The sequence below is a fragment of the Theropithecus gelada genome, chromosome 3 (genome assembly GCF_003255815.1).
Source record: "Theropithecus gelada isolate Dixy chromosome 3, Tgel_1.0, whole genome shotgun sequence".
NCBI lineage: Eukaryota > Metazoa > Chordata > Mammalia > Primates > Cercopithecidae > Theropithecus > Theropithecus gelada.
This window is the reverse complement of record NC_037670.1, coordinates 9115726-9184805: the sequence shown is the minus strand read 5'-3', so window position 1 is coordinate 9184805 and position 69080 is coordinate 9115726. Positions and strand designations below refer to the sequence as shown.

Below are 69080 nucleotides of genomic sequence, written 5' to 3'. Positions count from 1 at the left end.
TCTCCTGGAGACCCCTCCCCTTCCAGTCCCCCTGCACCCCCTCCCTCCACTGCCTCTCCCTCTTAAGTCCCCTGTCCCTCTGTGTCCTGTCGCTTCCCTGAGCTCTCGCTCCCTGGGATGGGAAGGCCCGAGTGGGGAGGAAGGAGAGGGGGCTAAGAGAGGGGAAGGGGCTCAGGGTGGGGGCAGGGCGTGTCTGGGGGCTAGCCAGCTTGTCTTGGCCTGGCTGGCTCTCCATTCCATTATGAACATGTGGCTGGGGTTTCTGCCATCCTCCCAGGCCCTGGTGGGGCGGCTGGAACTGAGAGGGTGATGGGGAGGGGAGGAGGAAGGGGCTGCAACTCCAATCACATCACCCCAGGGGTTAGGAACACCTCCCGCCTCTCCTCTTCCTCCACTTCTTTCTTGCCCCCACTCACCTCCCCACCTTCCAGAGCCAGTTAGCCCAGGGCTGCGATGATGCCCGCCACCACTAGGGACCCTCCCCTACTCCTGGGACCATAGCTGCTCCTCCAAGGGTGGGTTACCCTCTTGCCTTTTGACCTTCCCAGGGACCTGGCAGTCCTGCCCCAGGGTGGCCACCTCCTCAGCCTCCCCCAGAGCCTTGGCCACACTTGCTGTGCCCTCTGCAAACACCCAAGGGGACACCATGCCCAGTCCAGGAACCAGGTAGCCATCACCTGCCAAGCCAGACCCTGGGAAGGACAGACCCACAGCCTTAGCCATACACAGGGCACTGGGCAGCTTCTGCTTTTCATCATGATAAGCAACTTGTCCAGAGAATTTGCAAACGGACAGGCGCGGTGGCTCCCGCCTATAATCCCAGCACTTTGGGAGGCCAAGGCGGGGGGATCACCTGAGGTCAGAAGTTCGAGACCAGCCTGGCCAACGTGGTGAAGCCCCATCTCTACTAAAAATACAAAAATTAGCCAGGTGCGGTGGTGTGTGCCTGTAATCCTAGCTACTCGGGAGGCTGAGGCAGGAGAATCACTTGCACCCAGGAGGCAGAGGCTGCAGTGAACTGAGAGCTTGCCACTGCACTCCAGCCTGGATGACAGAGCAAGACTCCGTCTCATAAAAAAAAAAAAAGAAGAAGAAGAATTTACAAATCCTACCTCTGGCTCACCATTAAAACAGCCAGTTTGGGGGTGTCTGGGGCAGCCGGTTACAATTCTCTCTCTCCACCCCTCCACCTGCCACTAGCACAGGTGCGATTTTCAAAATTTCCATCAGCCAGTGTGGGACACCCTGGAGGTTGCAGTTCTCACAAGCAAACAGGCGAGGGCGACTCTAGGGAGACTCACCGCGGCCGTGGGCTGGCCCAGGCTTGGGGAGAGCAGTGACACACAGAGTTTGCCAGCACCACGGCCGGCGATGCTGCCTTCTTGCTGGAGGTCCCTGCTCCTTCTGGACAGGGATTTGTGGTTCGGGGTAGGGTGCATTGCTTAGAATAGGAATTAACTAACCATTTGACTGACTTTTTGTTTTTTTGCTTTTTCCCCCATCTATGTCACTTTCACTGACTTCATTATCTCTGTTCTACTTTTGAGCTCATTCAAGGTTTTGTATTATTATTATTGTTGTTGTTGTTGTTGTTGTTATTTTAGAGGGAATCTCACTGTGTCGTCCAGGCTGGAGTGCAGTGGCGCGACCTCAGCTCACTGCAACCTCTGCCTCCCTGGTTCAAGCGATTCCCCTGCCTCAGCCTCCTGAATAGCTGGGATTACAGGTGCCCGGCTAATTTTTATATTTTTAGTAGAGACGGGGTTTCACCATGTTGGCTAGTCTGGTCTTGAACTCCTAACCTCAGGTGATCCACCTGCCTTGACCTCCAAAGTGCTGGAATTACAGACGTGAGCCACTATGCTCAGCCTGGCTTTGTTTTATTATTGTGGTTATTATATTGTTTAGTTCTAAACTTAATTTAAATTTTATTTGTTAATTAATTAGTTAATTAATTAATTATACAGGGTCTTGTTCTGTCACCCAGGCTGGAGTGCAGTAGCACAATCATGGCTCACTACAGCCTCCACCTCCTGGGCTCAAACAATCCTCCCATCTCAGCTTCCCGAGTAGCTGGGACCACAGGCACAAGCCAGCATGCCTGGCTAATTTTTAATTTTTTTGTCAATATGGGGTCTTGCTTTGTCGCCCAGGCTGGTCTTGAACTCCTGGACTGAAGAGATCCTCCTGCCTTCACCTCCGAAAGTGCTAGAATTACAAACATGTAAAATTTCTGTTTGGGGCTGGGTTCACTGGCTCATGCCTGTAATCCCAGTATTTTGGGAGGCTGAGGTGGGAGGATCTCTTGAGACCAGGAGTTTGAGACCAGCCTGGGCAACATAGTGAGACCTCATTTCTACAAAAAAATAAAATATTAACATAGCGTGGTGGCTTATATCTGTAGTCTCAGCTACTCTGGAGGCTGACATGAGAGGATCACTTGAACCTGGGAGGTCGAGGCTGTACTGAACTATGATCATGCCACTGTACCCCAGCCTGGGCGACAGAGGGAGACCCTGTCTCAAAAGAAAATAAAAAATTGTTTGGTTCTCCTTTACATCTTCTCTTCTTTGCAAAGACTTTCTATATTTCAATTGATTTCAAGAGTGTTGGCCTTTCTTGAAACATTTTGACAATAGTTGCTTTAAAGCTTTGATCTGATATTTCCAATTTTTGGTCGTCTCAGCATTGACCACTGTTGATGGTCTTTTCTCCTGTGAGTTGAAATTCTTCTGGCTCTTTGTATGCTGAGTAATTTTGGAGTGTCTCCAAGATATTTTAAATATTACGATATAGGAATCTGGATCTTTGTAAAATTCTATGGAGAATGTTGATATTTTTGTTTTAGCAGGCTGGGGTTTTGTTGTTATTGTTGTTGTTGTTGTTATTGTTTTTGGACATGCTGGACCTAGGAACCCTGAATTTCCACTACCTTGCTCTGTCCCCCTCCCTTATCACAGCCCTGTGCCATCTCAGGCATCTCTGATCGCCTCCTGCATGTCCATGGCCTGGCCAGAAGCCCTTGAAGAACTGGCCTGTGGGTTTCTGAGTTCCTCCCTAGCATAAGTGAGTTTGGGGCTCAGTAATGTCTTGGAAACAAACTTGGGTAGACTTGATGCTTGTTATGGTTACACACCCTGGTTATACTAAGTGAAAGAAACCAGACACAAAGCATCTATAATATGTGATTAATGATTCCATGATTCTGGACATTTCATAGACCTATGATTCCATGCCCACTTTGAGATGTCCAAAATAGGCAAATCCACCAAGACAGAAAGATTAATCACTTAGGGATATATATATGGAATGGGGATAAAGGGTTTGGAATTTCTCTCTCTTTCTGTTAAGAAACAGGGGCTCACTCTGTCACCCAGGCTGGAGTGCAGTGGCACAGTCACGGCTCACTGCAGCTTCAAGCTTCTGGGCTTGGGCCAGGTGAGGTGGCTCATGCCTGTAATCCCAGCACTTTGGGAGGCCGAGGCAGGCGGATCACCTGAGGTCAGGAGTTCGAGACCAGCCTGGCCAACATGGTGAAACCTCATCTCTACTAACCATACAAAAATTAGCTGGGAGTGGTGGCGTGTGCCTGTACTCCCAGTTACTTGGGAGGCTGAGGCAGAAGAATTGCTTGAAACTGGGAGGTGGAGGTTGCAGTGAGCTGAGATTGCACCACTGCACCCCAGCCTGGGTGACAGAGTGAGACTCCGTCTCAAAAACAAAAACAAAAAACCCCAAAAACTTCTGGGCTGGAGCGATACTCCCTCCTCAGCCTCCAGAATAGCTGAGGCAGCTTTATTGAGATATAGCTGTTTACCAATGGTTCTGGGTTCAAATCCTAACTCCACTAGCTGTGTGACTCTGGGTGAGTCACGTTAATACACCAAGTTTCTGTGTCCTGAGGGTTAATAGTGGCTGTGTGTGGGGCCAGCCCGGCATTGGACAGGCATTCAAGAAGTGCTAATTATTATTTTTGAAGCAACTTTGTTGACATAGAAGTCACATATCATACAATTCCCCCTTTCAAAATGCACATTTCAATGGCTTTTAGGATATTCACAGAGGTGTGTAACCATCATCATGGTCAATTTTAGAACATTTTCATCACTACAAAGAGAAACTGCAAACAAGAGCTGGGTGTAGCGCCTTATGTCTGTAATCCCAGCAGTTTGGGAGGCCAAGGTGGAAGGATCACTTGATGCCAGGAGTTCGAGGCCAGCCTGGGAAACATAGCAAGACCCTGCCTGTACAAAAAAAAAAAAAAATGTAGTCGGGCATGGTGGCATGCACCTGTGGTTCCAGCTACTCAGGAAGCTAAGGCTGGACCGTCACTTGAGCCCCAGGAGGTTAGGGCTGCAGTAAACTCTGATTGCACCACTGTACTCCAGCCTGGGTGTCAGAGTAAGACCCTGTCTCTAAAAAATAAAAAATAGAAAAGAGCTGGGTGTAGCAGCTCACGCCTGTAATCCCAGCATTTTGGGAGGCCAAGGTGGATGGATCACCTGAGGATGAGAGTTTGTGACCAGCTTGACCAACATGGAGAAGCCCTGTCTCTACTAAAAATACAAAATTGGCTGGGCGTGGTGGTGTCCTCCTGTAGTCCCAGCTACTTGGGAGGCTGAGGCAGGAGAATCGCTTGAACCTGGGAGATGGAGGTTGCAGTGAGCCAAGATCACGCCATTGCACTCCAGCCCGGGCGTCAAGAGCGAAACTCCGTCTCAAAAAATAAATAAATAAATAAATATATAAATAAATGTTACTGGCCTTGTCCTCCAAGATAAAAAGGTCTGAGCTCTCCCCAGTTCATCCAGAACACAGAGAAGGGAAAGAATTGGGAGGGTCATTTTGGACCAGACTCATCCAAGGTGATGTTAGATGGGACAGGGATGCCACATCCCCAAAAGCAGGGAAGCCAGATGTACAGGGTGCTGGTCAGATGCTAGAGAGAGAGCAGGGAATGTGGCTTTGGTGGTCACGGGGCTGGGGACACGGAGACAGGGAGAGCCTTGTGTGTGTGTCTGCTGGTATGACCCAGCCCTTGGGTGGCTCTGGGGCCTGGGCAAGGATGGACTGGATGAGGAAGCCAGGTTCAAGGAGCTTCCATCCTGCCTTGAGCTGATTGTCTGCTGCCTCTGTCCCCTTGCTGTCCCTGCACTGTCCCTGGGCTGGCACACCTGCACCAAAGCTCTTCTCAGCATCTCACTCTGAAGATTCTGATTCTGGCCTGTCTGGATGTTTTAGTCCCTTTCGTGCTGCTATAAAGGAATACTTGAGGCTGGATAATTTTTTTTTATATACTTTAAGTTCTAGGGTACATGTGCACAACGTGCAGGTTTGTTACATATGTATACATGTGCCATGTTGGTGTGCTGCACCCATTAACTCGTCATGTACGTTAGGTATTTCTCCTAATGCTATCTCTCCCCGCTTCCCCCAAGGATAAATTTATAAGGAAAGAGGTTTATTTGGCTCATGGCTCTGCAGGCTGTACAGGAAGCATGGTGCCAGCACCTGCTTCTTCTTTTTTTTTTTTTTTTTTTTTTTTTTTTGAGACGGAGTCTCGCTGTGCTCCCAGGCTGGAGTGCAGTGGCGTGATCTCGGCTCACTGCAAGCTCCGCCTCCCGGGTTCACGCCATTCTCCCGCCTCAGCCTCCCAAGTAGCTGAGACTACAGGCGCCCGCCACCACGCCCGGCTAGTTTTTTGTATTTTTAGTAGAGACGGGGTTTCACCATGTTAGCCAGGATAGTCTCGATCTCCTGACCTCGTGATCCACCCGCCTCGGCCTCCCAAAGTGCTGGGATTACAGGCTTGAGCCACCGCGCCCGGCCTGCTTCTTCTTTTTTTAAGAAACGGAGTCTCATTCTATCCCCCAGCTGGAGTGCAGTGGCGCAATCTGGGCTCACTGCAACCTCCATCTCTTGGGTTCAAGCGATTCTCCTGCCTCAGCCTCCTGAGTAGCTGGGAATACAGGTGTGCACCACCGCGCCCAGCTAATTTTTGTATTTTTGGTAGAGACGGGGTTTCTCTATGTTGTCCAGGCTGGTCTCGAAATCTGCCTCTTTATAAGAGACAAGGTCTCACTCTGCTGCCCGATGGGAGTGCAGTGGTGAGATCCTAGCTCACTGCTGCCTCCAACTCCTTGGCTCAAGTGAGCCTCCCACCTCAGCCTCCCAAGTAACTGGGACTATAGGTGTTCACCAGTAAAAAACGTCCTTTTTTTGAGATGGAATCTCATAATGTGGCTCTGGATGGTCTTGAACTTCTGGGCTCAAGTAATCCTCCCTAGCCTGGGGCTCCCAAAGCTTTGGATTCACAGGCGTGAGCCACCTCACCCAGCCAGCACCTGATTACGGTGAGAACCTCAGGAAGTTTTCAAAGGTGTTTGCAGATCACATGATGACAGAAGAAGGTAGAGAGAGAGTTAGCAGGGAGTAGGGAAAGGAGGTGTCAGGCTCGTTTCTTTCCCTTTTTTTTTTTTTGAGATGGAGTCTCACTTTGTGGCCCAGGCTAGAGTGCAGTGGCGCAATCTTGGCTCACTGCAAGCTCCGCCTCCCGGATTCACTCCATTCTCCTGCCTCAGCCTCCCGAGTAGCTGGGACTACAGGCGCCCACCACCATGCCCAGCTAATTTTTTGTATTTTTTTCAGTAGAGACGGGGTTTCACCGTATTAGCCAGGATGGTCTTGATCTCCTGACATCGTGATCCGCCCGCCTTGGCCTCCCAAAGTGCTGGGATTACAGGTGTGAGCCACTGTGCCCGGCTGTCAGGCTCTTTTCAACAACCAGTTCTTGCAGGAACTAAGAGTGAGAACTCGCTCCCTTCTGCAAGAATGGCACCAAGCCGTTCATGAGGGATCTGTCCCCAGAACCCAAACACCTCCCACCAGATCCAACTCCAACATTGGGGATCCATTTTCAACACTGGGCCGGGTGAGGTGACTCAAATCTGTAATCCCAGCACTTTGGGAGGACGAGGCAGGTGGATTACCTGAGGTCAGGAGTTCAAGACCAGCCTGACCAACATGGTGAAACCCCGTCTCTACTAAAAATACAAAAATTAGCCAGATGTGGTGGCGCATGCCTGTACTCCCAGCTACTCAGGAGGCTGGGGCAGGAGAATCGCTTGAATCCGGGAGGCGGAGGTTGCAGTGAGCCGAGATCGCACCACTGCACTCCAGCCTGAGCAACAAGAGCAAAACTCCATCTCGGGAAAAAAAAAAAAAAAAATTCAACATGAGATTTCAAGTGGACAAATATGGAAACCATAAACCATAGCACCAGCCCCTCCACCTCCAGTTGCCCTCCCTCACCTTCTTTTAGCCACATCTCCCAGCCCAAGGTCCTACCCCGGCTCTCCCATGCCTCTGGGCCTTTGCACACGTAGTTTTCCACCTGGAAGGTGAGTTCCTCCCACCCACTCACCTGACTGGCCCCTTCTTAAGTTTTCTCTCCAGTTTTTATTTTGCAAACTTAAAACCAGGCTGGCTGGGTGCAGTGGCTCACACCTGTAATCTTAGCACATTGGGAGGCCAAGGTGGGTGGATTGCTTGAGCCCAAGAGTTCAAGACCAGCCTGGCCAACAATGGCAAAACCGTACCTCTACAAATAATACAGAAATTAGCTGGGTGTGGTGGCATGTGCCTGTAGTCTCAGTTAGGAGGCTGAGGTGGGAGGGCCACCTGAGCCCGGGGAGGTTGAGGCTGCAGTGAGGCAAGATGGTGCTATTGCACTCCAGCCTGGGCAACACAGTGAGACCCTGTATCAAAAAAAAAAAAGAAAGAAAGAAAAGAAAAACGTAAAAGTACAGAAGTCTGAATGCAGTGGCTTGAATCTGTAATCCCAGCACTTTGGGAGGCTGAAGAGGGCAGATCACTTGATGCCAGTTGTTCAAGACCAGCCTGGCCAACACGGTGAAACCCTGTCTCTACTAAAAATACAAAAATTATCTGGGTGTGTTGGCAGGCGCCTGTAATCCTAGCTACTTGGGAGGCTGAGGCAGGAGAATCACTTGAACCTGGGAGGCAGAAGTTGTAGTGAGCCGAGATCATGCCACTGTGCTCCAGCCTGGGCAACAGAGTGAGACCCCGTCGCAAAAAAAAAAAAAAAAAAAATCTACGGAGAAGTTGTGGGAATAGTCTGATGAACTTTCAGATGCACTTTACTCCGGTTCACCAAATGCTAACATTGCTATGGTTGTAATCTGTCTTTTCTCTCCCTATATACACGCACTTTGCTTTTTCCTGAACCATTTGAAAGCTAGATGAATGTATCGTGACAATTGATTGCTCAGAACTACAGCATGCATCTCCTATGAACAGGACATTCTCCACCAGAGGTTCTGGAACTTGAGCAATGTTTAGTACTGAGTCCTGCCTGCTGGCTCCTTCAATGCCCCTTCACGGCCCAAGCAGAAGCCAGGAAGGCTCCCTGGAGGAGGTGAGACTCGGGCTCAGTTTCCCTCCTTTCTTCCTTTCATTTCCTCCCTCCCTCCTTCCTTTCCTTCCTTCTTTCCTTTCTCTTTCCCTCCCTTGCTTTCTCCCTCCTCCCTCCCTCCCTCCCTTTTTCCTTCTTTCTCTTTCTCCTTCCTTTATTCCTTCCTCCCTCCTTCCTTTCTTCCTTTATTTTTGTTTTTGAGATGGAGTCTTGCTGTGTTGCCCAGGCTGGAGTGCAGTGGCATGATCTTGGCTCACTGCAACCTTCACCCCCCCCAGGTTCAAGTGATTCTTGTGCCTCAGCCTCCTGAGTAGTTGCAACTATGTTGAGCGCCACCACGCCTGGCTAATTTTTGTATTTTTAGTAGAGACGGGGTTTCACCACGTTGGCCAGGCTGGTCTGAAACTCTTGACCTCAGGAGATCCTCCCACTTCAGCCTCCCAAAGTGCTAGGAGATTACAGGCTCGAGCCACTGTTCCTGGCCTCTTCTTTCTTTCTTCCAGCCCTTATTTTTTATTTATTTATTTTTTAAATTTTTATTCATTTATTATTTTGAGACCGGGTCTCACTCTGTCGCCCAGGCTGGAGTGCAGTGGCATGATCTGGGTTCACTGCAACCTCTACCTCTCAGTTTCAAGCAATTCTCCTGCCCCAGCCTCCTGAGTAGCTGGGATTACAGATGCCTGCCACCATGCCCAGCTAATTTTTTTTGTATTTTAAGTAGAGACTGGTTTTCACCATGTTGGCCAGGTTGGTCTCGAACTCCTGACCTCAGGTGATCCTCCTGCCTCAGCATCCCAAAGTGCTGTGATTAGAGGTATGAGCCACTGGGCCTGGCCTACAAGCTTAATTTTTTTTTTTTGGAGACGGAGTCTCGCTCTGTCGCCCAGGCTGGAGGGCAGTGGCCAGATCTCAGCTCACTGCAAGCTGCACCTCCCGGGTTCACACCATTCTCCTGCCTCAGCCTCCCAAGTAGCTGGGACTACAGACGCCCGCCACCTCGCCTGGCTAGTTTTTTGTATTTTTTAGTAGAGACGGGGTTTCACCATGTTAGCCAGGATGGTCTCGATCTCCTGACCTCGTGATCCGCCCGTCTCGGCCTCCCAAAGTGCTGGGATTACAGGCTTGAGCCACCGCGCCCGGCCTACAAGCTTTATTTTTAAGAACAGTTTCAGATTTATAGAAAAATTGAGAAGATCGTACAGAGTTCTGTATATCCCCACACTTTCTCCTAATATTAAAATCTTATATTAATACTGCCTATTTGTTTCAGTTAATGAACCAATGTTGATATCAATATTGATACAATGTTATTAACTGAAGTGTATGCTTTATATGGATTTCCACAGGGTTTTTTTTTTTTTTTTTTTTTTTTTAAGACAGAGTCTGGCTTGGTCGCCGAGACTAGAGTGCAGTGGTATGGTCTTAGCTCACTGCAACCTCCGCCTTCCCTGTTTAAAAGATTCTCCTGCCTCAGCCTCTTGAGTAGCTAGGACTACAGGCGCCTGCCACCACGTCCAGCTAACATTTGTATTTTTAGTAGAGACGGGGTTTCACCATATTGCCCAGGCTGGTCTCAAACTCCTGACCTCAGGTGATCCACCCACCTTGGCCTCCCAAAGTGTTGGGATTACAAGCGTGAGCCACTTTGCCCAGCCACACAGTTTTTATCTAATGGCCTTTTTCTGTTCCAGCATCTCATCTGGGATCCCATATCACATTTGTTTATATATAATTTACATTTCTTTACATACCATTTACATTTATTTACACATATTTGCATTTGTTTACATATATTGATTTCCATGGCTCTTCCCCAATGTCCTGTTTCTGTTTTAGGATCCCACCCAGGACACCAGGTGACATTTAGTCATCATGTAATGATGCTCCTCTTGGCTGCCACAGTGTCTCAGACCTTCCTTGTTAGGACAATCTTCAGGTTTTAGGAGTGCTGGTCAGCTATATCGCAGATGCTCCTGTCTTGGGATTTGTCTGATGTTTTTTTCATGATTAGATTAGGATTATGGGTTTGCAGCAGAAAGATCTCAGGTAAAGTGCCATTTGCTTTACATTCTATCACGAGTATAGATTATCAACATGACAAATAACTACTGATGTTGACTTTGATCTCCTGGCTGGGGCAGTGATTGTCGGCTTTCTCCACTCACTGTAAGGTTACCGTTCCTGTACTGTACCCTTGGAACTAAGTCACTGTGCACAGCCCATACTCACATTATTCTCCCCTCCATGAGGGCAGAAGTAGCTGCATACATTTTTTGGAGTTAAAATTTTTTTTTAAAACTAAAAAAACCTTTTTTTTTTTTCAGACAGAGTTTTGCTCTTGTCGCCCAGTCTGGAGTGCAGTGGCCCGATCTCGGCTCACTGCAACCTCTGCCTCCTGGGTTCAAGCATTTCTCCTGCTTCAGCCTCCCAAGTAGCTGGGATTACAGGTGTGCACAACCATGCCCAGCTAATTTTTGTACTTTTAGTAGAGATGGGGTTTTGCTATGTTGGTCAGGCTGGTCTCGAACTCCTGACCTCAAGTGACCCACCCACCTGGGCCTCCCAATGTGCTGAGATTACAGGTGTGTGGCACCATGCCCGGCCTAAAATCTTTAAAAAATTTTTTTATTTTTTGTAGAGACAGGGTCTTGTTATGTTGCCCAGGGTGGTCTGGAACTCCTGAGCTCAAGTGATCCTCTCACCTGGACCTCCCAAAGTGTTGGGATTACAGGCGTGAGCCACCTCGTCCGGTCCCACCAGTGATTTCTGATTCCTCAGTGTGGCTGCAAGGCCACTGAGACCCAGGCCCTGAAGAGACCACACAGACTGAAGCCTGGAGGTTTCCATGGCAGCCAAAGCTGGGCAATGGCTGATGGGACAAGTGAGGGCCTTCCATTCCCGATGTCCTGGGACTGCATATATCTAGGTCAGAGCGGGAGCTACAGGAGGGATGGACTGTGAGTTCTCTGCCAGCCTGCTGAGATGGCAAAGAATGGGAATAAAATTGCCTGAAAGAAAATAAGCATGGATGCTTGTTGCACGGCTGTGGGTGAGGAGAGCCAGCCTGTATGGGGACATGGGGATGGAGACTGATGCTGGGAGGTAGTGACACCAACTGGGTGGCAGCTGGCAGGCCCCTGGGCATCCATACTCTCCCTGCTCAGTTGGCGAGAAGCAAGAAAGCATTAAGGGAGGGAGGGAGGAAGGAAAAGAGGTGGGAGTTGAGTGCTGTGGGTGAACACTGAGGCACACTTCAAAAGCTCAAGCCACGATGCTTATGCCCTGATATAAAAAGAGCATTGAGTTGAGCGAGGTGGCTCACATTTGTAATCCCAGCACTTTGCGAAGCCGAGGCAGGTGGATCAGTTGAAGTCAGGAGTTCGAGACCAGCCTGGCCAACATGGCGGAACCCCGTCTCTACTAAAAATACAAAAATTAGCTGGGCGTGGTGCACGCCTGTAATCCCAGCTACTCAGGAGGCTGAGGCAGGAGGATCACTTGAACCTGGGAGGCGGAACTTGCAGTGATCCGAGACTGCACCATCGCACTCCAGGCTGGGTGACAGAGTGAGACTCTGTCTCAAAAAAAAAAAAAAAAAAAAATTGAAAAATTACAAAGCTCAAACCTAATCACCAGTGTGGCTGCTCCTGGCCCCACCCTGCCTCCTACTCCCCAGGGGAGGGGACAGTTCAGACAGGGATGTGCCCTTCCGGGGGCCTGAGATGATCCAGACATGGGAGCTGGCAGGGAATGAGGACTCCAGCAGGGCTGGGTCAGTAGGAGCACCTGGCAATAGGGCAAAGATCTGGCAGCTGGACTTCTTGGGCTCTGAGAAGGCAAGAGTATCTGTGTGTGACAGGAGAGGGCGTGGCTGGTGTCTGCCCATCCACGCTGCGGGGAGATGTGGAGAGATGGGGCGGGGGACACAGGGCAGGAGAGAGGCCAGGCCTGGGGCCTCTGTGCCGGGAGGGATAATATGATCTCTGAGTCACCTGGAAATGGGGCGAGATGGTGCTGATGATCCCGGACTCCTGGGTTTTGTCCCTGGCTCTGTCACTGCTGACTCATGGGCTGCTGACCTAGGAGTCTCCTGGTCGGCGTGCGGGTTTCTCTCAGCCTCTTAGTGTGTCAGAGACAGCTTCTCTGTAAACCCTCGTCATCGGGGGTGTGCCCGGCTTCTGGGTTCTGTGTTCTGGCATCCTCTGATCTTCTAAGACGGAGCAGGATGGGATGATCCCAGCTCTTTGCTCCGCTGACTGGTGACAAGGCCTGTCCTGGCCTGGGACCAGGGGGCACTTCTCTAGGAGTCCTGGCTGGTCCTGAGACAAAGGCACCCTCCCAGTGAAGCCCCGCCTCCTCTGTCCTCCATCACCCAGCCCACAGCAAGACCGCCCTCCTGACTCTCCCTCCAACTGACCCGAGCTCCTGGGTTGCGCCCTTGAGGCCCACACTGATGCTCCCAACTTATTTCCCAGCCCTACGCCCTCACCTGCCTGCCTTCCGACTCCTCAAGTTCAGTTTTCCACAGATACTCCCTCCCCACACACACCCCTGTTTTTGTCCCTGCTACTCTCCTTTTTGGAGAACGCTCTCCTCTTCATAGGTCTCTAAGCTTTTACTCACCCTTCTGGTTTCCTCTCCACGTGCCACCTCCTCCAGGAAGCCTGCCTGGTGTGCCCCAGGTAGAGTTGATTTTTCCCTCTCCAGTGCTCACACAGAGCTGGTTTTCCCTGCGTGGGAGCTGTTTATTTCTTTTTTTTTTTTTTTTTTTTTTTTTTTTTTTGAGACAGAGTCTGGCTCTGTCACCCAGGCTGGAGTGCAGTGGCCGGATCTCAGCTCACTGCAAGCTCCGCCTCCCGGGTTCCCGCCATTCTCCTGCCTCAGCCTCCCGAGTAGCTGGGACTACAGGCACCCGTCACCTCGCCCGGCTAGTTTTTTGTATTTTTTTTTAGTAGAGACGGGGTTTCACCGTGTTAGCCAGGATGGTCTCGATCTCCTGACCTCGTGATCCGCCCGTCTCGGCCTCCCAAAGTGCTGGGATTACAGGCTTGAGCCACCGCGCCCGGCCTGGGAGCTGTTTATTTCAATTCAGGCTGGGCTGATTACACCCTGATGAGCTCCATGCCAGCCCTGGGCAATAGAAGAGTAGGGGTAGAGGATGAGCCCCAGAATCAGACATCAGGCAGGGTGTGAATACCGGTTTTGCCATTATTCTGGGGGCCCTGGAATGTCACATCAGCTCCCAGAGCCTTAGTTTTCTCATCTCTAAAATGCGAACGGGCTGGGCATGGTGGCTCACACCTGGAATCCCAGCACTTTGAGAGGCTGAGGCAGGAGGATCACTTGAGGCCAGGAGTTCAAGGCCAGCCTGGGCATCATTGGGAGACCCTGTCTCTACAGAAAAACAAAAAGTTAGCTGGGTGTGGGGGTGCACACCAGTAGTCCCAGCTACACCAGAGGCTGAAGGTGGAGGTTTGCTTGAGCTCAGGAGTTCGAGGCTTCAGTGAACTATGACTGTGCCACTGCACTCCAGCCTGCGTGACAGAGCGAGGCTTCCTGTCTTAAAAACGAAAACAAGAGAACAACAATGATACCCCTACACTGTTTTGCAGTGAGGTAAAATGATTTCCTGTTATTCAATGTTATTCGAAGGCACTTAGCATAGTGCCTGGCCCTGAAGCAGACGCTTAAAACATGGTTTACTGGCTGGCTTGCTCCCTGAGAGGCCAGGGCAAGAGGAGGCTGCCCTGGATGGGGAGAGGGAGGGGTGGGGTTGGGGAGGACTGACTCCTCCATCAGATTAGAGGGTCTTCAGGAATTCCACAGCCCTTAGGTCCTCTCCCTCCCCCGCCTCTGGGAAATTGGAGTAAAGTCCAGTAGAGACAGGACTGCCCTGAAGTGAGGTGGGGGGAGCCAGAGGGAGGGGTGGAGGAGGGTGGGAGGGAGGGTTTATGCCTGGGACCTGGATGGACCTCTCTGTGAAGTGGGGGAGTGGCCTGTGAGGGGCTGGACAGCTGGGTAGGACGGTGGGAATGCCGAAGGTCATGGTAAATATGGGGCTTGCTAATTATTTATTTATTACAGATGAGGTCTTGCTCTGTCACGCAGGTTGGAGTGCAGTGGCATGATCATGGCTCACTGTAGCCTCCAACTCCTGGGTTTAAGTGATCTTCCTGCCTCAGCCTCCCGAATAGCTGGGATTTACAGCTGTATGCGACCATGCCTGGCTAATTAAAAAAAAAACAATTTTTTTTAAATAGAAAAAGGGTCTCACTATGTTGCCCAGGTAGGTCTTCAATTCCTGGCCTCAAATGATCCTCCTGCCTCAGCCTCCCAAAGTGCTGGGATTACAGGCATGAGCCACCATGCCTGGCCAGACGTTTTGAAACCGATGGACATAAACCGAAATCGATGCACCGATTTGGAGGAAAGTAATTTAACAACGGTCCTCTCAGTCCTGTCCCCTGTATAAGCCTCCTCCCCTTCACACAGTCATCTCCTCCAAGTCTGTCTAACTAAGCTCTCTCACCGAGTCCCCTCCCTTTGCTCAGCCCCTCTTCCCATCTCTGCCACCAGAAGTGCCCGACCCTGGGACTCCAGCCAGGAGGCATCAGTGTGGTCTTTCTTCTCTTCCTTAGAAGAACCCCCAGACATGGCCACCGCCCCCACCCACGGCCCACGTGGTGCCCAACCTGGGGGCAGCACCCGCTCAGCCAGTCTGGCCAGATTAGTCAGCCACGCCTGCCATCACCTAGCACCAGGCCGAGGGGGTGGACGGTCCGCTGCTGTGGGCAGTCAGGCTGAGGGCCAGGGACTCTCCCTTTCAGCCTGGTGCTAAGACTCCAATCTGAGCTCAAGGACTTCAGAAAGAAATAGGATCTTGTTGTCTAAAGAAAAAAAAAATCCATCCTTTACTATTTTTCTATTACTATTTTTTTGAGATGGAGTCTTACTCTGCCGTGCAGACTGGAGTGCAGTGGCGCGATCTCAGCTCAATGGAAGCTCTGCCTCCCAGGTTCACCCTGTTCTCCTGCCTCAGCCTCCCGAGTAGCTGGGACTACAGGCGCCCGCCACCACGCCTGGCTAATGTTTTGTATTTTTAGTAGAGACGGGGTTTCACCGTGTTAGCCAGGATGGTCTCGATCTCCTGACCTCGTGATATGCCCACCTCGGCCTCCCAAAGTGCTGGGATTACAGATGTGAGTCACCACGCCAAACCTACTGTTTTTTATTTTTTAAGGGACAGGATCTTGGTCTGTTGCTCAGGCTGGAGTGCAGTGGCGCGATCTCAGCTCACTGCAACCTCTGCCTCCAGGTTTCAAGCGATTCTCCCACCTCCATCTCCCGAGCAGCTGGGACCATAGGCACACGCCACCACGCCCAGCTAATTTTTAGTATAGACAGGGTTTCACCATATTGGCCAGGCTAGTCTAGAACTCTTGGCTCAAGAGTTCCTTCTGCCTCAGCCTCCCAAAGTGCTGAGATTACAGGCGTGAGCTACTGTTTCCGCCCTAGGAATCAATTTAATACACACTGGCTTCCCTGGCTTTAGTCTTCCTGTTCCCAGAAGGCACGGAGTACAGGCTCTGGGAGCTAGACTGCTCAGCCCACTGAGATCTTTTTGGCTGCAGGACAGTGATCCATCACCGGCCCTAGGGCTCAGAAGCCAGCAGGAGCTTGGGGTTAGAAGGGAGACTTTGTTTTTGCCCCTTTGCTAAGGACTCCCAGGGAGCTGAGCTCAGGGCAAGCTGCATGTGTGTGTGTTACAACTGGGGACTTGGGACCCATGCCTGTAATCCCAGCACTTTGGGAGGCTGAGACAGGTGGATCACTTCAGGTCAGAAGTTCGAGACCAGCCTGGCCAACATGGCAAAACCCCGTCTCTACTAAAAACACAAAAATTATCCGGGTGCGGTGGCGGGCACCTGTAGTCCCAGCTACTTGGGAGGCTGAGGCAGGAGAATTGCTTGAACCTGGGAGGCAGAGGTTGCAGTGAACCGAGATTGTACCACTGCACTATAGCCTGGGTGACAGAGCGACATTCCTTCTCAAAAAAAAAAAAAAAAATTGGGGACTTGACCAAGCCCCTGGAACTCTGGGGACAGGGGTCTGAAAAGTCCTAGCTCCCACCTGATATGACCAGGATCCGAACTGAGCAGCAGCTGCTTTGCGTGCGGAACTTTGCTCCCTCCCCTTGGTATTACACTTTTCGGCTCACGAAGCATTTTTACATCCTTCTCTCATTTCACGTGTGTCTCAGATTGGGGAGTGGGCCCCAGTGTTCTCACTGTACAAAGGAGGAAGTTGGGGTTCAGAGATGGAATTGGCTTCTCCAAGGTCACAGGGCTGGTAGGATGGCTCACGGATACACAGCTTCCCAGCTTTTGTCCTTTTTGGCTTGCGAAGCATTTTCACATCCCCATCTCATTTCACGTCTGTTTTTGTTTTTGATACTGGAAGGGGTGCATCATCCTCATTTTTACAAAGGAGGAAGCTGTGGCTCAGAGATGGTCCCTGGGTTGGAAAGATGGTTTACGGGGTGGGCAGAGATGGGTGAGCTGATCTGGTGGTTTTTATCCTTGATAGAAACCAGCACGTGTGGCCGGGCACGGTGGCTCACGCCTGCAATCCCAGCACTTTGGGAGGCCAAGGCGGGCAGATCACTTGAGGCTGGAAGTTCGAGACCAGCCTGGCCAACATGCTGAAACCCTGTCTCTACTAAAACTACAAAAATCAGCTGAGTGTGGTGGTGTGCACCTGTAGTCCCAGCTACTCGGGAGGCTGAGGCATGAGAATTGCTTGAACCCAAGAAATGGAGACTGCAGTGAGCAGAGATCGCGTCGTCTCAAAACCAAAACAACAACAACAAAAGTTAGAAACCAGCCTATGTGATCCAATTCTGTCAGCACAAAATCACACAGTGCAAGTTACAAAAAAGAAAAAGAAAATAAATGAGTGGCAACCCTGCACTCTCTGACCCCAAAACCAAGGTGGTAACAACAGATGTCTTATAAGGTGTTCCTGTAAAAGATCTCTGGGCTTTGGAAAGAGGGCCAGATGCAGGCCTGGAGGTAAATTTCCTTGTTTTCCTCTGCCTTAGGGCTGTGGGAGCCAGAGCGGAGAGGAGAGAAACACCTCTTGCCTTTGCTGGTGTTTTTCCTGCAGCGGGTGGGTGGGACTGAGCCAACGGTCTCTTGGCATCAACAAAGCATCCACAAATCTCTCTCTAGCTCCACTGAGCTGCTGGCTGATCCCCAAGGACATCCTTCTGGCCTCTCCTTCACACCTGGGTCCTCTAGCCCTGTGTGAGCTCCGTGCTTCTTCCCCGCCTTGTGTCTGCTCTATGCCTGGAGGCCCTCCTGCACCTGCCCTCCCCTCAACCTCCAACCCCTCCCTGCTCTCTGCTCCCGATACGCGTGGCTGTGCCTGGGAGGGAAGGACAGCTTGTTAAGTCACTTCTGTAGGGCCACAGGTGGACTGTTGTAGGACTTGCATGCCCCCCTCCCCCATGCCTGCTTCTCCAAGTGCCAGTTGGCTGTGTCCCAGGAAAGCAAGGGCAGGAAGTGGCGGGGTGGGGCAGGAGGTGGGGGGGAGGCGGGGGAGTAGGTTCTGGCCATCTGGCCAAGTCATGTATCTACTCAGAAAGCTTGCTAAAGGCTACCTGGCTGGGACCACAGGTAAGAGGCACCTGGGGAAGGAGGCACCCATGCTGGAGTGCCCACCCGTCCTAGGCAAGCCCCTGGCCTTCTCTGGGCTTCAGTTTACTCCTTTGAGCCAAGGCAATAAAAGTCCCTGCCCTGCTGACGGCCGGAGGCTGTGATGAGGTCACATCATCGCCAGGAAAGCACTTATCATCAGTCATGATGGTTACTTATCTCTGGTGTTATTTAGCCCATAGGCTCTGTATGCGGAGAGAGCCTTGTAAAGAAAGCCCCAGGGAGGCGTGGTCCGGGCAGAAACCATCCCTGTTTGTTTTGGTGAGTGTGCTTATGATGGGGGTCAAGGTGTAGGAGTGTGGTTTGAAACTGGAGAATGCTTCATTCTTTCCATCATCAAACATTCCTTTTTTTTTCTTTTCTTTTCTTTTTAGACGGAGTCTCGCTCTATCACCCAGGCTGGAGTGCAATGGCGTGATCTCGGCTCACCACAACCTCCGCCTCCCAGGTTAAAGCGATTCTCCTGCCTCAGTCTCCTGAGTAGCTGTGATTACAGGTGTGAACCACCACACTCAGCTAATTTTTGTATTTTTAGTAGAGATGGGGTTTCACCATGTTGGCCAGGCTGGTCTCGAACTCTTGACCTCATGTTCCGCCCATCTTGGCCTCCCAAGGTACTGGGATTACAGGCATGAGCCACCGCACCCTGCCCAAACATTTCTTTTTCTTTCTTTTTTTTTTTTTCGAGACAGGGTCTTGCTCTGTTGCCCAAGGCTGGAGTGCAATGGTGTGATTATGGCTCACTGCGGCCTCCAACTCTTGGCCTCAAGTGATCCTCCCATCTTGGCCTCCCAAAGTGCCGGCCTTATAGGCATGAGCCGCAGCAACCACTTCTAACATTTCTTGAGCATCTGCGATGTATCAAGCCCGGTGCTGGGCACTGAGGTTGCAGAAGGCATTGTTCCTGTCTTCCAGGAGCCCCAGGCTAGCAGGGGAGATAGATGTGTATAGAGTTAACCACAATACCAGGCCTCAACTTCCCATCTGTAACATGGGTGGATCATGCTAGATTGTTCCAGCCTGTCCGGTGCTTCATTAGCCGATCAACAGATCCGTCTCAAATACCTCCCGTGGGTACTCACTGATTGCTTCAACCCAAACCATGGCACCCTTGATGACTTTCCCTCAGGAAGCTCAAGGACTATGCATCCCTCTGGGTCTGAACTGGGCACACAGCCACCACTGCTGGACAATGGTGGCAGCTCAGGGACACACTGGAGCCCTGGCCCCTGCAGAGTTCCCAGCAGGGTTTGGATGAGAGATGCAAAATGACCACACGGCGGGTGAGGAGGGGCTCCCTCGGTGCTGCTGGGATGAGCCCTAGACACTCTCGATCACCCCCACAATGACCCCTTCCCAGAGGTCCCCTCAGTCATCTGCCCTGAACCAAGATCTTCCTGATCCTAGACCCTCCTCCCTCCCTCCATCCCCCAGGGCTCGGTGACATTCCGGGCAGAAATTTCTGACTCTTTTACTCTGGAACCTCCCTCCCCAGCCCAGTCTCTGGTCAAACTGGATTCCTGGCTGTTCCCAGAACAAGCTGCCCTTCCCCACCTTGCCACCTCTGCCCTTGTTCTCTCTGCCCGAATGTCCTCCTTCACCAGTCTCGCTGCCTTGCACATCTCTCCTAAGGGCTGTGTTCCCAGAACGAGCTTCGTTTGTTCAGCCTGGCCCACCGTCTACCAGAATGTCCTCCTTCAGCCAGTCCCGTTGCCTTGCAAACCTTTTCTGGGGGACCCGTTCATGATGCCTTCTGTGGCATAATCCAAGAATCCAGTGCCCCCAGGAGTTGTGCCACCCAGCACCCCTTTGCAGTCAAGCTCCCCCAGCACCACACCTCCCCACCCCGGAAGAGTTTCCCTTCTCTTTGAAATCTCATGGGACTTTGCACCCACCCTGGCTTTATTGGAAGGCTTTGTATGTCTCCACAGGGTAAACACCCATTTACTGGGGTGATGATGTCTCCAGGATCTAGTTAATGTTTGTCGTCGTTGGTGACCAGCCCCACCCAGTTCTGGGCAAGCAGGGTGGCCCCTGGCAGGAACAGAGCCCACCAGACTAAACTTCTGTGGAGGTGGAGAGGGGCAGGCTTCTGTCTCTTTTTGGCTAAAGGTGCATCATGTCCAAGGCCCCTCTTCTAGCCAAACAGAGAAGCCGGTGATAGAGATGGGTGAGAGTGGGTGATGTACCCAGGAGTCCCGGCTTCCCGGCTCCTCACTTCCCTACACGTAACTTTATCCAGCCGGTGCCGCAGAGGCTGCTGGTGAGGCCAGATGCATGAATGATCATAATCACAACAGCAGTGAAACTGCCAGTGATGAAACTGATAAGGACAAGAAAGGACAGTAATCAAGGTGCGGTTTCTCGTGGATGTTTCCAAGACTGCATCCTCAAACTCTCTCCCTGAGGGTCTCCACCCTGTCCTCCCACCTAAACCTAGAATGAGGGGACCCTGGCCTGTGGGGACCCTGGTCTTCAGGATCCCAAACCTGGCTGGTCTGGCTGCCCCTTGGCCTTGCCCTGTGAATATCCAGCTGTCCCTGGGCTGTGATTCAGTGTCTGTCTCCCGGGTGACCTCAGCATGGGCTTTGAGGAAGGGGAGAGGGTAGTTTCTTCTGAGACTGGATAGTGACTCAGGGACCAGGGGCAGGGGCCTCAAAAGTGCCTTTGTTGGCCTGGGCTCAGGAATCCAGAGAAACTGGTCAGGAGGAGGTCCCAGTGACGAAAACCCCTCCCTCTGCCCCCGCCCCTCTGCCAGAGCCATATAACTGCTCAACCTGTCCTGAGAGATAGAGTGCCCTGGCAGCTGTCGGCTGGAAGGAACTGGTCTGCTCACACTCGCTGGCTTGTGCATCAGGACTGGCTTTTTCTCCTGACTCACAGCGCAAAGGAGCTCTCTGTGAACGTTAAGTCCGTCCCCAGCGCTTGGAATCCTACGGCCTCCACAGCCGGATCCCCTCAGCCTTCCAGGTCCTCAACCTCCGCGGACGCTGAGCGATGGCCTCCATGGGGCTACAGGTGACGGGCATCGCGCTGGCCGTCCTGGGCTGGCTGGCCGTCATGCTGTGCTGCGCGCTGCCCATGTGGCGCGTGACGGCCTTCATCGGCAGCAACATCGTCACCTCGCAGACCATCTGGGAGGGCCTGTGGATGAACTGCGTGGTGCAGAGCACCGGCCAGATGCAGTGCAAGGTGTATGACTCGCTACTGGCACTGCCGCAGGACCTGCAGGCGGCCCGCGCCCTCGTCATCATCAGCATCATCGTGGCCGCTCTGGGCGTGCTGCTGTCCGTGGTGGGGGGCAAGTGTACCAACTGCCTGGAGGATGAGAGTGCCAAGGCCAAGACCATGATCGTGGCGGGTGTGGTGTTCCTGTTGGCCGGCCTGCTGGTGATAGTGCCCGTGTCCTGGACGGCCCACAACATCATCCAAGACTTCTACAACCCGCTGGTGGCCTCCGGGCAGAAGCGGGAGATGGGTGCCTCGCTCTACGTCGGCTGGGCTGCCTCCGGCCTGCTGTTACTTGGCGGGGGGCTGCTTTGCTGCAACTGCCCACCCCGCACAGACAAGCCTTACTCTGCCAAGTATTCTGCCGCCCGCTCTGCTGCTGCCAGCAACTACGTGTAAGGTGCCACGGCTCCACTCTGTCCCTCTCTGCTTTGTTCTTCCCTGGACTGAGCTCAGCACAGGCTGTGACCCCAGGAGGGCCCTGCCACAGGCCCCTGGCTGCTGGGGACTGGCGACTGGGCAGAGACTGAGCCAGGCAGGAAGGCAGCAGCCTTCAGCCTCTCTGGCCCATTCGGACACCTTCCCAAGGCCGCCTCCTACTAGCAAGAACAGAGTCCACCCTCCTCTGGATATTGTGGAGGGACGGAAGTGACAGGGTGTGGCAGTGGAGTGGGGAGCTGGCTTCTGCTGGCCAGGATGGCTCAACCGTGACTTTGGGCTCTGCCTGCATCGGTGTTGGCCACTGTCCCCATTTACATTTTCCCCACTCTGTCTGCCTGCATCTCCTCTGTTCCGGGCAGGCCTTGATGTCACCTCTAGGACTGTGCCTTGCTCACCGAAACCCACACCCAGGAGTATGGCTGAGGCCTTGCCCACCCACCTGCCTGAGGAGGGCAGAGTGGATGGACGGGTTTGGAGGGGAGGGGTGAAGGCTTTGTAAACAGGTTTGGGCAGTGGTGGGGGAGGGGGCCAGAGAGGCCGCTCAGGCTGCCCAGCTCTGTGGCCTCAGGACTCTGCCTCACCCACTTCAGCCCTGGGCCACTGGAGACTGATCCCCTCTGAGTCCTCTGCCCCTGACAAGGACACTAACCAGCCTGGGAGGGTGGCAGGGAGGAGGGGCGGCTTCACCCTCGGGAGTCCTGGGGTTTTTCCTCCTCCTTCTTCGTGGTTTCTGTTTTGTAATTTAAGAAGATCTATTCATTACTGTAATTATTATTATTTTCTACAATAAATGGAACCTGTGCACAGGAGGAACTTGTATTGTCTCTGATTTCAGCTGTGGAGGTGGGTGGGGCAGGGCTGGAGGCCTGGGCAGGGGGTAGGTGAGGGGCAAGGCCGCTGTGTTTTGGCCAGTACATGAACACTTAAAAAAAAAAAAAAAACGAGATCCAGGGAACTGTGAAAAACTGGAGCTGGGCTGGGTGTGGCGGTGAGCACCTGTAATCCCAGCACTTTACTAGGTCGAGGTGGGAGGATCGCTCGAGGCAGGAGTTTGAGACCAGCCTGTCCAACATTGTGGCGCCATCTCTCCAAAAAGTTTAAAAAATGAGCTGGGCCTGGTGGCTCATGCCTGTAATCCCTGTACTTGGGGAGGTTGAGGTAAGCGAATTGCTTGAGCCCAGGAGTTTATGAGGCTGCAGTGAGCTTTGATCGCACCACTGCACTTCAGCCTGGGTGACGGGGCGAGACCTTATCTCTTAACAACAACAAAAAAAACGAAACGGGCCTCCAAGGTGTCACCTTAAAAAATAAATTAAATGGGCCTCCAAAGTATCAAAGTTTAAAAAAAAAGAAATGGACCCCCAAGCCATCACCTAAAAAAAAAAAAAATGAGATAGGCCCCCAAGGTATCACTTTGTCCAGATGGGGGCCCTTCGTTGGTTGGAGGGTAAACCTGTATACAGGAAACAGTGTATGCTTGGGACCCCGGTGAAGGGTTGGGGACCCTAGGAGGGAGTTGCCCACATACGCTCCCAGCTCTGAGGTATGGGCCACCAGCCACCCCCACCCCGCTGTTGCTCCAGCTTTGTCTGGGCAGCCAGGCTGGTCTGTTCCTCTTTGCTGAGTCACCCAGGTTCCCCTTCCCAGCCTTTGCATAGCCGGTCCCTGCTCCCAGCCTGGAATGTCCCTTTTCCCTCCTCCACCCTTCTGGATCCTGCTTGTCCTGAAAGCCCAGCTCCCAGGCGCCTCCCCCATGAAGCCTTCCCACTCTCTTGGATGGAGAAATTATTATCAGCCCTGTTCAAACCCCTGAGGTGCTGAGGGTCACCAAATGCCTTTCACCTGGAGGGCAGCCTCCAAGCCACGTCCAGAGCTCGGCATTCTGATTCCTTGATCGATGAGGGAATGGAGTGTGGCCCAGGCCCAGACCTACAGCTTAGGAATTTGGACTCCGAATTTGGGTGGGGAAGCTGTCCAGGACAGGGCTTGGGCCTCAGCAACCACTTGGGCTTGGCCTTGGCCTTGGCCTTGGGTCTGCCCTGCCGCTGTTGTGGAAAGGATGTTCTAAGGTTGCTCGGGCTTCATTTTCTCATTTTCTTGTCAGTAAGTTGGAGGTGAGCAGACCCAGCAGCCTGGAACGAGTGACCCCGGGAGGCCCCAGGGAGGGGTCTTCTCCATCACTTCTTGCTACTTCCCTCCCTTCCTCCCTTCCTTCCTTCCTTCCTTCCTTCCTTTCTTCCTCACCCAGCTATTTTGTATTTTTAGTAGAGACGGAGTTTTGCCATGTTGGCCAGGCTGGTCTCAAACTCTTGACCTCAGGCGATCTGCCTGCCTTGGCCTCCCAAAGTGCTGGGATTACAGGCGTGAGCCACTGTGCCTCGCTCCCCGCTTTTTATTTTTCTTGAGATAGAATCTCACCCTATTTCCCACACTGGAGTGCAGTGGCGCAATCATAGCTCACTGTAGCCTCCAACTCATGGGCTCAAGCAATCCTCCCACCTCAGCCTCCTGAGTAACTGGGACCATAGGTGCTCACCACCACGCCTAGCTAATCAATTTTTTTTTTTTTAGAGATGGGTTCTTGCTATGTTGTCCAGGCTGCTCTTGAACTCCTGGGCTCAAGGAGTCCTCCTGCCTTGGCTTCCCAAAGTGCTGGGATTATGGGGGTGAGCTGCTGTGCCTGGTGGGGAATTCTTGACTTAATCTCCTGGATTGAGGAGACGCCCTCCTCACCACTCACCCACACCTCTGCCGGAGGATATGACTGTGTCTGAATGGACAGGAAGAAAACCCGCATGTGGGCTTTGGATCTTGGGCTAGTCCCTTCACCTCTCTGGGCCTCAGTTTCCCAGCTGGCACAGAGGATGATTATCTAACATCACAGGAAGGCTGGTATGTGTGTTTGAAGTGCCTGACAGTAAGTGCTGGCTGAATGACCTTGTCACCTCAGGTCCAGGCACCTATAGTGTGCCCAGGGTGGCCTCAGGTGCACTGAGAAGGAGAGATGGGGAAGACCCAGTGACTGGTCTGGGAAGGTTCCTGGAGGAGGGGGTAAGGAGAAGCAAGGCGTTGCTGGTAGAAGGGAGTGCGGTGAGAGGAGAGGCTCCGGAGCAGGGGAGACCATCACCCATGGGCAGCCCAATGGGGTTGAAGGGCTTAGTAAGCACAGGTTGGTCTAGGATGTCCGATCCTGGCTGCTTCACCCAGTAGAAAGTTCCTGTCTTTTTTGGCCCAACTTCGACCTTTTTGGCTGACCTCATCCATGTCTCTGCATTTGTCAGCCTTCAGGGCTCCCCTGGATGCCTGTCCAGACCTGCCCAGGCTTAGCCACAGTCTCTGCTGGGCCTGGCAAGGGGTGCGGAGAGAGGAGGGAGAGGAAGCATTTTTCCCTCTGTGATTTCCTGTCCTGTGCCTCCTGGTTCTCATGCTCAGCCCCTCTCCTTTCTGCCTTAGGCTGTGCCCTACGTGGATTCCTCACCGGGTCTCAGAAATGCCTCTCTTCTCTACATTCTCGGAGCAGGGCCAGGCGTGGTGGCTCAAGTCTGTAATTCCAGTACTTTGGGAGGCCAAGGCGGGTGGATCACTTGAAGTCAGGAGTTCGAGACCAGTCTGACCAACATGATGAAACCCCGTCTCTATTAAAAATGCAAAAATCAGCTGGGCACGGTGGTGGGCTGCTGTAATCCCAGCTACTTGGGAGCCTGAGGCAGGAGAATCTCTTGAAGGTTGCAGTGAACTGAGATCGTGCCGCTATACTCCAGCCTTGGCGACAGAGCGAGACTCTGTCTCAAATTAGATAAACAAATAAATAAGTAAATAAATTCTGGGGGCAATGAGCACTCACGGCTCTGGTGGGGCCACCTCTGACCAGACCCTGTGCTCTCTGGCCCCTTGCTGGGCCCCAGTGGGTTGGAGATCAAGGCCCAGAGGGCAGGGTCTGAGCCCTCTGCCCAGAGCAGAGAAAAGCCCCGAGCAAAAACACAGCAGGAGACGGGAGATACACCTGCCTGGACAGCGCGATGTGTGGAGTTTACAAACAGTGCTCACAGCTCTCATCTCCCCTAAGCAGCCCTATTTCCCAGATGAGGAAACAGACCAGGAAAGAGAAAGAGACGCCCCGAAGGCAATCCACGAATGAGTGAGGAAGCAGGCAGAGGAGGGAACAGAACTGAGCCCTCACTGTGGGCCGGGACCAAAGCAAAAGCTTTAGAGACAGGATTTCACCTGATTCTCACTTTAGTCCTATGGGGACCGGATTGTAGCATTTATACCACCTGGCTCCCGGGCTAGGAAATGGAGGCTGCAGGGGAGGGTGGAGTTGCTCCTGGTTGCCCATGGATAAGAGCCAAGCTGGCCACCTGTCTGCCCCGCCTGTTTGCGTGGGTCTGCCGTTGGTGGCTGGGATGTTAGGCTAGGCTGTATGTGGCGATGGGCAGAACGCTGCCCCTCGCTTAGCCTGAGGGACTCTGGGGCCTGTGTCTGTGCTGTGCAGAGGGGAAGGTGTATGGTGATGGGGATTGGGGGTGCTTGGCTGGGCTGCTCCTCACCTGGCTTGGTGACACATAGGAGCTCAGGTATCGCATTGCAGGGCACCTGGCCATCACTGGGGGCGCCAACTATCAGTACCATGTCGAAGGTCCCAGTGTGCGTGGGGAGGGGTGGGGACATGGTGTGACGCTTGGAAGGTGCTTTGTCTATGGTGTGGCCTCAGACCACCCTGGAGGGGACGAAGCTATCACCCGCATCTGCAGGACCCAGGTTCCCCGGAGGATAAGGTAAGTATGGCCCAGTTCTGGGCTGCAGTCAGATCATGGGGTGCAGGATTGAGTGAGGGACTGGGGGCTTAGTGTGGGAGGGGGATGGAGGTTCGGCAAGGGAAAGGGCTTTATGAGGGGGCACCGTGGGGTGTTGGGATGGGAGAGGAAGTATCTTCAGGGCCAGGCAGAGGCTCCTGGCCCAGGGTGCAGAGGCTGAGGTGCTGATAGAGGCCGCGGGCCCCAGCCTGTTCCAGCATCCCTAGGCTCCCATTCACCCCATGTAGCTGGAGGAAGCCTCGAGCCCGCAGCTGGGGTAGGGGTGGGAGACTCAGTCATGGTTCACACTTGCCACTTCCTGGCTGGGTCCCTGTGCCTTGGGAGGGCAGTGGATTCTGCACTGAATGTGGCCCATGCGTTTGCTTTTCAAAAAATTTTGAGACAAGATCTCTTTCTGTCGCCCAAACTGGAGTGCAATGGCATGATCACAGCACACTGCAGCCTTGAACTTCTGGCCTCAAGTGATCCTCCCACCTCAGCCTCCCATGTAGCTGGGACTACAGGTGTGCACCACCCTGCCTGGCTAATTTTAAAATTTGTTTGTAGAGACAGGGGTCTTGCTATGTTGCCCAGGCTGACCTCAAACTCCTGGCCTCAAGCTGTCCTCCTGCCTCGGCCTCCCAAAGTGCTGGGATTACAGGTTCGAGCCACTGTGCCTGGTCCCGTCTCATGCATTTGGAACAGTGAGTCTAAGGCACGGCGCAGGGTTCTGGGGCCAGGGACAGTAGGAGATTTGAGGAAGTGTGGGGCTAAGGAGTAGGCGGGGGATCTGGAAGAGCCTCACCTCGGCAGCCACTAGGCCTGTGCCGCAGGCCACGTCCAGGATCAGGGCACTGTGGGGCAGGCCTGGAAGGGTTTGTGTGAGGCGACTGCGAGGCGGGGGGCATGGTACTGCAGGGTGGCCACATCCTGAGGAAAGAGTGCCGGGCCTACAACACCGGTGCCCTAGTGTCTGGGGGATCCCCCTTGTGGGTGGTCTCAGAGTATGCCGGGCCAAGCTGTGTGTGTTGGGGATCAAGCCTGGCTGGGGCTACTATGAGGGGATGCCCAGGCATGAGGTACTTCCCATTGCTATAGGGCCAGGACTGGAGAGTTAGCCCCCAGCCCACTGTATGGTAGACTCAGTCCTCCAGGGACCTTCTCTCCTGGCCAAGGCAGCTCTCTCTGCTGAGTCCACATGACTTCTCTCTCTCTCTCTCTTTTTTTTTTTTTTTTTTGAGACAGTGTCTCCCTCTGCCGCTTGGGCTAGAGGGCAGTGACAAGATCTTGGCTCACTGCAACCTCTGCCTCCGGGATTCAAGCAATTCTCCTGCATCAGTCTCCCGAGTAGCTGGGATTACCAGGCGCCTGCCACCACGTGGGCCTGGCTAATTTTTGTATTTTTAGTAGAGACAGGGTTTCACCATGCTGGCCAGGCTGGTCTCGAACTCCTGACTTCAGGTGATCCGCCCGCCTCAGCCTCCCAAACGGTTTGGGATTATAGCCGTGAGCCACCGCGCCCAGCCCCACAGTGCCTTCTCAACAGCACCTCCTCCAGGCAGACCTCATGGCCCCTGATGGTGCTGCCAATCCAGAGCTGTGGGGCGGGTTCTGGAAGGGGCAGGACTGTAGGGTTCTTAGCCAGGCCTCACTTCATTCTCACAGCCGCCCCCGGGTGCAAGGCTGATTCCTCACTTTACAGGTAGAAAAATGGAGGCTGGTCTAGTGGAGGCAAGGACCCAGATGAGTTTACCTGGTCGTAGTGAGGAGTCCGCGGTCATAGAAGTGGAGCTTTGGGGCCAGTTCGGGGATGCCATGCGCGGCCCCGACCCGCGCCCGCACCTCGGGCAGGCTCCCACCCTCCTCCTGGGCCATGCTGCTGCGGGGACACGGCTGCCCTGTCTCGAAGTCCACCTCAATCACCCATCCCCTCCTTTCCCCCTTCCCTCCTCCCCCTGCAGAGGAGGCTGCCAGACCACCAGCGCGACCCCTATCCCGGCCCCTATCCCAGATGGCGACACTGGGCGCAGAGAGGGCGGGCTTGGATATTTACACTCTGGGGCTGCAGGGCTCGGGGAAGGGGCAGGGTGCCCCGCAGCTGGAGGAAGGACCTGTCTTCCTCTTTCCCGCCCTCCGACTGGGAAAGGGTCGGAGGTGGGCGACATCCGGAGCAAAAGGGTCTCGAAGGAGGCCGGAGTCAGAACTCACCGCCAATCGAGCGCGCCTGGCGTGGGCACCTGTACTCCGGGCTAGGCCTGTGCGGCGATCCTGGCCACATCCTCAGCACCAGCCCGCAATGATTGGCTTTCCGCCAAGAGAAAATAGCCAATCAAAGGAAGGCGCTGGCAGCCCGCCCCCTACCGCCAGCCAATGAGCTCAAGGCTTGTGGCCCTCTTCCAGCCTGGGTGGAGCAGGGACTGCTGAGACGTTTCCTGCTGTGCGGGTTTAGGGGTTTCTCCGTGGTCTGGCCCCGGCCTCCCCCTCCACCGTCAGGTAGCAGCACCTCCACCGTCCCCCTCCAACTGCTCTACTGCCTCCCGAAGTCCTTTATGCTTCCTAAAAGCATGAGGTTTGTAGGCACTGGGGAGTCCCTGAATTCTCGTGGACAGGAGAGGGGCCTAGGATTAGCTTTCATTTTTACTTTGTGTTTGTATTTATTTATTTTGTTTTATTTTTGTTTTGTTTTGTTTTGAGACGGTCTCACTCTGTCGCCTAGGCTGGAGTGCAGTTGCTCGACCATAGCTCACTGCAGCCTTGAAATCTTGGGCTCAAGCCATCCTCCTGCCTCAGCCTTCGGTGTAGCTGGGACTACAGGTGCATGCCACCTTGCCCAGTTTTATTATTATTATTTTTTATTTTCAGAATTTTTGTAGAGACAAAGAATGTTGTCCAGGCTGGTCTTAAACTCCTAGTCTCAGGCGATTCTGCCACCTCCGCCTCCCAAAGTGGTGGGATTATAGGTGTGAGCCAGCCTTCATTTTTTAGAACGAATCTTGGGTCTAGGCTATGCTGTCCAGTAGAACTCACCAAGGTCTAGGCCGCACTGTCCAGCAGAACTTCTTGCGATGATGTAAATGTCCTATAATCTGTGCTGTTCCATAGGGTAGCCATTAGGAACCTGTGGCTATTGAGTGGTTGAAATGTGGCCAGCGTGACTGAGGAACTGAATGTTAAGTTTTATTTTATTTATTTATTTTTTTGAGATGGAGTCTTGCTCTGTCGCCCAGGCTGGAGCGCAGTGCTGTGATCTCTGCTCACTGCAACCTTTGCCTCCCAGGTTCAAGCAGTTCTCCTGCCTCAGCCTCCTGAGTAGCTGGGATTACAGGCGCCTGCCACCATGCCCGGCTAATTTTTGTATTTTTTTTTTTTTTTTTTGAGACTGAGTCTGGCTCTGTCGCCCAGGCTGGAGTGCAGTGGCCGGATCTCAGCTCACTGCAAGCTCCGCCTCCCGGGTTTACGCCATTCTCCTGCCTCAGCCTCCGGAGTAGCTGGGACCACAGGCGCCCGCCACCTCGCCCGGCTAGTTTTTTGTGTTTTTTAGTAGAGACGGGGTTTCACCGTGTTAGCCAGGATGGTCTCGATCTCCTGACCTTGTGATCCGCCCGTCTCGGCCTCCCAAAGTGCTGGGATTACAGGCTTGAGCCACCGCGCCCGGCAATTTTTGTATTTTTATTAGCGACGGGGGTTTCACCATGTTGGCCAGGTTGGTCTCAAACTCCTAATCTTGTGATCCACCCGCCTCGGCCTCCCAAAGTGCTGGGATTACAGGTGTGAGCCACCGCACCCGGCAACTTTTATTTTAATAAGTTAAATAGCCACATGTGGCTAGTGGCTACTGTATTGGACAGCACAGAGTCTTGCTGCTGGAAGTATAACCTGAAGATGTGCAGTCTCAGCCCCTGCAACATCTTGGGTTCCTCTAGGAGATGCCCTAGGGAAGCTTGTTGGAAATGCAAAAATTAGGCCGGGCATGGTGGCTCACACCTTTAATCCCAGCACTTTGGGAGGCTGAGGCGGGTGGGTCACTTGAGGTCAGGACTTTGAAACCAGCCTGGCCAACATGACAAAACCCCATCTCTACTAAAAATACAAAAATTAGCCGGGCATGGTGGCAGGCATCTGTAATTTCAGCTACTCAGGAGGCTGAGGCGGGAGAATAGCTTGAACTTGGGAGGTACAGATTGCAGTGAGCAGAGATTGCACCACTGCACTCCAGCCTGGGTGACAGAGCAAGACTCCATCTCAAAAAGAAAAAAAAAAGAAAAAAAAAGTAAACATTCTCAGTTGACCTGGGACCTTCTGAATCGGAATTAGATTGCTGGGAATGGGAGCCAGAGTTTCTGTGTTTCTACAAACTCTGCAGGCGATTTCTAGGCAGCTGAAGGTTCAGAAGCTCTGGTCTAGAGGAACTGTGTGGGAATCAAAGGTTTGGGCAGGCAGAATCTGTCGCAGCTGTCCAGGCGAGAGGTGATGGTTGCATGACCTTGGGTAGAGGTCATGACTGGGGAGAGGAACAGATGAACTTCAGAGATGTTTAGGGGGCAGTAGTGTCAGAGATGTTTGAACCAGAGCAACTCCATCTTGAATAGCAGCTGAATAAAATAAGACTGAGACCTACTGGACTGCATTCCCAGATGGTGAAGGCATTCTTCTTTTTTGAGACAGGGTCTCTCTCTGTCACCCAGACAGGAGTGCAGTGACTCGATCTCAGCTCACTGCAACCTCCATCTCCTGCCTCAGCCTCCTGAGAAGCTGGGATTACAGGGGAAAGGCTTATCAGAAACTCAAAGACAAACGACCATTTGTCTCTCACCTTCCTGTGACCTAGAGCCCTCTCCCTACTTTGAGTTGTCCCTGCCTTTCTAGACGAAACCAATGTACATCTTACATATATGGATTGATGTCTCATGTCTCCCTAAAATGTATAAAACCAAGCTGTGCCCCGACCACCTTGGATACATGTCTCCAGGACCTCCTGAGGCTGTGTCACGGGCGTGCATCCTCAACCTTGGCAAAATAAACTCTCTAAATTAACTGAGACCCGTCTCAGATTTTCTGGGTTTATGGGATGAAGAGTAGAATGAACCCTCTAGCATTAGAGGAGAGTGGGAGATATTAGAGTAAACTCATGGTTTTTTGTTATGTTTTGTTTTGTTTTTTTTTTTGAGACCGAGTCTTGCTCTGTCGCCCAGGCTGGAGTGCAGTGGTGCGATCTCGGCTCACTGCAAGCTCCACCTCCCAGGTTCACACCATTCTCCTGCCTCAGCCTCCCCAGCAGCTGGGATTATAGGCGTCCGCCGCCACACCCGGCTAATTATTATTATTATTATTATTTTGTATTTTTAGTAGAGACAGGGTTTCACCATGTTAGCCAGGGTGGTCTTGATCTCCTGACCTCGTGATCCACCCGCCTCGGCCTCCCAAAGTGCTGGGATTACAGGCGTGAGCCACCGCGCCCGGCCAACTCATGGATTTTAACATAAATAGATGGGAAGATATATAAGTAGACATACATATATGTGTGTGTATTTGTGAATTTCCTAGCTTTGTCTGCCAAAATGACCTAAACACAGTAACACTGCAGTAGTAATCACCACACTGGGCGTCCGGATCTTGTTCTAAAACTGCATTCTTGCCGGGTGTGGTGGCTCATGCGTGTAATCCTAGCACTTTGGGAGGCCGAGGTGGGCAGATCACTTGAGGTCAGGAGTTCAAGACCAGGCTGGCCAACATGGAGAAACCCCGTCTCTACTGAAAATACAAAAATTAGCTAGGAGTGGTAGCGTGCGCCTGTAATCTGGCTACTCGGGAGGCTGAGGCAGGAGAATCGCTTGTACCTGGGAGGCGGAGGTTGCAGTGAGCAGAGATTGCACCACAGCACTCCAGCCTGGGCAACAGAGCGAGACTCTGTCTCTAAAATAAATAACTGAAATTCTTGGGGCAGGAAAAGTATGAGATATGCCCGAAACATCTTGAAATATCCCAAAATGCGAGCCTTCTCCGGTTTTTCTCCTCCCTGACCCAGAAACCTGTTCTAGCCTTCGGGCTGGAAGGCCTTTCTCTGACTCATCAAGTTTTATTTATTTTTTTCCTCTAATCCTTTACTCCCCTCAAGTCTTAAGTTTTTGGAGCCTCAAAGCCTTTTCTGGGTCTTTTGCTGAAAATGACCCTCTCAGTCCGGGCAGTGGATCTCAAGCTTCCCCTCCCCTCTGAGTCCAGCTCCTGCCAAAGTGATGGGGGAGCTTGGGGACTTGGGGAAGAGAAAACAGTTTGGGGTGGGTATTAAAAGAAACCATTGGCTGGGTGCAGTGGCTCACACCTGTAATCCCAGCCCTTTGGGAGGCCAAGGCTGGAGGATCGCTTTGAACCCAGGAGTTTGAGACCAGCCTGGGCAACATAGCAAGACCCCATCTCTACAAAAAACTTCAAAAATTGCCTGAGTGTGGTGGTATGTGCCTGTGGTCCCAACTACTCAGGAGGCTGAGGTGGATTGCTTGAACCCAGGAGGTTGAGGCTGCAGTGGGCTAGGATTGTGCCACTGCACTGTAGCCTGAGCAACAGAGCAGACCCTGTCTCCAAAAAAACAAAACAAAAAACAACAAAAAAACCCTCCCACGCACACAACAAAAACCAACCCCAAGTGGTTTAAATATTAGGAGTTTGGTATTTTTCTCACAGCAAGAAGGCCAGTGGTCAGCAGCACAGGGGCCAGCCCAGGGGCCCACTGATCTCACAAGGACCCTGGTGCCCACCTCTCACTTACCACACTGTGTGTTTGCACTGTTGGCTCCTTCTGGTCACAAATGGTGGCAGCAGCTTGAACATTCCTTGCATCCTTACATTCAAAGCCCAAGGCAGGCCAGGTGCGGAGGCTCATGCCTGTAATCCTAGTACTTTGGGAGGCCGAGGTGGGTGGATCAGTTGAAGTCAGGAGTTCGAGACCAGCCTGGCCAACAAGGTGAAAACTTGTCGCTACTAAAAATACAAAAATTAGCTGGGCATGGTGGTGGGCGCCTGTAGTCCCAGCTACTCGGGAGACTGAGGCAGGAGAATTGCTTGAACCTGGGAGGTGGAAGTTGCAGTGAGCCAGGATCGTGCCATTGCACTCCAGACTGGCGACAGAGCAAGTCCACCTCAAATAATAAAAACAAACAAAACAAAGCCCAAGGCAGGCTAGGAATGGCAGGAGCTTTTCCTTGTTTCTCCTTCCCTCCCTCCCTCACTCTCTCCCTCCCTTCCACCTTCCCTCTCTCCCTGTTTTCCTTTATATTTTTAATTTTATTTATTATTATTTTTTTTGAGAGGGGTCTTGCTCTGTTTCCAGGCTGGAGTGCAGTGGCACAATCCTAGCTCACTGCAGCCTCTACCTCCTGGGCTCGAGCAATCCTTCCACCTCAGCCTCCTGGGGAGCTGGGACCACAGACGCTTGCCACCAAGTCGGGCTAATTAAAAAAATTTTTTTGTAGAGATGGGCTCTCGCTATGTTGCCTAGGCTGATCTCCAATTCCGGGGCTCACGCCATCCTCCCTCCTTGGCATTCAAAATGCTGGGATTACAGGCGTGAGGAACTTGTCTTTCTATGTGGGGACGATATTTCCAGAAGCCACAGAAGCTGGGAAAGTGTGATCTGGCACTTTGAGGCTCAGGTGTGGGGTGTGAGCTTTCCATCCAGGAAGGAGGGAGGGGAGAATGGCTTGTGGTACTATTCCTGGACCACACTGAGGCTCCGGCTGCTACTTCTCGCGGCCCAATAACGAGATGCACATAAACGGGGGAGGAAGAGAGTTTTTATTTCTGTAACTGGTTAGAGGGAGAAGGCCTGGAAATTACCACCAGACCAACCCCAAATTACAAAGTTTTCCAGAGCTTATATACCTTCTAAGCTACATGTCTGTGTGTAAGTGTGCGTTCATCTAAAGACATAAGTGATTAACTTATTTTAATCCGTAACTAAGGTTTGAGTCCCGAAGCTCTTCCTCTGGAGCCTCAGTAAATTTACTTATCTAAATGGGTTCAGGTGCTGGGGTGATTACCATTATCTCCTGCTAAATCATGGAGGTTTGAGGAGTTCCTTCAGACTGCCAATACATTTGTTTGCGGAGGCCTGGGGAGTTTCTTCAGACCCACAGTAAAACTTGCTTAATTCTAAATGGTCCTGTTAAGAATTCCTTCATTATTTTGTCATGCTTTAAGGCCCAGGAAAGGCCTGGGCAAAACTCTTGGTGGGCTTTTGTTACATCCCAGCCTCTGTATGAGGGCACTGGCTTTTAATATTTAACTTAACAACTCAGTCAGTACTGAAACAGTTGTTAGGGAGACCTGGCTGCCACAGCGTGGGTTCCCGTGCTGCTCCTGGGGTGTGAGGGTGTGTGTTCCTTCATGTGCACCTGTGTGATGAGCAGGGAATGTCACAGGTGTCCATTTTGATGTGTGCAGGACCCAGGCCGTGGAGAGCTTGGTCCCCAGGCTACGGACTTCCTTCCTTCCTTCCTTCCTTCCTTCCTTCCTTCCTTCCTTCCTTCCTTCCTTCCTTCCTTCTTTCTTTCCTCCTTCCCTCCCTCCCTCCTTTCCTTCCTTTCTCTTTGTCTCTTTCTCTCTCTCTTTCTCTCTTTCTCAGAGTCTCTCCCTCTGTTGCCCAGGCTGGAGTGCAACGGTGCGATCTCAGCTCACTACAACATCTGCCGCCTGAGTTCCAGCAATTCTCCTGCCTCAGTCTCCTGAGTAGCTGGGATTACAGGCGCCCACCACCACACCTGGCTAATTTTTGTATTTTTAGTAGAGACGGGGTTTCACCATTCAAGACCGGCCAGGCTGGTCTTGAACTCCTGACCTTGTGATCCACCCACCTGGCCCTCCTTTCCTTCCTTCCTTCCTTCCTTCCTTCCTTCCTTCCTTCCTTCCTTCCTTCCTTCCTTCCTTCCTTCCTCCCTCCCTCCCTCCTTCCCTCCCTCCCTCTCTCTTTTTATTTCTTTCTCTTTTTTCCCTTCCTTCCTCCCTCCCTCCTTTCTTTCTCTCTTTCTCTCTCTCTCTTTCCTTCCTTCCCTGCCTCACTCCCTCCCTCCTTCCTTCCCTCCTTCCTTCCTTCCCTCCCTCCCTCCTTCTCTCCCTTCCCTCCTTCCCTCTTTCCTTCTTTCCTTCCCTCCCTCCCTCCTGCCTGGATCTTGTTCTGTTGCCCAGGCTGGAGTACAGTGGTGCAGTCTCCACTCACTGTAACCCCTGCCTTCTGGGCTTAAGCAATCCTCCTACCTCAGCCTTCCAAGTAGTTGGGACTACAGGCGCATGCCACCATGCCTGGCTAATTTTTGCTTTTTTTTTTTTTTTTTTTTAATAGAGACAGGGTCTCAATATGCTACCCAGGCTTGTCTCCAACTCCTGAGCTCAAGCAATCCACCTGCCTCGGCCTCCCAAAGTGCTGAGCGAGATGACAGACGTGAACCACCATGCCTAGCCAGCAGCTTTCAAGTGTACACGAGATTGTTATCAACTATAGGTAGCATGATATACAACACATCTCTTGAATTCACTCCTCTGGCTAACCAAAATTCCGTGTGGGTCATTTAATTTTATCTTTACTAGTTTGTAGGAGTTCCTCAGATACTTCAGATTGTGGATACTGTTTGCGGGGTTGCAACCATTTCCCCCAGGCTCTCACAGCTTTTGGCTTTGCTTGGTGACTTGGGCCAGGGCAGTGGCGGTGGCTGGTGGTGGCCATGAGGGGCTGCAGGACTTCTTTCAACAATATGGTTTATGGTTTGTTTATTTATTTATTTATTTATTTATTTATTTATTTTTCTGAGACACAGTCTCACTCTGTCACCCAGGCTGAAGTGCAGTGGCATGACCTTGGCTCACTGCAACCTCTACCTCCCAGGTTGAAGCGATTCTTCTGCCTCAGCCTCCTGGGTAGCTGGGATTACAGGTGTGCACCACCACACCTGGCTAATTTTTGTATTTTTAGTAGAGACTGGGTTTTGCCATGTTGACCAGGCTGGTCTCGAACTCCTGACTTCAGGTGATCCACCTGCCTTGGCCTCCCAAAGTGCTGGGATTATAGATGTGAGCCCCCACGCCTGACCCACAGTATGGTTTAAACAGAGAGGTGACGGGGCTCTGAGGAACATTTTATTTTTTCTTATTTTATTTCTAACTTTGTGAAACCGTAGGAAATGTCCTAGAAACATCTGCTTTAGGACATGAGACATAAGAGCAAGTAGAGGCCGGGCGCGGTGGCTCACACCTGTAATCCCAGCACTTTGGGAGGCTGAGAAGGGGGATTGCTTGAGGCCAGAAGTTGAAGACCAGCCTGGGCAACTTAGCAAGACCCTGCCTCTACAAAAAAAATTTTTAAACAATCAGCCAGGCTTGGTGACATGCATCTGTAGTCTACTCAAGAAGCTGAGTTGAGTCTGGGCAGGGTGGCTCATGCCTGTAATCCCAGCACTTTGGGAGGTCAAGGTGGGTGGATCACCTGAGGTCAGGAGTTCAAGACCAGCCTGACCAACATGCTAAAATCCCACCTCTACTAAAAATACACAAATTAGCCGGGACTGGTGGTGCGCGCCTGTAGTCCCAGCTACTTGGGAGGCTGAGGTGGGAGAATCGCTTGAACCCGGGAGGCGAAGGTTGCAGTGAGCCGAGAATGTTCCACCGCACTCCAGCCTGGGTGACAGAGTGAGACTCTGTCTCAAAAAAACAAAACAAAAACAAAAATAAAAAGAGCAAGTAGAGAAAGAGGGAGTGGATGAGGATGGGGCAGGGGTGCTGGGAGAATGTCCCAGAGAAAGGTCTAGGTGAGCTGGCAGAAAACAAGTGTCTAAAAAGTTTGGTTCTGAACAAATTGATCGATAAATGAATTGGTAAATGTTATGAATAATTTCCATTGCTGTTTTTTTAATACGTTGATGATTTTTAAATTTATTTATTTATTTATTTTTGAGACACAGTCTTGCTCTGTCACTCAGGCTGGAGTGCAGTGTCGCAAACACAGCTCACTGCAGCCTCCACCTCCTGGGCTCAAGCGATCCTCCTACCACAGCCTCCTGAGTGGCTGGGACTACAGGTGTTCACTCCCACTCCTGCCTAATTTTTGTATTTTTTTTGGTAGAGACAGGGGTCTTGTTATGTTGCTCAGGCTGGCTTTGAACTCCTAGGCTTAGTCGATCCTCCTTCCTCAGCCTCCCAAAGTGCTGGGATTACAGGCTTGAGCCACTGTCCGGCCTGCATTTATGCTTTTTTGCCCGTTTTATTTTATTTTTTACACTTTTATTTTGGGATGAATAATGTTTTTGAACCATGGGATGGTTTGACGACTTTATATCCCTTTTAAAACATTTTTAAAGTATTTCCATTCATTCTTCTTTAAACATTTTTGAATTAATTTTAAGGTAGCAAAGATTTTTCTTTACATTTGGCAGTGGGTTTTTTAAAATTTAAATTTCAAAATCATATCGGGTTCCAAGTGAATCGCCTGAAAACAGTTTGGTTGCAATAATGATTTCCACACATTGGTTTGTGAATTAATACAATTTTTGCACCCTGAGTGGTTTCTTTTTACAAATTTACACTTATTTGAAAGTAATTTTGTCCCATTTGTAGCTTATTTTGTTTTGAAAAATTCTTGAGTTCCTTTTCCTTCACAGATACCGACTTCATTACTCATCAGCTCCCACACGCTGCCAAAGGCCCCTCACAGGCTCTTTCCTTGGTTTCTCCCCACAACTTTCCCTGCCTGGTTCTAAGTATTCTCCAGTTTTATAGATAAGGAAATGTGGGGCAGGAGCTCTTGAACCAGCTCGGTTCAAACCCGTCTGTCATCTCTGAATCAATTTGTTTAACCAGGATACAGTCCTTCATACTTTCATTGCTTTTTAATTATTATTTTCGCATGTAAGTGGCTTGGATAAAACCATCTTTAGAAAGAAAAAATGCAGGCCAGGAGTGGTGGCTTACACCTGTAATTCCAGCACTTTGGGAGGCTGAGGGGAGAAGATCCCTTGAGTTCAGGAGTTTGAGGTCAGCCTGGGCAACTTAGTGAAACCCCATCTCTACACACAAGCACACACACACACACAAATAGCCGGGTATGGTGGCGCACGCCTGTAGCTTAGCTACTCAGGAGGCTGAGGCAGGAGGACCATTTAAGGCCTAGAGTTCAAAACAACCTGGGCAACATAGCAAGATCCCCCTCTCTAAAATATTAAAACAAACAAACAAACAAAAAACAATAAAAAACAGAAAGAAGAAATACCAAGCTCCAATAAGTATACAGACATATTTATCCTTTTCGCATATTTTCTGGCAAAAAAAAAAAAAAAAAAAAAAAAAGTGAAGATTTGAAACAAAATGAAGTTTCTTGCTCTGTCACCCAGGCTGGAGTGCAGTGGCCAGATCTCAGCTCACTGCAAGCTCCGCCTCCCGGGTTCACGCCATTCTCCTACCTCAGCCTCCCGAGTAGCTGGGACTACAGGCGCCCGCCACCTCGCCCGGCTAGTTTTTTGTATTTTTTAGTAGAGACGGGGTTTCACCGTGTTAGCCAGGATGGTCTCAATCTCCTGACCTCGTGATCCACCCGTCTCGGCCTCCCAAAGTGCTAGCATTACAGGCTTGAGCCACCGCGCCCGGCCCAAAATGAAGTTTTAACTTAGGAACATGACATAAAAAAAGATTTTGGTCCTGATCATTTCTTTGTGATTTTGCCTCCAGCAACCCAGGCATGACGAGACCTGCACAGGGCGAGCTCCTGGGGATGACGTGACCTTGCTGTTACCAGGAAACCGGCCTCGCAGGCCTTGGGGACGAAGCGAGTCATTGGGAACTTCTCCACCCCCTCGCGCGGGGCGCCCAGGCGCGCCCCGGTGTCTGCTGCCCCCGCGCGGCCGCCCTGCAGTCCTGCACCCTCGGGGGCGCACCTGAGAGCCGATGGGTACCCGGGCTGGCAGAAGTCAGAGGTGGGCTTCCTGCTTCTCCTCTCCCTGGGTCCTGGGGCGGAGAAGGGCAAAGGCCGGTGAATGGCGCCCTCCCGGCGTTGTGCAAGGCAGCCGCTACTGATAACTGGGGTTTCCCGTCTGGTCCTCCCTGCTCCCCTGCAAAGTGAAACTCCAAGGCCACACAGAGCAATAGTGCATGGATGACCTTGAACCTGGTGCTGAATAAGAAAGAGAAGGGCGCGAGCAGGGGGAAGCTTTGGACTGAGGGTTCAAGGCTCCCAGTTCGTCTACATCGGAGGCTTCTCCCACAGCAGGTCCTGCTGCCTTCAGGTGCAACCTGGTAGGTAGGGCCGTTATTCATTTCTTTCTTATTTTTGGACAGGATCTTACTTCGTCACCCAGGCTGGAGTGCAGTGGTGGAATCACGGCTCACTGCAGACTTGACCTCATGGGTTCAAGCGATCCTTCTGCCTCAGCCTCCTGAGTAGCTGGGACCACAGTTATGTGCCACCATGCCTGGCTAATTTTTGAATTTTTTTGTAGAGATGGGGTCTTGCTATATTGCCCAGGCTGATCTAAAACTCCTGGGCTCAAGCAATCCTTCCACCTCCGCCTCCTAAAGTGCTGGGATTGCAGACCTGAGCCACTGCACCCAGCCATCTTTTTTTCTTCTTTTTTCTTCTTTTCTTTTCTTTTCTTTCTTTCCTTTTCTTTTCTTTTCTTTCTTTCTTTCTTTCTTTCTTTTTTTTTTTTTTTGAGACAGAGTCTCGCCCTGTCACCTGGGCTGGAGTGCAGTGGGCATGATCTTGGCTCATTGCTTGCAACCTCTGCCTCCTGGGTTCAAGCAATTCTCCTATCTCAACCTCCCAAGTAGCTGGGATTACAGGTACCCGCCACCACGCTGGGCTAATTTTTTTTGTATTTTTAGTAGAGATGGGGTTTCACCAAGTTGGCCAGGCTGGTCTAGAATTCCTGATCTCAGGTGATCCACTGGCCTCAGCCTCCCAAAATGTTGGGATTACAGGCGTGAGTCACCGTGCCCAGTCAGCTTTCATTTCTTAATTCAAAAAATTTACACAGAGCTCCTTCTGTGCCCCTGGCACCGTTCTAGGCATGGGACACAGCAGTGAGGGAGGTTCACGGTCCTTGCCTTCAGAAGTGGCTTGGCAGGAAGGTAAGAAGGCAGGAAGATGAGAAGGCGATCCCGGGGTTTCTGGCTTGTGGGCCTGCGTGGTTGGGACTGCTCTCCCTCAGTTAGCTTAGGGGACATCCCGAGTTGGTTTCATTCCCCAGCGGAGGCTTCTGACCTCTGACACTAGATATCCAGGCTTCTGTGGGCACCCGTTCCTGTGGTCTGGGCAGCCACAGAGCCACAAAGAACCCTGGCTGGAATCTAGCTTGGGGACCAAGACCAGGGCTTTGGTGGGGGTAGGGAAGGGCAGGTGACTAGAGCTAGGACTGAGACATGAGCCTAGCATTCCCATGGGGCCACCGTAGGGGCTGTGGGGCAGAGTGAGGTCCTTCTGCTCTAGCTCCCACCCTGACCACGGGAAGTGTGGTCAGTATGAGGCTGGAGATATCAGCTCAGCCTCTGTGGCGGTGGAGTTCTGGGGACAGGGATGCCAGGTAATGGTGGCAGCAAACCAAAGAGAGGAGGGAAAACAAATTGCAAATCCCAGTCTCAGCAGCCACCACTTTCTTTCATTCTTTTTTATTTTTTTGAGATGGAGTCTTGCTCTGTCACCCAGGCTGGAGTGCAGTGGCCTGATCTCGGCTCACTGCAACCTCTGCCTCCTGAGTTTAAGCGATTCTCTTGCCTCAGCCTCCCGAGTAGCTGGGATTACAAGCGTGCACCACTATACCCAGCTAAGTTTTATATTTTTAGTAGAGACTGGGTTTCACCATGCTGCCCAGGCTGGTCTTAAACTCCTGGCCTCAAGTGATCTGCCTACCTCGACCTCTGAAAGTGCTAGGATTACAGGCGTGAGCCACTGCACCTGGCTCAGCCACCACCTTCTGACCCCCAGCAATCCCTTTGCCTCTCTCCCCAAACCTACTCCTTCTTTTCCCACCCCCACTTGGTGGGCAGCACTACTATCTGCCCTTCACTCGAGTCTTCTGGGTTGGGCGTATCCCTGACTCCTGTCTCGCTTTACATCTTTTCCTGTTCATTCCTCTGTTGGGATGCAACTCTCTATGTGTCTTTCATGTTTCTGTATGTCTTGTGAGTGAGGCACTAATGGATTGCCTTTTGCCCTGGACTTTCTTTTCTAGGTTATCTGTGTATCAGACAACCTTGGAAGATATAGTGTCTCCTTCTGGGGCAAAAGGCAGCCCTGCTTACTGCTCATTAGAAAAGATCTGGGTTCCCTGGCCAGGCGTGGTGACTCATGCCTATAATCCCAGCACTTTGGGAGGCGCTGGCAGGTGGATCACCTGAGGTCAGGAGTTCAAGATCAGCCTGGCCAATATGGTGAAACCCCGTCCCAACTAAAAATACAAAAATTAACTGGGCATGGTGGTGCGTGCCTGTAATCCCAGCTACTCAGGAGGCTGAGGCAGGAGAATTGCTTGAACCTGGTAGGTGGAGGTTGCAGTGAGCAGAGATGGTGCCACTGCACTCCAGCCTGGGCAACAGAGTGAGACTCCATCTCAAAAAAAAAAAAGAAAAAAAGAAGACTGGGCGAGGTGTCTCCCGCCTGGAATTCCAGCACTTTGGGAGGCATTGGCGGGTGCATCACCTGAGGTCAGGGGTTTGAGACCAGCCTGGCCAACCTGGAGAAACCCTGTCTCTACTAAAAATACAAAATATTAGTCAGTATGGTGGTAGGCGCCTATAATCCCAGCTACTTGGGAGGCTGAGGCAGGAGAATCGCTTGAATCCGGGAGGCAGAGGTTGTGGTGAGCTGAGATTATACCACTGCACTGGGTGACAGAGCAAGGCTCCATCTCAAAAAAAAAAAAAAAAAAAAGAAAAGATTTGGGTTCCCTAAGCTCAGGCCACCTCTCCTGTAACACACCCACCTCAGATACTGCCAGGCATCATCAGGCCCTTGTCACATCACCCTGTGGGATTTGAGGCTCAAGGAATGAATGGAAAGTACTAATACTCTAGTTCACTGCTATTGCCATGAGTAACATTGTCTTTGATCTCTGATCCAGGAGTCTCCTGTCTTCCTGTGGCAGCCATGGAGCTCTGGCTGGTTAACTTGTTAGCATGCAAGTGGGCATTGTCTCAGATCATCTTGGGTCTTGACATCCTCCAATTCTATCTGTTGTACCTGCTACAGATTTCTGGCATCTGTTGTCTCCATTCCTCAGCCCAAGGCTCCCATCATCACATGTCTAGGGGTTTATTTGTTCTTGATTCCTTTTTGCTTTCCCTACCCCAGAGTCCTCTGCCTCAGTTTCCATGCACATTGCTTGAGCTGCCTGCTGCAAGGCCCCCACCTGACCATCTGCTGGAGGGCTTTCTCTGGTGTTTGTGCTGGTGAGGTTGGAGGTTCAGGGGGAGTTAATGTCCAACAGGAAGCAGACAGGTCATGGAAGACAAATACCCCAGTATTCATGCTCCTTGGGTGTGGTGACTCTGAGGTGTGTTCTGCACCATTTTCCAGGGGATTTTGGGGATCAGCCCCAGTTGTCTGAACCCAAACCCTCCTCATGAACTCATCTGTCCTTCCCTCCCCTCCTTCCTTCCTTCCTTCCTCCCTCTCTCTCTTTTCCCTCCTTCCTTCCTTCCTTCCTCCCTCCCTGTCCCTCTCCTCTCCTCTCCTCTCCTCTCCTCTCCTCTCCTCCCCTCCCCTCCTCTCCCCTCCCTCCCCTCCCCTCCCTTCCTCTCCTCTCCTCTCCTCTCCTCTCCTCTGAGTCTTGCTCTGTCACCCAGGCTGGAGTGCAGTGGCGTGATCTCAGCTCACTGCAACCTCCACCTTCCAGGTTCCAAAAACCTCCTACCTCAGCCTCCTGAGCAGCTGGGATTACAGGCGCACACCACCACGCCTGGCTAATTTGTTTTTTGTATTTTTAGTAGGAATGGGGTTTCACCATGTTGGTCAGGCTGGTTTCGAACTTCTGACCTCGTGATCCACCCACCTTTGCCTCCCAAAGTGCTGGAATTACAGGCGTGAGCCACCGCGCCTGGCCACTTGCCTCACTTTCTGACTCCCTATGGATGCTTGCAGGGTCCACTCCCCAAATAAACTCCTTGCACTTCAATTTTTTTTCTTTGTTTAGAGATAGGGTTTTGCTCTGTCATCCAGGCTGGAGTGATCCGGGCTCACTGCAACCTCTATATCCTGGGTTCAAGCGATTCTCCTACTTTAGCCTCCTGTGTAGTTGGGACTACAGGTGTGCACCACGATGACTGGCTAATTTTTTTGTTTTTTTGTAGAGACAGGGTCTTGCTATGTTGCCCACGCTGGTCTCAAACTCCTGGCCTCAAGCGATCCTCTTACCTTGGCCTCCCAAAGCATTGGGATTACAGGCATGAACCCCATTCCTAGGCAGCACTTGATTCCTGTTCCAAGATCTGGGAAAATCTGACCCGAAGAAAGCTTTGCTCTAAGACCTCCTTGGCCTTGTTGGGGCCAGACGTGGACTGAGGTTTCAGAGGAAGCAGTGGAGTGGCAGGAGCCAGGTAAAGGTGGGGAATCTCTTGTGGCAATCGGGTCCCCATGGTAACTTGGCCCCCACCCTGTGGCATCTGTGAGGTCACCCTGCTTTTCCCAGCCAGAGGAGGAGTGGGAGGCCAGACATGGAGGCCGTTCCTCCAGTCAGATCCAGCCTTTTGGGGATTCTGTTGCAGGTTATAAGGCTCACAGTGCTGGTGAGTGGGGGCTGGGGGTAAGTAGGGTGGGGACGACACACCAGGCTCTTTACAAAGTCACCTCAGAGCTGCCGGACCCAAGCCCTGCCTGTCCCATCCAGTGGAACTAGGTAGCTGCCTGCCTTCCAGAATAATCTGACAGCTCCCAGAAGCCCCACTCCAAACTACAGTGCTGAAATTTTCTTTTCTTTTCTTTATTTAGAGACAGGGTCTCGCTCTATCACCCAGCCTGGAGTGCAGTGGTGCCGGCTCAGCTCATTACAGCCTCCAACTCCCGGTCTCCAGCAATCCTCCCCCTTCAGCCTCCAAGTAGCTGGGATTATAGGTGTGCACCACTACGCCCGACTAATTTTTGTATTTTGTATAGATGGTGTCTCACTATGTTGCCCAGGCTGGTCTCCAACTCTTGGCCTCACATGATCCTCCTACCTCAGCTTCCCGAGGGGCTGGGATGACAGGCGTGAACCACCGCACCTGGCAGAGTTTTCTCTATTGAGGGTCCCTCCTATGGGTGGATCATTGTTTTTCCCATATATATATATATATATATATATATATATATATTTTTTTTTTTTTTTGAGACAGAGTCTCGCTCTGTCGCCCAGGCTGGAGTGCAGTGGTGCGATCTCGGCTCGCTGCAAGCTCCGCCTCCCGGGTTCAAGAAGTTCTCCTGCCTCAGCCTCCCAAGTAGCTGGGATTACAGGCGGCTGCCAGCACGCCTGGATAATTTATTTTTTATTTATTTTTATTTTTAGTAGAGACCCTGTTAGCTAGGATGGTCTCGATCTCCTGACCTTGTGATCTGCCCACCTTGGCTTCCCAAAGCGCTAGGATTATAGGCATGAGCCACTGTGCCCGGCCCATTCATCTTTTGTTTTTTTGTTTGTTTGTTTTTTTTGAGATGGACTCTTGCCCTGTCGCTCGGGCTGCAGTGTAATGGCATGATTTTGGCTCACTGCAATCTCTGCCTCCAGTTCAAGCGATTCTCCTGCCTTAGCCTCCCAAGTAGCTGGGATTATAGGCGCCTACCACCATACTGACTAATATTTTGTATTTTTAGTAGAGACAGGGTTTCTCCAGGTTGGCCAGGCTGGTCTCACACTCCTGACCTCGTGATCCACCCACCTCGGCCTCCCAAAGTGCTCGGATTACAGGCGTGAGCCATCGTGCCCGGCCATTCATCTTTTTTAAACATACAAATGCTTGCGGTTGGGGTCACAGCTCAGTCACACTTAGGAGGCCGAGGTGGGAGGATAGATTGAACCTGGGAGGCCAAGGCTGTAGTGAGCCACGATCATATAACAGGGTGCAGTTGAGAAAGACAGACACCATTAGATTTGCATCTCGGGTCCGGGCGCGGTGGCTCACGCCTGTAATCCCAGCACTTTGGGAGGCCGAGGCGGGCAGATCACCTGAGGTCAGGAGTTCGAGACCAGCCTGACTAACATGAAGAAACCTCATCTCTACTAAAAATACACAATTAGCCAGGCATGGTGGTGCATGCCTGTAATCCCAACTACTTGGGAGGCTGAGGCAGGAGAATCGCTTCAACGGAGGAGGCGGAGGTTGCCATAAGTCGAGATCACACCACTGCACTCCAGCCTGGGCAACAAGAGTGAAACTCTGTCTCAGGAAAAAAAAAAAAAAAAAAAGATTTGCATCTCGGCTGTTTCACTCTCTAGCTGTGTGACTTTGGGCAAATCACTTCACCACTCTGAACCCCCGTTTCCTCTCCTATAGAAATGATCTTGTGGGATCACGTGGGATAGCATAGATTTCCCTCCTCCCTGGTCTCAGCACCATAACCTGGGAGGTCCTATTTCCTACCTCTACCCTCATTCTTCTCCCTGCTGGACCCTTTGGTCTCAGCATAGCTCCACCCTCCATGCCCCAAGCTCTGCAAATCCAGCCCATGAGTGGGGGGCTTGCAGCCAATCTCAGATGGTGTGCCTGTGGACACAGGGATGGGGGTCCAGATGGGTGGATTGGTGTCACTCAAGGGCTGGGGGCTTTCCAGCTCTGATGAAGGATCTTTCAACTCCAGGACTCAAGAACAGCTTTCCCCCACCTCACCCCAGTCCTGCACGCTTCATCTCAGTGAATGGGAGACCCCATTGTCCAACTCGCCACCCAGATCAGAAAATCTTTTTTTTTTTTTTTTTTTTTTTGAGACGGAGTCTCACTCTGTTACCCAGGCTGGAGTGCAGTGGCACGATCTTGGCAAACCGCCACCTCCATCTCCTGGGTTCAAGCGATTCTCCTGCCTCAACCTCCCAAGTAGCTGGGATTACAGGCGTGCACCATCATGCCCAGCTAACTTTTGTAGTTTTTTTTTTTTTTTTGAGACGGAGTCTCACTCTGTCGCCCAGGCTGGAGTGCAGCAGTGGGATCTTGGCTCACTGCAAGCTCCACCTCCCCTGGGTTCATGCCATTCTCCTGCCTCAGCCTCTTGAATAGCTGGGACTACAGGCATCTGCCACCATGCCTGGTTAATTTTTTCCATTTTTAGTAGAGATGGGGTTTCACCAGGTTGTCCAGGCTGGTCTCGAACTCTTGACCTCAGGTGATCCACCTGCCTCGGCCTCCCAGAGTGCTGGGATTACAGGCGTGAGGCACTGTGTCCGGCCGAAAATCTGAAGTCTTTCTGGGTCCCTCTCCTTCACCCTTCTCATTAGGTCTGTCATGAATTCTGTGGCCCCTGCCCCACGTCTCTCACGCCTCCCTGCCCCCAGTGGCATTGTCCTTTGCCCCAGCAGCCCTCCTGATGCCAGAGGACAACTGGTGCAGAGGCAAAGCCCAGCTACTTAGAAGAAGACAAGTAACCTGGGTTCAAAGCCCACAAGATTGGGGCAGGGGATCCTCACATGGTAATAATAGCCACGCAACCTCCTTCAGTCTGGAGTATTGTAAATAATCATTTAAATCCAATGGAGGCCAGGTGTAGTGGCTCACGCCTGCAATCCCAGCACTTAGGGAGGCTGAGACAGAACGATTGCTTGAGGTCAGGAGTTCGAGACCAGCCTGGATAACATAGCAAGACTAGGCCGGGCGCGGTGGCTCACGCCTGTAATCTCAGCACTTTGGGAGGCCGAGACGGGCGGATCACGAGGTCAGAAGATCGAGACCATCCTGGCTAATATGGTGAAACCCCGTCTCTACTAAAAAATGCAAAAAACTAGCCGGGCGAGGTGGCGGGCGCCTGTAGTCCCAGCTACTCGGGAGGCTGAGGCAGGAGAATGGCGTAAGCCCGGGAGGCGGAGCTTGCAGTGAGCTGAGATCGCACCACTGCACTCCAGCCTGGGCGACAGAGCGAGACTCCGTCTCAAAAAAAAAAAAAAAAAAAAATTAGCTGAATGTAGTGACATGCACCTATAGCTCCAGCTACTTGGAAGGCTAATGAGGGGAGGATTGCTTGAGCTAGGAGTTCAAGACCAGCCAGGCATAATAGAACGACTCAATTTCTTAAAAAAAAAAAAAAAAATTAGCCAGGTATGGTGGCATGCACTTGTGGTCTCAACTTTTTGGGAGGCTGAGATGGGAGGATTGCTTAAGTGTGGGAGGTCAAGACTGCAGTGAGCTATGAGGACGTCACTGCACCCCAGCCTGGACAACAGAGTGAGATCCTGTTTCTTAAAAAAAAAAAAAAAAAAAAAAAATCCAAATCCAATGGAAAGGAACCCAAATATAATATGAAACACCTTCTAATGTTCCCTTCTCAGAAGGGAGTCCTTCAAAGTGGACAGAGTTCATCCTTGCACATATAGGGAGCTGAGGCCTTTGGGTGGGGATCTGACTCAAGGTGGTCCAGCAGCTTCACCTCTACAATAAAAGTGGGGATCCTGGCCAGGTGTAGTGGCTCACGCCTGTAATTCCAGCACTTTGGGAGACCGAGGTGAGTAGATCGCCTAAGGTCAGGAGTTCAAGACCAGCCTGACCAAGATGGTGAAACTCCATCTCTACTAAAAATAGAAAAACTAGCCAGGTGTGGTGGTGGGCATCTGTAATCCCAGCTACTCAGGAGGCTGAAGCAGGAGAATCACCCAAACCCGGGAAATGGAGGTTGCAGTGAGCTGAGATAGTACCATTGCATTCCAGCCTGGGCAACAAGAGTGAAATTCCGTCTCAAAAAAAAAAAAAAAAGTGGGGTTCCTGCCCCAGGAGGGTGATGATGGGTGATGATTGTCTCTCTCTCTTCTCCGGCAGCTGGTTCAGAACCGAGATCACCTCTATAATTTCCTGCTCCTCAAGATCAACCTCTTCAACCACTGGGTATCAGGGCTGGCCCAGGAGGCCCGGGGGTCCTGTAACTGGCAGGCCCACCTACCCCTGGGAGCTGCAGCCTGCCCGCTGGGCCAGGCTTTCCGGGCTGGGCTGGCTCTGATCCAGGTCCCCGTGTGGCTCGTGCTACAGGGACCCAGGCTGATGTGGGCTGGCATGTGGGGCGGCACCAGGGCCCTGGGCCTGGCCTTGCTCAGTGCCTGGGAGCAGCTGGGCCTGTCTGTGGCCATCTGGACAGACCTATTTTTGTCATGTCTGCACGGCCTGATGTTGGTGGCCTTGCTCCTGGTGATAGTGACCTGGAGGGTGTGTCAGAAGGCCCACTGCTTCCGACCGGACAGGCAGCTCAGTAAGGTGGGTGGTTTCGGGGTGAGACTGGGGTGTGGAGGGCAAACCTGGGGTGTTGTGTGTGACCAGGGCTGGTTGGGCTTGTGTGGGGGAGCCACAGCCAAGCAGTGTAACCCTGTGAGCTCCTAAGGGCCACCCGCCCATCTGTCTCCCTGTTCCAGGCCTTGCAAATGAACTGCGTGGTGAGGAAGCTCCTGGCACAGCTGAGACGTCTGTATTGGTGGGTGGAGACTATGACTGCCCTCACCTCCTGGCACCTGGCCTATCTCATCACCTGGACCACCTGCCTGGCCTCCCACCTGCTGCAGGCTGCCTTTGAACACACGGCCCAGCTGGCCCAGGCCCAGGAGGTTGAACCCCAGGAGGTCTCAGGGTCTTCCTTGCTGCCCTCACTATCTGGGTCCTCGGACTCGGAGTCTGGACTAGTTTTGTCAGAGCAAGAAACTCCCAGAGCATAAATGTATCCCCATCTGCCTCTCCTGGTCTGGCCTGGCCTACGGTCTCACTCCCTCTTCCCTAATGGGGCTGGAGAGACGTTGTGTGAATGACGTGCATGTGTGTGCGTGCATGTGAGCCCAGGACTGCCTCTGGGAAGGAAATTACATTCTGTCAGCATCTTCTATGGGCCAGATATCAACCATCTCAGACAATTTACTCATAATCGGGTTTAAATCTCCTAGCAACACAGGCATCAGGTTTGATTAGCACCATTTACAGCTGAGAAAATTGAGCCTCAGAAGGTTGAACTTTCCCAAGGTCACAGTCTGTCAAGGGCAGAACCAGCACTGGGTCTCTAGATTTTTTGTTTCTCAGAATCCTTAACTTTCTCTAGGTGCGTGCCCCTGATTCTCAGAAGTATTGGTGCCCAGGGTTTTAGGGGAGATGGGCAGTTAGAGACTTTGGCCTCTGGGGGGTGCCAGGGCCTCACATTTCAGAGATTTAGAAACTTCCTTTGAGAAACAGTTGTGAGCCAGGCTTCAAGGAACCCATTCATTCATGCACTTGGCCACTCATCCATCCACCTATCCACCTGCCACAAAGGCATCCACAGAACCATCCATCCACCCACCCACCAATCCATTCATCCACTCATCCATTCACCTGCCCATCTACCCACACATCCATCCATCCATCCCTCCACCCATGCATCCATCCACTCATCCACTCATCCATCCATCCATCCATCCATCCATCCATCCATCCATCCATCCATCATCCACCCACCAACCCACACATTCATCCATCCATCCCTCCAACCACCCACCCACTGATCCATTTATCCATCCACCCATCCATCCACCCAACCACCCATCCATTCACCCACCCATCTACCTACCCATTTAATCACCCATTCATCTATGCATTCATCCAACCATTCGTGCATCCATCCACCCGTCCACCCATCCATCCATCCATCCATCCATCCATCCATCCATCCATCCATCCACCCATCCATCCATCCATCCACCCATACATCCACATACCCACCCATCCATCCATCTACCCACCCACTGATCCATTTACCCATCCATTTATCCACCCACCCACACATCCATTCACCCGCCCGTCTACCTACTCATCCACTCACCCATTCATCTACCCATTCATCAACCCATTCATGCATCTATCTATCCACCTACCCACCCGCCCATCCATCCACCCATTCATCCATCCATCCATCTATCCAACCAGTGATCCATTTACCCATCCATCTATCCACCCACCCACCCACCTATCCATTCACCCACCCATCTGTCTACGCATCCACTCACCCATTCATTTACCCATTCATCAACCCATTTATGCATCCATCCATCCACCCACTCACCCATCCACCCACCCACCCATCCACCCATCCATCCACCCATCTATCCATCCATTCATCCATCCATCCATCTACCCATCCACTGATCCATTTACCCATCCATCCATCCATCCATCCATCCATCCATCCATCCATCCATCTATCCATCTACCCATCCACTGATCCATTTACCCATCCATCCACCCAACCACCCATCCATTCACCCCCCCATCTGCCTACCCATCCACTCACCCATTCATCCACCCATTCATGCATCCATTCATGCATCCATCCATCCATCCATCCATCCACCCACCCACCCACCCATCCATTCATTCGCAGAACCAACCGCACTCACCCACCCAGTCTGTTGAAGAGCCATCTGTCTCCCTGGGGAAAGGGGAAACCTATCCAGTATCTCAGCACTCCTCTAACCTGTGAGTAAGGACACAGGGTCCTGTTGCAGGGGTGGCTTATGCTGCTGTGCCAGCTCAGGCTGTGGTGCTTCCCATCCCCACGACTCAGCCTTCAGGTGAGTGATTCTGCTGAGAGGGGAAGGGATGGTTTCTCGAGTGTTTGCAGTCACCTCTCACCCACTCCCAAGCCAGAGGGTGGTGGTGTGAACGTGGCCCTTCTCCACTCAGGTTCCCAGCTCAGTGAGGGCCCAGGGTAGATGTGGGGTGAACTTCCAGACCCTTCCTCCAAGTCTGAGCAGCAAGCCTGTCCTGCCCTAGGAGGTACATCTGAGAGGTCCCATCTGGCCAACGAGGCAGAACATGTACCCGGAAGGACCTATAAGCGCCTGGTCAGAGGGGTAACACGACTGGAATTCTAGGACATACACACAACTTTCAAGGAAGCATGAATGCAGGAATAGGTGATGTCAGCCCATTGCTGAGGTGGGGACTGGAGGAAAAGAGGAGGCCCCAGAACAGTCTGGGGCCAAGGTGGGGACAGACAAGGATGTGGCCCAAGCCCCCTGGAGAAGATCCGGGCTTGGGGACAGAAGCTTGGATTCTGTGCTTCTGCCTCTGCCCTGCCGAGGTCATTGGGTGTGATCTTGGATGAGGCTGTCTTTGCCTGCTCTGGGCTTTGGTTCCCATGTCTGTGCAATGCGGGATGGGTGGGGTGATCCCCGATAAGGGAGTCAGCATTTGGTTTGTTTTTGTTTTGTTTTTTGAGACAGGGTCTCAGGCTGGAGTGTGGTGGCGTGATCTTGGCTCACTGCAGCCTCCGCCTCCCGGGTTCAAACGATTCTTGTGGTTCTGTCTTCGAGTAGCTGGGACTATGTGTGTGCGCCACCATGCCCGGCTAATTTTTGTATTTTTAGTAGAGACGGGGTTTTACCATATTGGCCAGGCTGGTCTCAAACTCCTGACCTCAGGTGATCTGCCCACCTTGGTCTCCCAAAGTGCTGGGATTACACGTGTGAGCCACTGTGCCTGGCCGAGAGTCAGCATTTGGGGTTCCTCGATGCCAGGCCTTGTTTCTGAATGCCCAGATAGGAGGTGGGGTGGGGCAGGAGAGGAGCAGGCCCTCTGTCTACGCAGCCTGCCTATAAGGCCCTACACTGGCTGACTTCTGGCTCCCTGAATCCCCTGTCCTGGAGTTATTGCTGCTTTTGCAGTCTCTTCTAGGATTTGAAGTCTTCCTGGCCTTCCAAGGTCCCTGGCATCCTGGGGAAAAGGGAGAAGGCCAGAATCTCCCCTCAGCTGCCACTCACAATGGTAGGCACAGCAGAGGCCTTGGGATCAGAGAGCCTTGGGTTTGGATGCTGGATCCACAACCTCTCGGCTGTGTAACCTTTGGCGAGTTACTGAACCCTGAGAGCCTCAGTTTCCCCTCCTGTGATCAGGGTATAATCACAGCACCCCAGATGTCACAGGGCTGTTGCCTGGTCTGTGCACGTGCGGTCCCCACTCAGGGCAGCTATGGGAGGCTCTTGGAACCCCATTCCCTGGCTCCCCATTTCCCAGGCCTGCCGCCTTCCCAGGGACTGCAGCTTCTGAGGCCTGGGGTGGGAGTAGTCAGTCCGTCTGTCTCAGGCCTGTGAGCATGGAGGGGCCCTGGCCTGCTGGAGGAAAACAAGTGGTGGCCGGTGTCGGGGGGTGGAGGGGGCACGGGCAGGGTGGGGGGAGCTGGCTGCAAGGCCGGCCAGCAGCTTCACGCAATCTGTCTGCTATGCAGTCCCGGGCCTGGCCTGTATTTATTTATGCTGAGCGTGTATTTATATCAGTCCCTTTTTCATTAATAGGGCAGGAAATGGCTGGAATTGTTACATACCTGGCGGGCCAGGGGTCCCGCTTCGCCAAGACACACAAGGCCCTGGCTGCCCCACTATGGTTGTAAGGGGCCCCCTCCTCAGTCTGCCCGCAGGCCCCGGCCCGAGTTCCTGGCCCTTCCCTGACCCCCCTTTGTTCTGAGACCTTCTCTACCTCCCAGAGCTCCTGGAACCCACATTCCCTGGAGAGGGGTTCATCTGCAGGCCTCTCCCTGTCCCCCAGTTCATCCTGACCTCATCCCAACCCCAGGAAAGGCTGCGGTGTTGGGGGCTGTCAAAGTGCACACTGGAGGATGGGGGAGGGGCTGGCAAAGTCCACCCAGAGCAGCAGGAGCTTAGGGGAGAGATCAGGGTCGGGAGGGTTTGGGGATGGGATCCCGGCGCCCAGGATGGGGGGACTGGACAGAAGAGGAAATGAGGGGATACATAATAAGAGGGTTCTCCTGAGCAGGTCCCATCCTGGAGCTTCGCTCTCTACCAAGCCCAGTCCCATCATGTAAGCATGGGTGGCCTTTGTCACCTGGGACCTGCCTAGCCCACCAGAGGGGTCTCTGTGTCTATCACCAGCCGCCCTACTGCCCCAGGCCTGGCAGGGGATGGGGGGCTCACTTCTGTCCTTCCTCCCCGCTCCCTGGTCTGCACGCTGGGTTCAGCACCGAGCCAGCGCCTCTCTCCAGGCCCCAGCTCTTGGGCTCAGGCCCCAGGTGGGGCTGCCAGAGCTGAGAGGCGCGGCCCCTTCCCCAGAGCGCTCGCCTGACATAACCTATTAGTGCTTCTCGCCTCAATCCAGCTCCCCCAGCCAGCCTCCCCACCCAGGCCAGACTGTGCCGGTCCTGTTGTCTCTCTCCTGAGCTGCTTTGTCCCGACAGGGTGAGAAGGAGCTGGCAAGATGCCCGATGGCCCCAAGAGTAGCTGTGCCTGTTCGCCTGTCCCCTGCTAGGCTGCCCTGTGGTCAGGTGGACTTGATCGTTGACCTTGACCAGTGACCGCTGTGGCTATGATGACTTCCTGTCTCAGGGTCCAGAGCTGGGGCCGCTGGACAGTCATGGGACTGAAACTTAGAGGACAAGGGGCTTTCCTGCATTCCTGCCCTGTGCCTGGGTCTCTGCCTTCTCAGCTGCACTTTTTTTTTTTTTTTTTTGGAGACAGAGTCTTGCACTGTCCCCAGGCTGGAGTGCAGGGATATGATCTCGGCTCACTGCAACCTCTGCCTCCTGGGTCCAAGCAATTCTCATGCTTCAGCCTCTCAAGTAGCTGGGATTACAGGCACGTGCCACCATGCCCGGCTAATTTTTGTATTTTTAGTAGAGACGGGGTTTCGCCATGTTGGCCAGGCTGGTCTCGAACTCCTGGCCTCAGGTGATCCGCCCACCTCGGCCTCTCAAACTACTGGGATTACAGGCATGAGCCACCGTGCCTGGACTCTCGGTTGCACTTCTAGGGGCCGATGGAGGGTGCTGGGAAGAGGCTGCAGACCTTGGGCAGCTGTTGGTATTGAGAAGGGGGCTGCTAGGAGATTTGGGGTTCTCTAGGATGGAGCCCTCTGCGTGGCAGGAGGGGGAGGCTACAGGGTCTCAGGACCATGCTGGGGGCTAATGCAGGGGTCTCTGGCCTTCCCCAGCTGCTCCCCATATCTGTGCTAGATGGGTGAGGATGGCTGGGCACCCGGGAAGCCGTCGTGTCTGGGATCCCTCTGGAGGCTTTCTCCAGCGTCCCCGTCCAGTGCTTGCTTAGCAGTGGTAGTGCCTTCTCTTCCTTCACCCCTCTTTGCCTTTGACCACCTTGGCTTGGGGTTGGGGGCTTGAGACCCCAAAAGTGCCTGGGATTGGGGGGTCAGTGGCAGCCCCAAGTCCTCCAGCTAGCGGGGCTCTTGCACTCTCTGGATGGACCAGGAGGAGGCTGAGGGGTGGGGCCCCCAGGACAAGGCTGGATTCTTTGAGATCCCCCTGGGGCAGGACTGTGTCCCCTGGGAATTCTCCTCCACCGTGAGTGCAGCCCCTCCTCCCACTGCTTGGCCAGGGCTGTCCAGATTACTTAATTGTGAGTGTCTGAGAGTGTCTGTGTGGGTTAGGGAGAGGAAGGCATTTCCCCAGACCCCTCATCTGCAGCTGCCTGTGGCTGGAGGGACCCCAGACTCTCTACTCCTGTTGGGGGTCCTGCCTGTCCCTGGCTTGTGTGGCATTGGGCAGGTCCCTGGGCTCTGTCCCTGTTCCTGCCATGAGGGTGCCTGTGGGCTCTGCCAGCTTCTGAGCCTGAGTGAACCTTGAACCCCTCTTAGCCTAGGGGCCAGTAAGCGTGGATTGGGGTGCTGGAGAAGGGCCCGATGGGGGAGCCCCTGGGCCTGGGTGCTGCAGCTGGGCCCTGCAGCTTCGCCTGCATGCATCTGGATCTGTGTCCCGCCCCTCACCCCAGGCCCACATCTGGAGACCAAAACCAGCTAGCCGGCTAAACATAGAGCATCTGGGCCCCGAAGAGCCTGTTCCCAGGTTAACGCGGCCCATCTGGGCCCCTCGCAGCAGCTCCGCCCCGTCTCCACGGCAGAATGCTGGCTGCACATCTGGACAGCTGGGGCCCTGTGGTCACCCCGCCTCTTCCCGTGCCTAGCTGGGTCTGGAGCCGGTGCTGCCTGGGTTCCCTGTCCTGAGGCAGGGTCCTGTGCGCAGAGGGCTCATGCGGCTTCTCCTGGGTGCTGCCTGGGGAACAGCTTAGTTTAGACATAATCTGGACACATGTCCCCTGCCAGGGGTGGTGACAGTTGTCACTCTGCACCAACACACCTGGCAGCCCCTTGGCAGCACTTGAAAAAGCCTCTGAGCCCCCCTGGATCGCCTGGTTGCCCACGGCCTCCTGGGATGCCTCAGGCACAGCAGGGGGTGCCACCAACTGTTGGAGGGCGGGGCACTGCACTGGGTCCCCATCACGAAACTCACTTCACACAACCAGCCCTGCTGTCCCTTCCCAGGAATCCTCTCTTCTCCTCCCTCCTTCCCTGCCGACACCCGTGCTCGGCAGGGGAGAGGCTGGATGTCCCCCCAGGGGCCCCAGACTCAGAGAAGAAAGCCTGAGGATGAGGTCACCCAAGGGCATCTGGAAGAAATGGACATCTCAGGCACAAAGGACTGCCTGGGCAAAGACACCCATGGGAACTGCCTGGTGGTGGCCTGGACAGGTTCCTCTTCAGTGGGGTTGTAGGCCCCTCTGACCTCACTAGAGACATGTGAGCTAAAGCACGCGAGCTAAAAGCATGTGGGAGTCTTAAGTCACAATTGTGGTAGTGAGCTCCCCGTCATGGAGGGATCCAAGCTGGTGGGACGGCTCTTTGTCAGGAACATGGCAATGGCAGAAGTTATTCTTTTTTTTTTTTTTTTTTTTTTTGAGATGGAGTCTGGCTCTGTTGCCCAGGCTGGAGTGCAGTGGCCAGATCTCAGCTCACTGCAAGCTCCGCCTCCCAGGTTCATGCCATTCTCCTGCCTCAGCCTCCTGAGTAGCTGGGACTACAGGCGCCCGCCACCTCGCCCGGCTAGTTTTTTTTTGTATTTTTTAGTAGAGACGGGGTTTCACCGTGTTAGCCAGGATGGTCTCGATCTCCTGACCTCGTGATCCACCCGTCTCGGCCTCCCAAAGTGCTGGGATTACAGGCTTGAGCCACCGCGCCCGGCCCAGAAGTTATTCTTTTCTTTTCTTTCTTTCTTTTTTTTTTTTTTAAGATGGAGTCTCACTCTTGTCGCCCAGGCTGGAGTGCAATGGCACTATCTCGGCTCACTGCAGCCTCTGCCTCCCAGGTTCAAGCAATTCTCCTGCCTCAGCCTCCAGAGTAGCTGGGATTACAGGCATATGCCACCACGCCTGGTTAATTTTTTGTAGAGACAGGGTTTCACCATGTTGGCCAGGCTGGTCTTGAACTCCTGACCTCAGGTGATCTGCCTGCCTCGACCTCCCAAAGTGCTAGGATTACAGGCGTGAGCCACCGAACCCGGCCGAGGTTATTCTTGCAAGGAGCCTGAGGCTGTGTGAGGCAACCTCCTAGCACTACGCTAAAGCCTTGTAACTCCAAGATTCAAGGATTCTGTAATGCTGCCTTCCAGATTCTCAGTCTCCTAGGATAGGGGATGTGAATAGCCTTGGGATGGAGGCCGGAGATTTGGCGTGCAGGGTTGGGGTGAGTGGAGGTAAGGAGGGAAGCAGGGGACGGCCACAGCCCGTGGCCTGGAACTAGGGACCTTGCTGCCTGCTTGCCCGAATGGTCTCAGCTCTGGTGCTGGCCCAGCCTCCGAGACCTGGGGTGTGTTTGCAGAGCCTGGCAATCCTGCATCCTGTGGTCAGGCTTTATCGAGGCATCATTGGCTCTGATTGAAAGAAGTTCTTTATTGTTTTAGCCTGCAGCCCGGAGGCCTGGAGCAACAGGCAATTCAAACCACAGAGCCCCATGCCTTCTCCTGTACCTCCTTACCCATGGAAAATTTGAGTCAGCAAACATGCAGGATGAAGACACAAATAAAAAATAATGAGGGCTAGCATTTATTAAATATTCGCTATGGGCCAGATACTGTTCTGAGGGCTTTGCTTGTATTAACTTGTTCCAGTCTCCCTGGGAGGGAGGCACTGTTGTTACCATTTAACCCATTTTACAGATGGGGAACCTGAGGCTTAAGTTCTGCTTGGTTATTGGGTAGCAGAGCTGGGATGCAAACTGGGAAGTCTGGCTCCAAAGTCTGTGTCCCCCACGTCCTTTTGTTAGACAAGGTCTCTCTTGCCCAGCTAGAGTGCAGTGGCATGATCATGGCTCACTGCAGTCTTGAACTTCTGGGCTCAAGCAATCCTCCTGCCTCAGCTTCCTAATTAGCTGGGACTACAGGTGCAAGCTGCCACACCTGGCGTGCATATATATATATATATATGATTTTTTTAAAGAGATGGAATCTCTTGGCTGGATGCGGTGGCTTATGCCTGTAATCCCAGCAAGCACTTTGGGAGGCTGAGGTGGGCAGATCGCTTGAGCTCAGGAGTTCAAGACCAGCCTGGGCAACATGGTGAAACTCCTAAAGATACAAAAATTAGCTAGGTGTGGTGGTGGGTGCCTGTAGCGACAGCTACTTAGGAGACTGAGGCAGGAGAATCACTTGAACCTGGGAGGCAAAGGTTGCAGCAAGCCGAGATCACACCTCTGCACTCCAGCCTGGGTGACAGAGTGAGACTCCATCTCAAAAACAAAAACAAAAACAAAAAAAACAGTAGAGATGGGGTCTCACTATGTTGCCCAGGCTGGTCTCAAATTCCTGGACTTAAGTGATCCTCCTGCCTTGGCCTCCCAAAGTGCTGGGATTACAGGTATGAACCACCATGCCTGGCCAAATCTGTGTCCTTGACCACTGCTCCTTCAAACTCTCTGAAAGTTGGGGTGGGGTGGGGGAGACAGAAAGAGCAGAGACAGGGGTAGACAGAGCCAGACAGCGAGAGGGATGGCATTGAGGCCCTCAGAGGTGATGTCCTTGGGCTCTGCCCAGGAGGAGAAGCAGAACTGGCTGAGTTATCAGGGCCATCTGTCCTATCTCCCCCAGGCCATCAGACGAGGTGTCCAGGTGTGGAAGGGCAGTGCCCTGCCTTATCAAGCCTTCCAAAGTCAAACAAAGAAGGGCTTTGCATGATCTGGTCCCGATGGCCAGGGATGGAGCTGGGTTCCCCTGGCTCTTCTAAAGGGTGGGAGTTTGGGGCTGCGGAGGGCCAAGAGGTCAACCTTGGAGAACCCACCCACTGTGGCCCAGTCTCCTGGGGGAACAGCTGATCCTGAGGTGAGGGTGCTGCCTGGGATTCAAACCAGAGGGTCTGACTTCAAAGCCTGTGTACCTCCACACTTTGTTTTGTTTTGAGATGGAATTTCACTCTTGTTGCCCAGGCTAGAGTGAAGTGGTGTGATCTTGGCTCACTGCAACTTCCACCTCCCGGGTTTAAGCAATTCTTCTGCCTCAGCCTCCGGAGTAGCTGGGATTATCGGCACGCGCCACCACGCCTGGCTGATTTTTGTATTTTTAGTAGAGACGGGGTTTCACCATGTTGCTCAGGTTGGTCTCAAACTCTTGACCTCAGGTGATCTACCTGCCTCAGCCTCCCAAAGTGTTGGGATTACAGGCGTTAGCCACTGTGCCCGGCCCACGCCTTTATTATTTTTTTTTTTCCTGAGACAGGGTCTTGCTCTGTTGCCCAGGCTGGAGTGCAGTGGTGTAGTCATAGCTCACTGCAGCCTCAAACTCCTAGGCTCAAGCGATTCTCCCACCTCAGCCTCCCGAGTAGCTGGGACTATAGGTGCACATCACCATGCCTGTCTAATTTTTAAATTTTTATAGAGATGGGGTCCTGCTATGTTGCCCAGGGCTAGTCTCAAACCCCTGGGCTCAAGTGATCCTCTCATCTCAGTCTCCTGAGTACCTGGGGCTAAAGGTATGTGCCACCACACCTGGCTAATTGTTTTTATGATCACCAGGGCTTCCAAGACTGGGGTTAGGGGTCTCCGCTGGTGTGTGTGAGGGGGCTTCCCTCTGTGTCTGTAGCTGTCTGACCTGCTAGGGGACCTACAGAGACAGAACGAGCAGAAAGCACCGGGCCCTTGGCATCATCCTTGGACCACCCTGATGGACCTTCCCATCTCATCCCATCAGCAGGTATGCTCTAGCAACTTCTCTCATCACCCAGAGTCCCCAACCTTCTCTAGGAAGCATGAGAGGTGCTCTTCACGAGGCCTTTCCTTCGTGCCAGGCACACAGAGGGGACTTCTACATGATGTGATAACCCACATACTCCCCACAACACCCTTGGCTGGAAGGCCCCGGTGTCATCCCCATTTTACAGATGAGGAAACTGAGGCTCAGAGAGGCAAAGTCATGTATCTACATAGCTGAGAAGTGGCAGAGCTGGGACTCCAGTGCAGGTGACTTCATCACCTCAGGGCTGTGTTGAGGTTGGCAAAGGGACGTCCCATTAGAGGGGATGGGAAGGGCTGCCGGGAGGGGACTCCAGGAGGCATCGGAGTCTTTATCGAACATGGGGACAGGACCTCTGGTTTTGCTAACTATGCAGTGATCCTGTAGTTTCCATGGTGGAGCGGCCACACGGCTGCAGGTACATTTGGTGACAGGTGCCCTAGCCCATCCCAGCCATGTGTGTGCCAATCTCCCGAGCCTTTAGTTTAGCCAAGGTTGGCATTTCCCAAGGGGAACTTCAGCTGGGGACCAAGCAGAGCCCCCTGCCCTCCGATTCCATTGGTGTGTCTCTGTGGTGCTGCCCCACTGAGCCCCTAATTCACACCTCGACCAGGAGGGCTGAGAGGCAACCTTCCACATTCCCCAAACTCCAGGTGTGGGATCAGGCTTCCCAGAGCCTTGGCGTGATGTCCCTGTGCCTCAGCTGGGCTCAACCTGGCCTGTGGGGGCTGGCCCAGGGCCGAGGGCAGCGGAGGGGATCGGCAGTGCTGGGAGAACAGTGGAGTGGAGGGAGCAGAAACTCTCTGGGTAGCAAGAGCAGGGGAGGAGGCCAGGCCAGCGGGGCTTTCCATACAGGCTGGGTCCTGGGGCCCCTGGGGCAGGGGGCAGAGGCGGGGAGAAAGGGGGCGCCCCGGCCATGCTTCCTGTGTGCTTTTGAGGTGCTCTGGCCAGGCCCTGCATGGGGAGACTGAGTCAGGAAGGACCAACATGGGCCCTGTCTTGAGGTCCTAGGGGCCTGGCTCTCCCTGGGGAGCTGTGGCCTGACGGGGCCAGTGGAGACGGTTTTTTTCTTTTTCTTTTTTCTCTTTTTTTTTTGAGACAGAGTCTTGCTCTGTCACTCAGGCTGGAGTTCAGTGGCACGATCTTGGCTCACTGCAACCTACGCTTCCCAGGTTTAAGAGATTCTTGTGCCGCAGCTCTCCAGGTAGCTGGGATTACAGGCATGTACCACCACACTCAGCTAATTTTTGTATTTTTATTAGAGACGGGGTTTCACCATGTTGGCCAGGCTGGTCTCGAACTCCTGACCTCAGGTGATCTGCCTGCCTCGACCTCCCAAAGTGCTGGGATTACAGTCATGAGCCACCATGCCTGGCCTCTTTATTTTTCTTTTTTTCTTTTTGGAAACAGGGTCTTATTCTGTCACCCAGACTGGAGTGCAGTGGTATGATCATAGTTCACTGCAGCTTCCAACTCCTGAGCTCAAGTGATCCTCTGGCCTCAGCCTCCTGAGTAGCTAGGACTACAGGTACATACCACCAGGCCCGGCTAATTTTTTTTTTTTTTTTGGTAGAGATGCAGTCTTGCTATATTGCCCAGGCTGGTCTTGAACTCTTGGCCTCAAGTGATCCTCCCACCTTGGCCTCCCAAAGTGCTGTGATTCTGGGAAGTCTAAGATTAACTTGACTTTACACTGTTGAACTTGGCATGAGAAGGAAGCTGCTGGTTCAGCCCCTGGGCAGGGAGTTGGGGTGATGGGTTCAGTACCCCTGCCTGGTGCTGGACAGAAGGCTCTGGTTTTACCGCCAGCCAGTCTGGCTACCCCCACAGTCTCTCAGGGTGGCCCTTCCTGGTCCCTCGCCTGCCCCTGAGGGCCTGAGTACAGATGAGCAACCCAGGTCAGTCTGAGTCATCTTTGATGTCCCTTGCTATGGTCCTAAGGCACATGTCTGGCAGTGTTTAAGGGCCACTTGCCCTGTTCCACCCCTGGTCCCCAGGAGCGTGTATCTCTGGGCCTCGGTGCTGTGGTTGGTCACCCCGGAGGATGTGTCCTGCCTGAGTCCTGTGAGATGGGAGACTAGTTCTCAAAGCAGCCTTGAACACCTGTGTCCCTGCAGCCGCGCTCACTTGGGGATTGTCACACATGATACCAATGGACAAGATGGAAAGACTCAGCCTTGTTCTAGGTACCCAGGATGGGTCGAGTTTCTGGATGTGACTTTTTTTCTTCTTCTTCTTTTTTTTTTTTTTTTTTTAAGTCGGAGTCTCGCTCTTGTTGCCCAGGCTGGCGTGCAATGGTGTGATCTTGGTTCACGGCAACCTCTGCCTCCCTGATTCAAGCCATTCTCCTGCCTCAGCCTCCAGAGTAGCCAGGATTGCAGGTGCCCGCCACCATGCCTTGCTAATTTTTCCTATTTTTAGTAGAGACGGGATTTCACCATGTTGGCCAGGCTGGTCTCGAACTCCTGGCCTCAGATGATCTGCCCACTTCTGCCTCCCAAAGTGCTGGGATTACAGGTGTGAGCCACCGTGCCCGGCCTGGATGTGACTTTTGACTATCAAATCAGTAGCCCTGTTACCCTAGGCTCGCTCCCCATCCCAGCAGCCCCTGGCCTCACAGCGGGTGCTTCTCTTTCCCTCTGGGAGCTGCCGCTCTGTGGGTCCTGCTGCCACCAGCCTGCAAGGGCATGGTTCCTCCCCTCATCCCAACCCGGGGAGGTGGCTTCAGGAGTGGCTACCACCATTCACATCTGGGGAAGGAGGGAAGGAGATGATGGGAGGTGGGGCTCAGGGAGGTGGGGCCTGTCCACCTTCTGGTGTGCCCTGGGGTGGGGGTTTCAGGGAACCCTGCCTTCCTTTCCTTCCTGGGCTCAGCTGAGAGGGATGGGTGCAAAGGGCTTTTGTCATTTTCTCAACCCACAAACACTTCCGGATGCCTCCTCTGTGCTGTTCACAGATTCCAGTGCCTGGGATCACTCATACCCTGCCTCTGCCTCAGTTTCCCCCTCGGAAGAGTGGAGCTGGCTTTGAGAGGGTGATAGACCTTTCAGCTCTTGCTCGAGTGAAGTCCACCTCTTGCCCCATCACACGTGACCCACCCACATCCCCAAAGTTGCAGGGCTCCCTGAGCTGGTCTTGGTCCCAAGCCGTGACTATGTCACTCTTTCCCCGCCTGGGGCCAGCAAGCCCAGCTCTGGCCCCTCCCCGACACCCCAAGGGGACTTGTTACAAACAGTAAGAGAGGGTCTCGTGGCATCACTTCCAGAGGGAGCAAATTCTCCCAGACAAACCCAGCCCATCAACAAACCGGCAACCAAAACAACGAGGCAGATTACGAAACCCAGATCGAGGGAAAGAGGCCACTCCGAGCCTTTCTCCAGGACAGGGGGTGGTGAAATTGGGCCAGGCCTGTGGGTCACAGCCTGCCTGGCCTGGACTATTTTTGTACCGTCTGGGGGGTGGGGGCTGATGAAATCCCAGCTGCATTTCACCAAAACACTTTCCCCTTAAGCCCGGGCTCCATGTGGTTCAAATTCATTGTCACTTAACTCATCACTCAAAGCTCTGAGCCGCAGCCCTCCCCCTCCAAGAAAAAGACGAAAACACACAGTCGCTGGCACGCGGGCAAGGTGGGCGTGAGGGGCCGTGACAAACAGACTGACTGTCTTGACCTTAGCCGCCCCTGGCCTCCTGCTCTCCATCTTCCTGGCCCCTTCCACCTCATGCTTGATGTCCCCAAAGGTTAAGACGGTCCGAGCTCCACTAGGATTGAGTTGGAAGCCTGGGTGGGGTGGGCAGTCATTGTTTGACTGTTTCACTGGTTCTCCCTCCCCTCCACACCCCGCTGCTGGAAACGGGAAGTTGACATGTCCCAAAGGTCAATGCACACGATTGCCCGGAGGTCATCCTCTGGGAGTGTCCATGTATTTGTGTTTGTGCCCATGAGCCAGGAGAAGCCGATCTTCTCTTAGCCCGTGTTGCTTTTCTCAATGGTCTGTTGGCTCACAGCTGATGTTCATCACCTCAGGGCTGTGTTGAGGTTGGCAAAGGGACTTCCCGTCGGAGAGGAAGGGAAGGGCTGCCGGGAGGGGACCCTGGAGGGCATTGGAGTCTTTATCGAATATGGGGACAGGACCTCCGGTTTTGCAAACTAGCACTGATCCTATAGTTTCCATGGTAGGGCGGCCACACAGCTGCAGGTGCATTTGGTGACAGGCCCCCTAACCTGTCTCAGCCATGTGTGTGCCAATCTCCCAAGCCTTTAGTTTAGCCAAGGTTGGCATTTCCCAGGGGGAACTTCAGCTGGGGACCAAGCAGAGCCCCCTGCCCTCCGATTCCATTGGTGTGTCTCTTTCCTCCATTAGACCGTGGGTCTCTCCAGGGCAGCGTTTAGCTGACCCACACTGGATCTCCAGTGCCCAATGCTAGGCTTGGCACAGAACCCAAGAGCAGCAAATGCTTGTGGAATGAATTAATACATTTTTCAAATCAAGTCAAAGTGCTATTTTCATTATCTTTAGGCCAGATTAAATTCAGAGCCACAGCTCTCCAGAAAAATACTGGCAATCTTGCTTTTGCATATTTCACGGTCAAGGAGAGAACTCCTTTTCTGAATTAGCCAGGAAGGCAAGCCCGGGTCCCTAGAGAAAGGCAACCCCTGAGCTTTTCTCCTCTTGCCCACCTTGGGACGCCTGTGACCCCTTTGGCTCTGATAACCCCTTGCTGGGCTGCCCCTCCGGCCTTGATCCCTGGTTTGCAGACCGAGGGAGCAGAAGGGTGGAGCCCTACGAGTTTGCTTTCCTGGGCAGGGTCAAGCAGTTCCTGATGCGGCAAAGTTGTTTGGGTGCAAACATTTCCCTGTATTGTCTAGCTTCAGAAGGCAGCCAAGAGTCTAAGCAGGCGGGAGGGAGCTGAGGCAAGAGTTTTTTTCCTCCCCTCCACTCCAAAGAGGACAGGAGCCTCCAAGCCCCCAGGTGGGGGGTTAAGGGGTCGTCTCACACCCTAGGCAGATGCAGAAGAGCAAGGAGAGGACAGAATCAGGGGAGGGGGGGTGGACAGATGTCAGATGTCCTGCGGTGCAGAGCTAGGGAGTCAGGTGTAGACAGAGGAGCTGGTCTGAAAATTCAAGTCCAACCAGAGGACCAGGCTGTACCTTCCCCTGGGCATGCTGGGAGATGCCCGTCATTCCCTTGCTGGCTGGGTGCACCAGCCTACCCGAGGCTGTCTCTTAGACAGCTAAGGAATCTTGCCCCTTCTCTGAGGTTTCTGCTCAATGACACCTTTTCTGGGGACAGTGGCTCTGAAGATGGGGGCTTCCGGAGGTTGAGAGAGGCTGAGCCTTCATGGATCTCCAGTATCTCCTGCCTTCTATGCCTCTTTAGCAAGATGCTTCTCCAACTCCTGTTTTTCCTCCTCGGAACTCTGGAAGGATGCCCTCTGCATTTTGGATGTGCTTCCCAAGTGATGCTCCCTCGACTATTACTTTGGGACGGGGAGAAGCTTCTGGGTCCAAGAAGCCTAGGAAACACAAAGTCAGACAGGCTATGATCTTGCAGGACTTATCAGTGCCTTGAATTATTTTTTATTTTTTATTTTTATTTATTTTTTTAGAGACAGGGTCTTGCTCTATCACCCAGGCTGGAATGAAGTGGTGGGATTATAGCAAACTGCAGCCTGGAATTCCTGGGCTCAAGCCATCCTCCTGCCTCAGCCTTCAGAGTAGCTGGGAGTACAGGTGCATGCCGCCATGCCTGGCTATCTTGAATTGTTAATAGCGGCTTTGAAATACAAAAATTAGCTGGGCGTGGTGGTGGGTGCCTGTTATCCCAGCTACCCGGGAAGTTAAGGGAAAATTACTTGAACCCGGGAGGTGGAGGTTGCAGTGAGCTGAGATCGTACCACTGCACTCCAGCCTGGGTGACTCTGTCTTTAAATACATACATACATACATACATACATACATACATACATAAAATAGAAGGGACCCTGGTGCACAGTGTTTGCTGGACCTATGTGACACCAAAGTCATTTTTCCCCATGGGTTCTGTTTCAGGACATCTTCTGGGCCACACAGGTCGAGAGGATACCTCGGGAACTACTGGACCTGAAATGTCAAATCACCCTGCAGAGGTGTCAACTCTAAGTGAAGACGCTTCTTTTTTATGTTGAGTGAAACCCCTTTCAGTACGGGGTGGAGCTGGCCACATGAGGTTTCCTGGTGTCGTGCAAGCATGGAGATCTGGCCACACTGTTTGTCTTCTCTTCCTTGGCCCAGAAGGGAGATGAGCCGGCAGGTGGATAAAACAAGGAGGTTGAGGGTGGACGCGGTGGCTCACGCCTGTAATCCCAGCACTTTGGGAGGGAAAGGTGGGCGGATCACTTGAGGTCAAGAGTTCGAGACTAGCCTGGCCAACATGGTGAAACCCCCATCTCTACTAAAAATACAAAAATTAGCCAGGTGGTTGGGCGCCTGTAATTCCAGCTACTGGGGAGGCTGAGGCAGAAGACTTGCTTGAACCTGGGAGGTGGAGGTTGCAGTGAGCCAAGATTGCACCACTGCACTCCAGCCTGGGCGACAGAGCGAGACTCTGTCTCAAAGAAAAAGAAAAACAGAATAAAGCAAAAGGAAGTTAAGACAGACCTTGTCCATCTCTCTAATTTATTCTGGAGACAGGAGCCACAGTTAAGTCACAGGAGGCCAAGGCTGGGTAAGACCCAGGCAGCTGGGAAAGCCAAGAGGACTGTAGGCATCACGTTGCTCTGAAGTTCTGGAAAGGGCAATGCCAGCTTCAGGAGAGACCTGACTCAAAGGTCAGATTCAGGCCAGGTGCCGTGGCTCATGCTTGTAAACCCAGCACTTTGGGAGGTCGAAGCTGGTGGATCATGATGTCAAGAGATCGAGACCATCCTGGCCAACATGGTGAAACCCTGTCTCTACTAAAAATACAAAAATTAGCCGAGCGTGGTGGAGTGTGCCTGTAGTCCCAGTTATTCAGGAGGCTGACGCAGGAGAATCGCTTGAACCCAGGAGGTAGAGGTTGCAGTGAGCCGAGATCACGCCAGTGCACTCTAGCCTGGCAACAGAGTGAGACTCCGTCTCAAAAAAAAAAAAAAAAAAAAAAAAGGCCAGATTCAGGGATGAGTTCACAAGATTCAGACCATGCTGGGTTCTCACCCTGCAGCTTCTGGTCCCCTCCCTGCAGAAGAAGTCCCCGGACCCCACTGCTGGGCTCAGCTCTGTCCTAGCCCCTGAGGTTCAGCCTGATCTTAGGAGATTTCTGAAGGAGCCAAGTTCAACGTTCAGGGGCCTGGCAACCCGAGCTTGGGTCCTTTTTTTTTTTTTTTTTTTTTTTTTTTAAAGATGGAGCCTCGCTCTGTTGCCCAGGCTGGAGTGCAGTGGCGCAATCTTGGCTCACTGCAAGCTCCGCCTCCCAGGTTCACGCCATTCTCCTGCCTCATCCTCCCAAGTAGCTGGGACTACAGGCGCCCGCCACCATGCCTGGCTAATTGTTTTGTATTTTTAGTAGAGACAGGGTTTCACCGTGTTAGCCAGGATGGTCTCGATCTCCTGATCTCATGAACCGCCCACCTTGGCCTTCCAAAGTGATGGGATTACAGGCGTGAGCCACTGCGCCCAGCCTGTTCGTTTGTTTTTGAGATGGAGTCTCGCTCTGTTGCCCAGGTTGAGAGTGCAGTGGTGCAATCTGGGCTCACTGTAATCTCTACCTCCTGGGTTCAAATAATTCTTTTGCCTCAGCCTCCTGAGTAACTGGGGTTACAGGCATGTGCCACCACGCCCAGCTAATTTTTGTGTTTTTAGTAGAGATGGGGTGTCACCATGTTGGCAGGTTGGTTTCAAACTCCTGGGCTCACCTCAGCCTCCCAAAGTGCTGGGATTACAGGATTACAGGCATGAGTCCCCAGTCCCAGACTGTTGTCACTACCTCCTATTGGCTTGGTAGACCACCTCCTCCCATCAGCTTTCACTGGGCCTCTTTGAGTCTGGCTCAGGCCCCACCTGCTGGGTGGGCTCTTGGCAGGTGAAGTTGCTGAGACCTGCTCTGTCTCTGAGGGAGTCAGCTGTCAGTCTTTCTCTGTTCCAGTCTGTAGCTCTCAACTATCCACAGGGCTTGGACACCAGATGGACAAGAAGAAACCATTCTACTCAAGTCTGGGGATAAGACTGGGCTCTCTTAAAACCCATTCACTCACTTATTCGTTCATTCAACTTTCTTTCTTTCTTTCTTTCTTTCTTTCTTTCTTTCTTTCTTTCTTTCTTTCTTTCTTTCTTTCTTTCTTTTCTTTCTTTCTTTCATCTGTCTTTCTTTCTTCTTTTTCTTTCTCTCTCCTTCCTTCCTTCCTCTCTCTCCTTCTTTCCTCTTTCTTTCCTTTTTCTTTCTTTCTCTTTCTTTCTCTTTCTTTCTCTCTCTCCTTCCTTCCTTCCTTTCTCTCCTTCTTTCCTCTTTCTTTCCTTTCTCTCTTTCCTTCTTTCCTTCTTTCTTTTTTCTTCCTTCCTCTCCTTCTTTCCTCTTTCTTTCTGTCTCTCTTTCTTTCTCTCCTTCCTTCCTTCCTTCCTCTCCTTCTTTCCTCCCTTTCCTCTTTCTTTCTCTCTCTCTTTCTTCTTTTTCTTTCTCTCCTTCTTTCCTTCCTTCCTTCCTCTCCTTCTTTCCTTCCTTCCTCTCCTTCTTTCCTCTTTCTTTCTCTCTCTTTCTTTCTTCTTCTTTCTCTCCTTCCTTCTTCCTTCCTTCCTCTCTCTCCTTCTTCCCTCTTTCTTTCCTTTCCTTCCTTCCTTCCTTCCTTCCTTTCTTCTCAGTCTCACTCTGTCACCTAGGCTGGAGTGCAGTGGCTTAATCTCAGCTCATTGCTCACTCCGCCTCCTGAGCTCAAAATATTCTCCTGCTTCAGCCTTCTGAGTAGCTGGGACTACAGGCATGTGCCACCATGCCTGGCTAATTTTTGTATTTTTAGTAGAGATGGATTTTCTCCATGTTTCCCAGGCCGGTCTTGAACTCTTGGCCAAGGCTTCAAGTGATCCACCTGCATCAGCCTCCCAAAGTGCTGGAATTATAGGCACTAGCCACCATGCCTGGCCTCTTTTTTATTTTTTCTTTTCTTTCTTTTTTTTTTTTTTAAAATAGAGACAGGGTCTCACTCAGTCACCCAGGCTGGAGTGATAGCTCACTGCAATCTCTACCTTCCAGGCTCAAGTAATCCTCCCGCCACAACTTCCTAAGTAGCTGAGAGAACAGGTATGCACCACCAGGCCTGGCTAATTTTTAAAATTTTTTGTAGAGATGGGGGTCTCACTA

At 52.6% G+C, this 69080-nt stretch overlaps 3 protein-coding genes across 5 annotated transcripts; 2 read left to right on the top strand and 1 right to left on the bottom strand.

Moving 5' to 3' along the window:
* The first annotated feature begins 17672 nt into the window (after positions 1-17672).
* On the top strand, positions 17673-22635 carry CLDN4 (claudin 4). Of its 3 annotated transcripts, none has more exons than XM_025378525.1 (2): positions 17673-17742; positions 18528-22635. In XM_025378525.1, exon 2 carries the CDS (start codon positions 21151-21153, stop codon positions 21778-21780), a length of 630 nt encoding a protein of 209 aa, XP_025234310.1. In that variant the 5' UTR covers positions 17673-17742; positions 18528-21150; the 3' UTR covers positions 21781-22635. The 3 variants fall into 3 exon arrangements, with proteins under 3 accessions (XP_025234310.1, XP_025234309.1, XP_025234311.1); XM_025378524.1 differs by lacking the exon at positions 17673-17742 and adding an exon at positions 18091-18114; XM_025378526.1 differs by lacking the exon at positions 17673-17742 and having other exon boundaries at positions 20817-21308; positions 21390-22635.
* Positions 22636-25099: 2464 nt separating this feature from the next.
* METTL27 (methyltransferase like 27) lies at positions 25100-28490 on the bottom strand. The gene is given in 7 exon segments (XM_025379335.1): positions 25100-25167; positions 26370-26463; positions 26753-26887; positions 27421-27503; positions 27506-27545; positions 28369-28388; positions 28391-28490. Coding segments are annotated over 7 exon segments (540 nt in total).
* A 15774-nt stretch (positions 28491-44264) lies between these two features.
* Positions 44265-49467, top strand: TMEM270 (transmembrane protein 270). Its single transcript, XM_025378523.1, has 3 exons — positions 44265-44366; positions 48570-48998; positions 49154-49467. The coding sequence occupies exons 1-3, from the start codon at positions 44295-44297 to the stop codon at positions 49448-49450; spliced, it is 798 nt and encodes a 265-aa protein (XP_025234308.1). The 5' UTR covers positions 44265-44294; the 3' UTR covers positions 49451-49467.
* The last annotated feature ends 19613 nt before the right edge of the window (positions 49468-69080 follow it).

What these genes read in the sequence shown, in the direction of transcription:
- CLDN4 (XM_025378525.1), top strand. Translation starts at nt 21,151, where the DNA reads ATGGCCTCCATGGGGCTACAGGTGACGGGCATCGCGCTGGCCGTCCTG.
- TMEM270 (XM_025378523.1), top strand. Translation starts at nt 44,295, where the DNA reads ATGGAGGCCGTTCCTCCAGTCAGATCCAGCCTTTTGGGGATTCTGTTG. An exon ending in TTATAAGGCTCACAGTGCTG is followed by an intron (nt 44,367 to 48,569) that starts GTGAGTGGGGGC and finishes CTTCTCCGGCAG; the next exon opens with CTGGTTCAGAACCGAGATCA. An exon ending in CGGACAGGCAGCTCAGTAAG is followed by an intron (nt 48,999 to 49,153) that starts GTGGGTGGTTTC and finishes TCCCTGTTCCAG; the next exon opens with GCCTTGCAAATGAACTGCGT.